Source organism: Hemibagrus wyckioides, linkage group LG13 (assembly GCF_019097595.1).
Source record: "Hemibagrus wyckioides isolate EC202008001 linkage group LG13, SWU_Hwy_1.0, whole genome shotgun sequence".
NCBI lineage: Eukaryota > Metazoa > Chordata > Actinopteri > Siluriformes > Bagridae > Hemibagrus > Hemibagrus wyckioides.
Window position 1 is genome coordinate 500,090 of NC_080722.1, and position 72,089 is coordinate 572,178.

The window sequence follows — 72,089 nt, forward strand, 5'->3', positions numbered from 1 at the left end:
TACAAATTTGAGATTTTGTACATAAAAAATTTCCCAAATGTACCCTGTCTTTCTGGTTTGGATTCTATCTTGGGGGTGGACCCTGCTATCATGGGGTCAATTTCTAAATTAATTAATCTAATAGCTAATTTAGAATCATCATGTTCTGATAACTTGCGCATTGTCTGGTCTCAAGATATAGGTACTGAAATTGATGAAGAGACGTGGAAAAAAGTGTTGAACAGGGTCCACTCTTCATCTCTCTGTGCACGTCACGGTCTCATACAGTGCAAGGTTGTTCATAGAGCTCACTGGTCCAAGAGTAGGTTGGCTCGGATCAACCCGTCCATTGATGATGAGTGTGACAGATGTCATTCTGGACCAGCCACTCTAATACATATGTTCTGGTCTTGTCCAGCTCTGACATCCTTCTGGAAACAAATCTTTGCCTCACTGTCTGCCATTAATGTAGATACACCACCATGTCCGCTTACTGGGTTGTTTAGTGTTTTGCCACCTGACCGCTCTATGCCCTCTTAATTTTCTGGCTTTGTTGCTTTTTTAACTCTTTTGGCTCGGCGTCTAATCCTATTGAATTGGAAAAGTCCTTACCCCCCATGTCATGCTCACTGGATCAGAGATGTTCTCTATTTCATAAAATTAGAGAAAATTAGGTACTCTCTACAGCTGGGGTGTCCAATCTTATCCACAAAGGGCCGGTGTGGGTGCAGGTTTTCATTCCAACTGAGCAGAAGCTACATCTTAGTCTACTGAAAGCCAAGATCTACTGATTAGCCAGTTGGAATCAGGTGTAGCTTCTGCTTGGTTGGAATGAAAACCTGCACCCACACCGGCCCTTTCTGGATAAGATTGGACACCCCTGCTCTACAGCGTCTAACTGCTACTTTCCGTAAAATTTGGCGGCCCTTTGGTGATTATGTTGAAAGTCTCAAACTTGACCCAGCTGACTATGAATGACCTGCCTTCTTACCCCCCACCCACCCAGCATTTCCGGCATCCCCTTTTTATTGACCACCAATCTAGAGGTGGATACTCTGTATTGAGTCGCTCTGTACTGAAGGTTTGATCTGATATTGCATTGTGAATGTATCCTTTTTTTTTCCTTCTTCTTCTTCTTTTTATTTTATTTTATTTTATTTTATTGTATCCCGTGTGTGTGTGCATATATGTTCCTGTTTTGCCACGTCTTGTTGTTTTTGTTGTGAATATAAAAATGAATAAATAAATAATAAAAAAAAAACACGTAACTAAAAAATTGGTGTGGTTTTTGGGGAACTGGAACGGATTAATAGCATTTTAATTCATTTTAATGGAGAAATTTAATTTGATATACGAGCATATTGAGTTACAAGCTCTGTCACAGAACCAATTAAACTCGTAAATCAAGGTATTACTGTATTTTGTTTACCTCATGAAAGAATTCAGGCTCCTGCTTATTTGGTGCATATATATTACCAAATAAGCACCAAATAAAAAGAAAAATAACCCTTTAACATATAAACTGGTATTACATCCACAGTCACTTCTGATAGAAAACCAACAGTCAAACAAACTTCCAACATTTTTGTGAACAGTGGAACATTGAAAAACACATAAAATGCGAAAAAAAAGAAACTCAAAACACTGCCCTTAAGGGGCAGTGATCCCACTTGGGTGATACATTTTGGTCCATGATGCTCGAAGTCAGCGCACACTCGCTAACTCAGGAAGACAGACCCCAAAGCTTTTCTGGACCCACCTTCTGAACCATGCACAATAATCCCCCTCTATATCGCAGTTCATATATTGCAGTCCCGGTATATCGCGGATTTTTATTTGGAACATATCTAATTTTTTTGCAGATTTTCCCGGTATATCGCGGTATCCTCAAACCTTATAGTGAATTGTTTTTATGTTGAAATAAGGTAATTTATTAATAAAAATATAATTTTTAACTACAAATTATAAACATTAATTAAAATAAAGTAAAATGTTAATAATATATGAAATACTGTACAGTGTATTTACTCGAGACAAAGAACACGTAGCATTATTTAGAAAAGCACGGTGCGGGGATGCTGAAGATCTAAATACAGTACGGCTGGAGGAACGAGTCTGGCCAATCAGAATGCCCCATTCATTTAATCACGGTTGTGATTGGCTGCTGGCTATGCGTGCAGTTGGGGAAAGGGAAGCAGAATTCTCCAGCATCCCAGTTCTTCGCGTGTCACTGTCCCAAGTGTTTCGTATTGTGCTGTGTATTCTGTATTTTTACGTTTTTTCTGCAAGCCCTGTTATGTCGTCCAAACGCTCTGCACCTTCTAGCTTCTGGCAAGGAACCTAAGCGCCAGAGGAAGTTTCTGACGAGATGGTTAAGTTTCTAGAAATGCTTAGAAAAGGAAGCCAGTCAACCATACGCTACATCAAGGCAGACAAAGCCAACATCAGGAGTACCGTTCCAGTCAGTTACATTCAAAATGCATAAAGGACAGCAACTGCACGCAACAAGTATATTGTGAGGATGGAATCGGCACTGGCCGTTTGGATTACTGATTGCAGGAAGAACATTCCATTGGACAGCAACATCATCTCCTCTCCTCTTCACATGTCCAACAGGTTTGCTCTCCTCAGTGAAGAACCCACTGAGAAACCTGAAAGAACTCTGGTTATAGGAGACTCCATTTTAAGACATGTGAAATTAGCTAGGCCTTTAGGGGCTCCAGCAGCACAGGTTAGGTGTATTCCTGGAGCCAGGGCGCCGGACATTGCAGGTAATCTCAGGGTCCTAGGCAAGCACAGGTTCTCCAAGATAGTCTTCCATGTAGGAGCTAATGATATACACCTTCGTCAGTCTGAGGTTACTAAGAGTAATGTTGTAGAGGTGTGTAAATTAGCGAAGGCAATGTCCGATTCTGTAGTATGCTCTGGCCCCATCCCAATGCGGCGTGGTGATGTAGCTTACAGCAGGTTATGGTCACTGAACTGCTGGATGTCCAGGTGGTGCTCCGAAAACAATGTGGGCTTCATAGACAATTGGAGCTCTTTTGAGGGCAAGGCTGACCTGTTAGGACGGGACGGTGTCCATCCCACTCGGGAGGGTGCTGCTCTCATTTCTTGCAGCATAGCACATAGTTTTAGAACAGATCTAGTTAATCGGTGAGAATTCAGGGCCAGGGCCAGGGCGCAGACAAGCAGGTTAATCCCACCGTCTGCTGGCTGCAAAGAGTCGTCACTCAGGGTTCATGACATTGAGACTGTGTCTGTTCCCCGAACCAAACGAAAATGTTTTAACAATCAGAAAATTTGTTTTAGTAACCTGATTAACATAAAACTAGATGATAGTGAATGCACAGCCAGCACCTTTGATCTGAAGCTAGGACTGTTAAATATAAGATCTCTGTCAACTAAAACACTTATAATTAATGAACTGATTACTGATCAGGAGTTCAGTGTTCTTTGTTTAACAGAAACATGGATTAAACAAAACGAGTACGTAGCATTAAATGAAGCTTGTCTGCCTGGCTATAGCTATATACATCAACCGCGTCTAACAGGCAGGGGAGGAGGTGTCGCAGTTATTCATGATAATAAGCTAAGCGCCACACAAAAACCCAGACATCAGTTCAACACATTCGAAGTTCTTTATACTAACCTAACGTATGCAAGTACTAATAATAAGTTCACAGAGTCAGTTCCACTAATTGTTATTTACAGACCCCCAGGGCCATACTCTGAATTCCTCAGTGAATTTGGAGATTTTACTTCAAACCTTGTTGTTTCTTTAGACAAAGCATTAAAAGTAGGAGACTTCAACATTCATTTTGATAAACCAGAAGACCCTCTGAGAACAGCAGTTGTGTCCATCTTAGATTCATTAGGTGTTAATCAAAATGTAATAGGACCCACTCATAATGGAGGTCACACTCTGGATCTCATTTTTACATTCAGATTAAATATAGAAAACATAGTCACTCTTCCACAGTCGGAAGCTCTCAGATCATGATCTAGTTTCATTTAGAATGCGTCTTAGTCACGAGATGCGCAACTTGCCACGTTACCATATGAAGCGTACATTTACGTCTGCTACTGCAGAGAGATTTACCGATAGTCTCCCAGAATTATCACGTGATTGGTTCACCTTCTGACCCTACAGAACTTGACCAGGCGACTGATTACCTGGAGTCAGTGTTTCTCTACACTCTAGATACTGTATCTCCATGTAAAAGGAAAATAATTAAAGAGAAGAAACTAGCACCCTGGTACAACGACCACACACGAGCTTTAAAACAATCAGCTAGGAAACTAGAGCGTAAATGGCGTCAAACTAAATTAGCAGTATTCCAGATTGCGTGGAAGGAAAGCCTTCTGAGATACAAAAATTCTCTTAGTGCTGCTAGATCAGCGTATCTCTCTGCCCTAATCGAAGATAACAAAAACAATCCTAAATTTTTATTTAGTACTGTAGCAAAACTAACTAGGAGTAAAACCACTGTAGAAAAGCGCACACCATCTACATTTAGCAGCAATGACTTCATGACAATATCAGGCAAAAAATTCAGACTATTAATTTAAAACCATATTATTTGATAGATAATTCTTTAGATAATATAACTATTTCTGATCAGAGCTTAGAGTGCTTCACTCCACTTCAAGAGCCTGATCTAATTTCACTAATTTCCTCTTCAAAATCTTCTACCTGCATCCTAGATCCTTTACCCACATCTTTCCTTAAACAGATATTACCAGTAGCTACTGAACCCCTTCTAAAAGTAATTAATTCTTCTCTAAGCACTGGCTATGTGCCTAAATCTTTTAAGCCAGCAGTTATCAAACCCTTGATTTAAAAAACGGACCTCGACCCCTGTCAGCTGTCTAACTATAGACCGATATCAAACCTGCCCTTTATCTCCAAGATCCTAGAAAAGGCTGTAGCACAGCAGTTATGTTCAGACCTGCATAGAAATAACATTTATGAAATGTATCAGTCAGGATTTAGGCCTCATCATAGCACAGAGACAGCACTGGTTAAAGTGGTCAATGACCTGTTACTGACCTCTGATCAGGGTTGTGTCTCCCTACTGGTGTTACTGGATCTTAGTGCAGCTTTTGACACCATTGACCACACTGTTCTACTTGATAGACTAGAACATGTTGGTGTTAAAGGAACAGCCCTCTCCTGGCTCAGGTCTTATCTGACTGACCGTTATCAGTTTGTAGATCTAGATGGTCACTTCTCCATGCATACCAAGGTTATGTTCGGTGTTCCACAAGGTTCTGTCTTAGGCCCACTGCTTTTCTCCCTATATATGTTACCCCTTGGTGTAATTATTCATAAACATGATATTAGCTTCCACTGTTATGCAGATGACACACAGCTATATGTTTCATTCTAAATCAGATGAGAGACACCAGCTTATTAAGATAGAAGAATGTGTAAAGGACATTAGACACTGGATGGTCACTAACTTCCTCCTGCTTAATTCAGACAAGACAGAGGTGCTTGTACTAGGACCACAGGCAGTTAGAAGTGAGCTTTCTGATTACAGAGTAATGGTGGATGGTCTTTTGGTTTCATCTTGTCCAGCAGTAAAAGATCTTGGTGTGATTATTGATTCTGGTCTTTCATTTGAAGCTCATGTAGATAATATCACTCGGGTAGCCTTCTTCCATCTTAGGAATATTGCTAAGATAAGAAATATGTTGTTGCTTCATGATGCAGAAAAATTAGTTCATGCTTTTGTTAGCTCTAGGTTGGATTATTGTAATGTCTTACTGTCTGGATGTTCCAGTAGGAGCAGAAACAAGCTCCAGTTAGTCCAGAATGCAGCAGCTAGAGTCCTAACTAGAACCTGAAGATATGAACACATCACTCCTATTTTATCCACACTACATTGGCTCCCAGTCAGATTTCACATTGATTATAAAATACTGTTACTGACCTATAAAGCACTAAATGGTCTCGCGCCACAGTACCTGAGCGATCTTTTAGTCTTTTATGATCCGCCACGCCTACTCCGATCAAAGAGTGCTGGTTACTTGGTAGTACCTCAAGTAGCAAAGGCTACAGCAGGGGGCGGAGCTTTCTCTTTCAAAGCCCCACAGTTATGGAACAGCCTTCCAATTAGTGTTGGGGATTCAGACACAGTCTCAATGTTTAAGTCTAGGCTGAAGACACATTTGTTTAGTCGAGCTTTTAATGTATAGTTTTCTTATGTAAAGGAGCAGATCTGGAAGGTTCATGGTCATAGAGTGTTTGGTGACTGGGATGTGTTGGATGCTGTCATCTTACCACCCTCACAAGTCGCTCAGGTCACTGACTGTGAAGTGGTCGGATGCTTTATGTCCCGGGAAGCCTTCATGTCTGTGACCTTCTGGCTCTCCCTTTTAGTTATGATGTCATAGCTAGTCTTGCTGGAGTCCCTGCCTGCACTTTACACATAATTCTACATTGTCTTAAACATCACATGATCAGAAACTTAATATCTTTCTCTTTCTCTCTCTACCTTCTCTGTGGAGCTATACACCCCACTCCTGAGCTCCCAGTGTTCACCAGTTTCCAGTGTGACCACTGCCCTACCCCTGGTCGGAGTCTCGCCGCTTGATGGTGCCACTGATGCTGTGGATGGATCTGTGTGGACCAGGAGACAGCCATGGACAGAGACACTTGGGGACTTTCACACCATCACAGAGCTGCCATTTCATCTGTCAGCTTGTGACAGCAAAGAACTAGTGTTTATAATGACCTTAGAAACTACACTGACCTAATAGTTCCTCATGGGTCATTGATTTCTATTGTAGAAAGGACATTAATCAGTTACAGTTACATTATTTTCTGTTTAGTGTCACCCAAATGAGGATGGTTCCCTTCTGAGCCTGGTTCCTCTCAAGGTTTCTTCCTTGTTCCATCCCAGGGAGTTTTTCCTTGCCACCGTTGCCACAGGCTTCTCATTAGGGATAAAATAGTCTAATTATAGAATTTAATAATTTATTCTTCTTATTTATTTAATTATTTATTTTCATTTTCCCCTCCCCTTTCTCTGTTTGTCTTCTTTTGTAAAACTGCTTTGACACAATGTTCATTGTAAAAGGCGCTATACAAAATAAACTGAATTGAATTGAATCATCAGGGAGAAGGCCAGGCAACTTTATGAACAATTCGCCGGAGAAGCATTTGCCCAGAGAACAAGAACAAGAGTGACCCCCAACCAGGATCATCGACAGCACCAGAAGAGCCCGTTGCTGGTTTGATAGATTTCAAAAGAGATTCCAGCTAAAGAGTGTACCGCTGCATAGGGAAGTAGCATCAGCTGACGTAGAAGCAGCTAAGAAGTACCCCAAGACGTTCAAGGCGATCATAGAAGTGAAAGGGTATCTGCCAGAACAAGTCTTCAACATGGATGAGACTGGATTGTTCTGGAAGAAGATGCCATCCAGGACTTTTATAATGAAGGAGGAGGCCCGAGCGCCCGGATTCAAAGCTCAGAAGGATCGAGTGACCTTGATAATGTGTGGCAATGCTGCTGGGTTCCTGATGAAGCCAGCATTAATTTATAAGTCTACAAACCCCAGGGCCCTTAAAAGAAAAAATAAAAACCTGCTTCCAGTCCACTGGATGCACAACTCTAAGGCCTGGATCACGAAAGCCCTTGTATCTGATAGGTTCCACCAGTGTTTCATTAATTAAATGTTTGTTAAGGCTGCTTTAAGCTAGTGTAAAAATACTGTACAGATAATCTGAATTGAATTAAACATATTTTTTATATGATATGCAAGACTCTTTTTTTTTAGGAATGAGCTCTTTCTGATGTGTACTGTGAAGTGGAATCTGGGTTAAGGCAGTCTGTAGTTTCTTACAGTGGTTAAAGTGTAGGACTGCTGATCAGAAGATTGTGTATTTGAATCCCAGGTCCACCAAGCTGCCACTGTTGGGCCCTTGAGCAAGGCCCTTAACCCTCAATTGCTCAGTTTTATAAAAAAATTGGATATGTTGCTCTAGATGTGGATGTCTGCCAAATGCCATACATGTTAATGTAGCTTAGTGTTGTTTTTTGTAGCACCAGTGTCCAGGGTCCTCATTTTACTGTGTACTGCATCAACTATATATGGTTAAAATGACAATAAAAGCTTCTTGACTTAAATTGATGAAGCAATTGGGGAATAACCAATGAAACGACAGGAGCAGAGACATGACATGAATGAAAGTAAACACACCTGGTAAAGTACACAAACAGTGAACAACGTGGAACATAAACAAAACACGTGGCAAAGAGGTGGAGGAATCGTGACTTCTACAGCCATGCACCCAACTTATATCATCAAACAGATTATTGCAAAAGTGTGGTGATGTGCATTGACCACAGATAAACGAAGAAGCCTACTGACTCTCAGCGAAAAAGAGCTGCCTTTCAAAGTTAAAAAGTATATAAAGTATATATATTAGGGCTGGGCAAGTTAACGCGTTATTATCGTGTTAACTCATTAATTAATTAACATAGACAATTATTTGATCATGCATTAATGCAGTTTTTATTATTTTGTAAATTATTTTAAAAGCCTGTTGCTCACTGGCTCTGAATACACATACAGACAAACTATGGGTGATGGGAGGGGTGGGATCTTGATCCGTATTGGCTTGGGATGAATGTCATCACATGTGTCAACCAATGAGAGCATTTGGGATGACCATATGACTGCTGCAGCGCTCAGAGGAACCGGAGAAGAAATAGAACCGGCAGATTAACAAACATGGAGAAAGGCACCGAACTTTTACATGAACATTCTTCTTTCAGACGGCAGATAGGTAGATAGCTAGATGATAATATATAGATAGATACATGATGATAGATAGATAGATAGATAGATAGATAGATAGATAGATAGATAGATAGATAGATAGATAGATAGATACACTATATTGCCAAAAGTATTCGCTCACCCATCCAAATAATCAGAATCAGGTGTTCCAATCACTTCCATGGCCACTGGTGTATAAAATCAAGCACCTAGGCATGCAGACTGTTTTTACAAACATTTGTGAAAGAATGGGTCGCTCTCAGGAGCTCAGTGAATTCCAGCGTGGAACTGTGATAGGATGCCACCTGTGCAACAAATCCAGTCGTGAAATTTCCTCGCTCCTAAATATTCCACAGTCAACTGTCAGCTGTATTATAAGAACGTGGAAGTGTTTGGGAACGACAGAAACTCAGCCACGAAGTGGTAGGCCACGTAAACTGACGGGGCGGGGTCAGCGGATGCTGAGGCGCATAGTGCGAAGAGGTCGCCAACTTTCTGCAGAGTCAATCGCTACAGACCTCCAAACTTCATGTGGCCTTCAGATTAGCTCAAGAACAGTGTGCAGAGAGCTTCATGGAATGGGTTTCCATGGCCGAGCAGCTGCATCCAAGCCATACATCACCAAGTGCAATGCAAAGCGTCGGATGCAGTGGCTCTCAGTCTCCGCTCTAATTCATCCCAAAGGTGTTCTATCGGGTTGAGGTCAGGACTCTGTGCAGGCCAGTCAAGTTCATCCACACCAGACTCTGTCATCCATGTCTTTATGGACCTTGCTTTGGTCACTGGTGCACAGTCATGTTGGAAGAGGAAGGGGCCAGCTCCAAACTGTTCCCACAAAGTTGGGAGCATGGAATTGTCCAAAATGTCTTGGTATGCTGAAGCATTCAGAGTTCCTTTCACTGGAACTAAGGGGCCAAGCCCAGCTCCTGAAAAACAACCCCACACCATAATCCCCCCTCCACCAAACTTTACACTTGGCACAATGCAGTCAGACAAGTACCGTTCTCCTGGCAACCGCCAAACCCAGACTCGTCCATCAGATTGCCAGATGGAGAAGCGCGATTCGTCACTCCAGAGAACGCGTCTCCACTGCTCTAGAGTCCAGTGGCGGCGTGCTTTACACCACTGCATCCGACGCTTTGCATTGCACTTGGTGATGTATGGCTTGGATGCAGCTGCTCGGCCATGGAAACCCATTCCATGAAGCTCTCTGCGCACTGTTCTTGAGCTCATCTGAAGGCCACATGAAGTTTGGAGGTCTGTAGCGATTGACTCTGCAGAAAGTTGGCGACCTCTTCGCACTATGCGCCTCAGCATCCGCTGACCCCGCCCCGTCAGTTTATGTGGCCTACCACTTCGTGGCTGAGTTGCTGTCGTTCCCAAACACTTCCACGTTCTTATAATACAGCTGACAGTTGACTGTGGAATATTTAGGAGCGAGGAAATTTCACGACTGGATTTGTTGCACAGGTGGCATCCTATCACAGTTCCACGCTGGAATTCACTGAGCTCCTGAGAGCGACCCATTCTTTCACAAATGTTTGTAAAAACAGTCTGCATGCCTAGGTGCTTGATTTTATACACCTGTGGCCATGGAAGTGATTGGAACACCTGATTCTGATTATTTGGATGGGTGAGCGAATACTTTTGGCAATATAGTGTATTTTCAATAGTGTAACGATGCTTGCAGAACCAGAGCACCAGAGGGAGCCATCACCCGAATATTGACATTTGCAAACTCACTTCCTGTCTTACTCGGTATTTAAGCAGCACGCTGCCTATTGTTCCCTGCGAAGTATTGTTCTCTGTAGTGGATTACTTACCAAGCCTTGTTTATTGTTCCTGATTGCCTGCTACGTGTATGATCTTTGCCTGTTTCTGTTTTCTACGAGTCTCGGTTTTGCGGTTTTGGTTTCTGTTCGCTAGTTCTTGATTTTCCGGTTTTTGACCCTTTCGCTTAGCCATATCGATTCCGATTCTTGCCTGCCGTTTTGTGAATAAAGATCTGCATATGGATTCTACTATGCCTGCCTCGAGCGCGTCCTTACAGAATACTTCGCCATCAGAGAATCCAGAGGATCCTCGTGCAACCTTAGTTCGCCAAGGACATATGATCCGGTTCTACCAGGACCAGGTGGAGGCGTTAAAAGCCACCAACGCGCTGCTACGACAACGACAATCTCCCGCCGCAGCTCCAGTTCCGCCTCCGCACAGTGAAATTCCACGCTTCGCGCTGCCAGAAAAGTTTGATGGTGCCGCGGATCGATGCCGGGGTTTCCTGCGCCAGTGTGACAACTTTTTCTCTCAACAGACGGAGGTATACTGCAGCGATAGCGTCAGATGCGCATTCCTTTTATCTCTGCTGACGGGCAAGGCGCTGGATTGGGCTTCGGCTGTGTGGGATTCGGATCCTCAGGTCAAGACCTCAGCTGATTACTTCGCGAATCTGATCAGGGAAGTGTTTGAGTATCCGGCAGGAGGTAAAGACATTTCTGTTCTATTACTGGAATTACGCCAAGGGACTGATACAGCTGCTGATTTTGCTATTAAGTTCCGCACGCTCGCTGCTCAGTCAGGCTGGAATGAGGCGGCATTAATAGCGGTGTTTCGGGAAGGACTTACTAGAGAGCTGAAGGCGGAAATGGCGTGCAGAGACACTGATGTTACTCTCTCCCAGTACATATCCACTGCTATTCGCCTTGACAACCTGCGGCGCCAGCATTGTACTCGCACCCCCACACCTCGTTCCTCACCACGTGGCACTATGGAATACCACAGCCAGAAGGAGGAAGTCACCGAGCCTATGCAACTGGGGAGGTCTCGTGTTTCTGAGGTTGAGCGCGAACGTCGTGTGCAGATGCAGCTGTGCTTCTACTGTGGACAACCAGGTCACAGAGTCTTCCAATGCCCAGAGAAGCCTGCCACATCCCAGAGAGAAGTCGTGAAGCTGGTTTTGAAGGTTTCTCTTCCTGCCTTCGTCCTTCACAATGACTCTCGTTTTTTCGTCACAGCGCTGGTTGACTCCGGATCAATAGAATACCAAGAAAGAATACCAAGATTTCCAAGAGGTCTTCAGTAAAGAAAAGGCCGCCAGATTACCCACACATCAACCCTGGGACTGTGCCATTGACCTTCTTCCGAACACCACGCCACCTAAGAATCGCATTTACCCCCTGTCACTTCCTGAAAAGCTTGCTATGGAGGAATATATTGAGGAAGCACTTGCAGCTGGATACATCCGCCCGTCTACCTCACCAGCGGCAGCAGGGTTCTTCTTCGTAGAAAAGAAGGACGGCGGCCTTTGACCCTGCATTGACTTCCGAGGCCTGAACGCTATCACAGTCCCGTATCCTTACCCTCTTCCCCTGGTTCCCACAGCCCTCGAACAGTTACAAGGAGCTAAAATCTTCACCAAGCTTGACCTGCGCAGCGCGTACAATCTCATCCGGATAAAGGAGGGCGACGAATGGAAGACAGCGTTTCACACAACACATGGACATTACGAGTATCTGGTCATGCCATATGGACTCACGAACGCCCCCGCCGTCTTCCAGTCACTTACCAATGAAGTGTTCAAGGATATGCTAAACAAATTCGTCATTGCTTACATAGATGACATCCTCATATATTCCGCCAGCCTAGATCAACACGTTTCTCATGTTCGTGCTGTCCTCCAACGCCTCACCAACCACAATCTCTATGTGAAACTGGAGAAATGTGAGTTTCACCGTTCCACAGTAACATTTCTAGGATATGTAATCTCGCATGAAGGAGTAGAAATGGATCAATCGAAAGTGTCCGCCATTACATCCTGGCCCGAACCTACCTCCATCAAGGGTTTGCAACGCTTCCTTGGATTTGCGAACTTTTACAGGAGATTCATCAGGAACTACAGTACCATTGCTAGCCCAATGACTTCACTGCTGAAAGACAAGCCCAAGAAATTAAAGTGGACTGATCATGCCAGAGCTGCTTTTCAGAAACTTAAGAAAAGTTTTTCTTCCGCTCCGATACTCAGTCATCCTAACCCTGAGCGGCCATTCGTAGTGGAGGTGGACGCTTCGAGCTGTGGGATAGGGGCTGTGCTTTCTCAACGTCAACCAGAGTCCGGAAAACTGCATCCTTGTGCCTTTTTCTCCCGAAAGGTCACACCGGCTGAAATGAATTATGACGTAGGGAACCGGGAACTACTATCGATAAAGGCTGCCCTGGAAGAGTGGAGGCACTGGCTCGAAGGGGCCCGCCACCCGTTCCTGGTCCTTACCGATCACAGAAATCTGGCCTATCTTCGGGAAGCCAAGCGTCTCAACCCACGGCAAGCTAGGTGGGCGCTATTCTTTACACGATTCAAGTTTTCAGTCTCCTACCGCCCCGGGTCTAAGAATGGGAAAGCAGATGCCCTGTCGCGAATCCATGAAACCCTGGAGCCACCATCCAGCCCAGAGCCTATCCTTCCACCATCTGTCCAAGTAGCTCCTGTGCAGTGGGACCTGATGAGTGAAATTGAACGGGCTCAATCAACAGAGGCTCCTCCCCCAACGTGTCCACCGACCAAAGTTTATGTACCCACAGGTTTCCGCCAACAAGTGTTACGATGGACCCATGAGAGCCTGAGTTCAGGACACCCCGGCACCCGTAGAACCATTCAGCTGGTACGACAAAGATTCTGGTGGCCATCGCTCAACCACGATGTCGAGGAGTTTATCCGTTCCTGCTCGGTCTGCGCACAGTCCCGAACGAGCCGTCAGCTACCAGAAGGTCTACTTCAACCACTGCCAGTTCCACGCCGACCCTGGTCTCACATCTCAGTAGACTTTCTCACAGACCTCCCTGTCTCTCGAGGTTTCACCACAGTCATGGTTGTAATCGACCGCTTTTCCAAGTCCTGCAAGTTAATCCCCATGAAAGGTCTGCCTACTGCCATGGAATCAGCCACAGCCATTTTCCAAAACATCTTCCGTCACTTTGGTTTACCCGAGGACATTGTTTCTGATCGCGGCCCACAGTTCACATCTCGTGTGTGGTCGGAGTTTTGCAAACAACTCGGGATCAATGTCAGCCTCAGCTCAGGGTATCACCCCCAGTCCAATGGCCAAGCGGAACGGCTTAATCAAGAAATTGGGAGGTTCCTAAGAACATACTGCAGCCATGAGCAACACCGTTGGAGTGAGTTTCTCCCCTGGGCTGAGTATGCCCAAAACTCGTTGCGCCACTCCTCGACCGGCTTAACTCCCTTCCAATGTGTATTGGGCTATCAACCTCCGCTCTTTCCTTGGTCCGGGGAACCCTCGGATGTGCCTACAGTTGAAGACTGGGCAAGACGTAGTCAGGAGGTCTGGGAAAGAGCCCATGTTCGTCTCCAGAGAGCGATCTGACGACGAGCTCCAAGCTAACTGGCGTCGACGCCCCCACCCAGGTTACCGAGTGGGTCAGAAGGTGTGGCTTTCTACTAGGAATATAAAACTAAAACTTCCTTGTCATAAGTTAAGCCCCAAGTTTATTGGCCCGTTTAAAATTCTACGCCAAGTTAATCCAGTTTCTTTCCGTCTTGAGCTTCCAGCATCGTATCGTATCTCGCCTACCTTCCATGTGTCATTACTCAAGCCCTTCCACGAGCCTCAAACCACCGGCCCCGCTATCACTGAACCTCCCCCACCACTGGACATTGATGGCTCCCTTGCCTACCAGGTGCGCACCATCCTGAATTCCTGTCGTCGAGGTGGCCGCCTTTAGTATCTGGTGGATTGGGAGGGTTACAGCCCAGAGGAGCGTTGTTGGGTTAATGCACAGGACATTCTCGACCCCTCGCTCACTGAGGAATTCCATCTGAGCTTCCCGAATCGACCTGCTCCTCGTCCACGGGGGCGCCCACGTCAACGAACACCTGGAGGTGTTCCTAGGGGGGGGGTTCTGTAACGATGCTTGCAGAACCAGAGCACCAGAGGGAGCCATCACCCGAATATTGACATTTGCAAACTCGCGTCCTGTCTTACTCGGGTATTTAAGCAGCACGCTGCCTATTGTTCACTGCGAAGTATTGTTCTCTCTAGTGGATTACTTACCAAGCCTTGTTTATTGTTCCTGATTGCCTGCTACGTGTATGATCTTTGCCTGTTTCTGTTTTCTACGAGTCTCGGTTTTGCGGTTTTGGTTTCTGTTCGCTAGTTCTTGATTTTCCGGTTTTTGACCCTTTCGCTTATCCATATCGATTCCGATTCTTGACTGCCGTTTTGTGAATAAAGATCTGCATATGGATTCTACTACGCCTGCCTCGAGCGCGTCCTTACAAATAGCTTGGGATTTTAGTTTTTAAAAAGACGACACATTAAGTCATTGGTCTGAGTAACATTCTCTTAGGCTTAGCAAAATCTTCCAAATACAAAACCATCAAATTTTTCTAAAAGTAACTATGAAAATATTTTACTAAAATCCCAACAGAAGTCATATAAAGGTCAGTAACATTCTTTAAGTATGGAAAGTAAAAGTAGAAGTAAATTAATAAAAAAAAAAGTAAGACTGTAATAATTTGGAGAATTATGAATTTTATTCTGTATTGCTTTCTTTCTTAAACTTCTCAATAAGTGCAGCACCAAAAAAATAAGACAGAATAAAATTCATAATTCTCCAAATTATTAGTCTTACTTTTTTATTAATTTACTTCTACTTTTACTTTCCATGCTTGAGTACATTCATGAAAATACTACTTTTGATATTTAATTACAGTTTATTTCAGATACTTTAAGACTTTTACTCAAGTAGAATTATAAAGGTTGACTAACTTTTACTCGAGTCATTTTCTAACAGAATACCTGTACTTTTACTCAAGTGGGGCTTTTGGGTACTTTATACACCACTGATTATATATTTGGTCTTCATCTGGATTGGTGTTTAGGCTAAAAAGGTCACATAGGATAACTTAGGAACAAATAGGATGTGGAAGGAACACTGTCAGTGACTCAAGCAAATTGATGTCTGTATGTCTGTGGACTGCAGCATGCCATTGATGAAGAGATCCATGAGGAAAGCTGAGCACCTGGAACTTACAACCCAAAGCTGAGGAACTTGTGAGAAAGTGCTTGTGAATCCTCTGAAGAGCTGAGGGATAAGAGGAAGGAGGACGAGAGACGGCAGAAGGACGGCAGTGAGGAGAGTATTACGGAGGTGCAGAGCTGGTAACTGGTGGTCACTGCTACATGTCTGGACCTGAGGAAACACCGCACTGTCTCGGTCTAGCTCTGTCCGACAGAATAAGAACATTTTTAACAGTACATGTGTTCTATTTAAAGAAAAATAGAAAATGAATGGCAAATTTATTGATAAATTGTTAAATTTTTCTTGACATTGAATGACATTTTCAGAGACTTTTGTTTGTTTTGAATTATAAATTCTGGCAGTAATTTGATTGTGGCCTGGTCTGAGTAAAATGATCAGGAATGTGACCAGGTGAATTAAATCCAGTAACTCTGTTCAGCTGAAATATTCCTTAGGGCAGTTTTAATGTAATTAAACTTTATTTCATAGTGAGCAGTGTGGTGATATCAAAAAATCAAACACACACACACACACACACACACAAACATTCATACTGGGGCCATGTGCTGATTTAACAGAATGGTTTTTTACTTCTTTACCAAACTCCTTCCCAGGAGCTGATTACTTTATAACACCTTGGGGTGAGTTTATCTCGACTTATCCTGGCATAAAATACATGATATCCTTCACATCTGATGAACTGATCACTGGAATGTAAATGTACACAGGGTATACGTGGGGTGTGAGTGGAGGACGAGAGAGATGAAGTTGAAGAAGCTGATATAGTTCCTGTTCCTGTTAATGGTTCTTATGTACGTGTTTGATTGAAGCTCTGACTATACAAGCCCTAAAATGTCCAGAAACTGACATTAAGGTGTCACTGAGTAAAACAGATGTCTTTAGGGTTGATTGTAATGATGTGTAAAGTGGTAGAAGTTCTGAGAGATTGAAACGTATCATATTCAGGACTATGTCGGTGCAGAGGGAATTAAATACAGCAATAGGATGTTGTAATCTCCTGATTGCATATTGGACATTCAGCATTAAATCAAAGACTGCACAAAACATGAGGATAAAAGTTGTTATAAATGTGTATGAAAGAGGAAGATTTCGTCTAATCCAGGCTTTAAGATCAGTGGGAATCAACAATATCTCACTCCAGGTCTTGTTAGGTAACGGAACATATATGAGGAATATATGATGAATTATTTAAAAGTGACAGGATTAATCAACAGAATTTAGGTTGTATCATCTGTTTTGTCCAGTAGGTGGCAGAAATGCACCTTAAAGGTTTGCATTAAATGTTAAAAGTAACACGAGCTCAAGCAGTTGCTCCCATTTGGCTGGAATTATTGTACCTGTGTGGGTGACTAAACTTTTTCGTCTGTTTATTTGTTTGTTTCTTTCTTTTTTTCCCAATATTCTTTTGCTGCAATTTAATTTTCTTGAAGAACTCTCTTGTTTTTTGTCTGAGGACAGCAGGTGAAGGCCATCTAGATCATCTAAAATAATAAAAATATGTTAGGTGAAGGTAAGTTACACAATCAAGATGGCGAACACTCAGCTTCTTCACTGTGTTGAGTTCAGGAAGTTTATTCTTCCTCCGTCATCAGTAACATCAGTATTTGTGATAAATTGAAGATAAAGTAGAAGATTGCAGCATTAGAGATGTAAAGCATGGGTTTTCAGAGGTGTTCTTTCTGTAGGAGTTAATGATCTACTCCTTATACAGTATACTGTAAAATATTGTAGTAAAATATTCAGTTATATGTCATATAGTTATCCTGTAAATAATGTTTGTCGATTGTGATTCATTATTCTGATTTCTGTTCCATGTAATAAGGTCTCTACACCTCACCTACTCTGTACTTTTAATCAGAAAAGTTGTGTTCTTTTTGGGATCTGCTACACTCACCAGTCACTTTATTAGGAACAATTCATTTTCATGTTGTTTTCAACATGTAGCAGCTCAATAACAAAAAAACATGCGCATGCCAGTGAAGAAAAGACCAGGAAAGAAACTGAAGTGAGAAGTGAGTGAGATAGAAACTGAAGCTCCTGAGCTGAATCTGTATGAGTTTATAGACTATGTGTGTGTGTGTGTGTGTGTGTGTGTGAGAGAGAGAGAGAGAGAGAGAGAACTATGTGATCAGAGGCTGATTAGAGAACTGCTTGAATGTGTAGCTGTTCCTAATAAAGAGGTGAACACACTAACACCGTTACAGCAGTCCTCCCTGTACATGATTATTTGAGAATATTGTGAAATTGACTCACTTTATTCCTTTTCAGAATTTAAAGACCCTCAATCTCCAAAGAGAGCCTTGAACCACGGCACCAAGAAGGCCAGAAAGAAAGATAATAAAGTTAAGTCTGTCAGTGTCATGAAAGAAAGTGACAAAGATAAAATAAACCTTCAGACACATTACTATGGAAATTCTTGGCCAGAAAGGCCTGCTAGATTTGTGTCTAAGGACTTTAGGAAACTCCACACTGATGATATTGAGGCTTTAGCTTGGAGTATTTTTTATAATCTTAGAGTATTTCAGAAACTTAGGCATCCACATAATTACAAAATATTCAGATTCATTATATATGATTTACAATTAAAATGGGAGGTTAAAGTAAAAAAAAAAAAAAAAAAGTGAAAAATTTGAATTATTTTCCTCTGAGGATGATATTAATAATATTTTAGAAAACTGTTATACACTTCAGTGTAGTGAAGGCATCCTGAATGTGATCATACACTACGCAAATGTTGGTGAAAAGGATCCTGGATTTATAAAGTGTATCCTAAGAAGCTTTATGTATTTCTTGTAGGGAAACAGCTCAATGGAACAGAAAATGCAGATAAAATTGAATCAGTTATTAAAAGTCAGAAGAAGAAGCACAGTTACACAGACATTCGAGAAGGAATCAGGAACTGTAAAGAACATCATGAAGATCTGTATGATCTGTATTCTGAGGACGCTCAGTACACCAGAGAGACTTTACAGGGCGTCTATACACACGGACGTTTAAAGCCCAAGAGAGAAGCTTGGTTCACTACATACTTTTTAGCAACAGTGATTTCAGAGTCTATAAGAAACTATAGGTCCTTTATCACCACACTAATGGCTTTAGACCTGATTCTCAGACCAAATCCTGAAAGAGCTGAACAGGAGATTATTTTAGAGAAGCTTCCGATGGCGAGAGGGGGAAGCTGGGTCAATTCAGATAAACGGGGATTTTATGGGGCAAGTACTTTAGTACGTAAGAAAAAAACAAAATTAAAAAGCTAATAGAGGATGAGGAAGAAATCTGTAAAAAATGGCTTTCACTCAGAAATAAATCACAGATTGACAGAGAAATGATGAAATGTCTCCTCGAGCTGGTATACAGTAAACACAGACTGCGTATCAATTCCTCACTTCTAGAAAACTTTATAAAAAAACTACATTCATTTTAAAAAGGAAATAAATTCTTTAATTTCCCCTGATTTACTGAGGGTCACATGGTAGAGCAATTTCTCTGCAAAATATGAATTTAAGTTGCTGTTTATCATCTTTAACCATTCCTACCACAACTATATTAATCACTCGTTACTGCCATGTTTCACGACTCAGATCCTTCTCGACATCAGCCATGTACAATTATTTATCAGAAAACATTCAGAATCTAGATGTGTATCTATACGATTATGATTTGGACTGGTGTAGGGATGAGAGCCATCAGTCCAGCTCTTTCTACAGCCAACATCTCTATAGATCCCGATATTCTGTCCTCACTAAACATGTGGATTCTGTTTCACCAACACTTCAGTACAGATCCTATAGACTTAAGCTGCTTTGGAAGAAGAGCAGTACACTTCACTTTACAAACCTGCTCATGACTAAAACATTAATCTGTTTCTATCTAAATCCATTCTTCCTTGAATTTATTCCACTGAAAGGCCATGTTTATAGAGACACTGTAAAGCAGCACTGTTTAATTCTATACAACAGCTGGAGAAAAGAGCAATTACACAATTACACAATTCCTCTTTCTGTGTTTAACTCCAGCAATTCCACTCTAGCAAGACAATTACACAGAACCCATCTGCTGTCTGACCGTCAGTAGCTAAATAATTCCAACCTCAAGTCAAGTCAGGAAGCTTTTATTGTAATTTTAACCAGATATAGCTGACACACTACACAGTGAAATGTGTGAACCTATACTGAAATACAAATTAATTAGAGACAGTGTCAAAATCTAAATAATTCCAAACTGTCCAAAACCAGTTTACAGAAGCTCTCCCAATTCAGCTTGCATTTAGAAGGATGTACTGTTACTACTAGGTCAACAGTGAAAGACCCAGAGGTGGACAAAGTACGCAACTTCCTTACTTGAATAAAAGTACAGATACTACTGGTCAAACATTACTCCATTACAAGTAAAAGTTGTAAAGACAGATTTTTACTTAAGTAAAAGTACAGAAGCATATAATATATAATTTATATAAGTTATATATATTTCCACATTTCATTTACACCGTTTTAATATGCATCCTCCCTCCTGAGTACAATGCATTGTGGGCAATATTACCCGTTAGAGTGTGCATCGTTCTGCACTTCGAATTTCTACAGGAAGTAGTAGACCATCCGGGATTTTTTTGGAATACTCTTTTCAGCATACTACCATTTGGGGCATACTAATTCTATTTTCGAATACTATTTAGGACACATAGTATGAGAATTTGGATGCCACATACGTTTTTGAGTGATAACTAACATCATTACCAATACGATGGTGGCAACTTGGCAAACACATAAAAAAAAAAACCCATTTGCCTTACCATACATACTTCATGGCTCAGGCAATATCCATTTCAAGCTTTTAGGAGAAAGTAAAAGTATATATACAATATCTCACAGAAGTGAGTGCACCCCTGACATTTTTGTAAATATTTTATTATATCTTTTCATGTGACAGCACTGAAGAAATGCCCCTCTGCTCCAATGTACAGTAGTGAGTGTCCAGCCTGTATAACAGTGTAAATTTACTGTCCCTTCAAAATAACTCAACACACAGACATTAATGTCTAAACCGCTGGCAACAAAAGTGACTCCACCCCTAAGAGGAAATGTCCAAATTGGGCCCAAAGTGTCAATATTTTGTGTGGCCATAATTATTTTCCAGCACTGCCTTAACCCTCTTAGGCATGGAGTTCACCAGAGCTTCACAGGTTGCCACTGGAGTCCTCTTCCACTCCTCCATGATGACATCACAGAGCTGGTGGATGTTAGAGACCTTGTGCTCCCCCACCTTAGGGTTTAGGTCTGGAAACATGCTTGGCCAGTCATCACCTTTATTTATTAAAACGAAAAGAATCTTTACTCTTTTCTAAAAACTGGAACATACTGTCTAAGTATGGCCATGGATGCCTGCACTGCGCCGATGATCTGTCTTTGTTCATTTTGCCACCAATTGATCAGAGTTTAAAAAATGACAGAAAACCACTGAACTTCACGACACGTGACACAAGAGTGAAAAAAAATCATCCTCTGATTAACGTAACTATTTTCTACTCAATAACTTTGACAGAAATGTAGTGGAGTAAAAAGTACAATATTTGTCTTTTAAATGGAGTGAAGTTAAAGTAACAAGTTTCCAGAAAAAATAATACTCAAGTAAAGTACAGTACTCAAATAAATGTACTTCTTTACTGTCCACCTCTGGAAAGATCTGGGCATAATATTAGACAGCAACTTGTCCTCATATTTCCAATATTACTAAAACAGCCTTCTTCCACCTTAGAAATATTGCTAAGCTAAGAAACATCTTATCTGTATCTGATACAGAAAAGCTAGTTCATTGGTTGTCCTGCATCCTCAATAAACATGCTACAGTTAGTCCAGAATGTAGCCACCAGAGTTCTTACCAATTTTATCATCCCTACACTGGCTACCTTTTAAGTTTCAGGTTGATTTCAAACTACTTGCTACTCACCTACAAGGCTATAAATGGTTTCTTATGAGACTTTACACCAATCAGCCATAACATTATGAGCAGTGTGAGGTGAAGTGAATAAGACTGAGTATCTCCTCATCATGGCACCTGTTAGTGGGGGGGATATATTAGGCAGCAAGTCAACATTTTGTCCTCAAAGTTGATGTTAGAAGCAGGAAAAATGGACAAGCGTAAGGATTTGAGCGAGTTTGACTAAATTGTGGCCAAATTGTGATGGCTAGACCACTGGATCAGAGCATCTCCAAAACTGCAGCTCTTGTGGGGTGTTCCCGGTCTGCAGTGGTCAGTATCTATCAAAAGTGCTCCAAGGAAGGAACAGTGGTGAAGCGGTGACAGGGTCATGGACGGTCAAGGCTCATTGATGCACGTGGGGAGAGAAGGCTGGCCCGTGTGATCCGATCCAACAGACGAGCTACTGTTGATCAAACTGCTGAAGAAGTTAATGCTGGTTCTGATAGAAAGGGGTCAGAACACACAGTGCAGGACGGGTCAGGGCTGTTTTGGGAACATAAGGAGGACCAACACAATATTAGGCAGGTGGTCATAATGTTATGCATGGTCAGTGTATCTACCCAGTCTTCTACCATACTACCATCCTTTATGCTTTTTAAGATCACAAAACTATGGACTTCTGTTAGTTTGAAGAAAATCAAAGTCAATTAAAGGGGTTAAAGTTTTCGTATTCAGCTCATAAACGCTAGATTCCTAAAAGCTAATTTCTCTCCACTTGCTTCTCTTTTTCTATCCATCTTGAGGCATCCTGTGCCAGCTCCAGTTGTGTTCCAATTCAGAAAGAGAAGAAAGAGAAGATGCCAACCCCATGTGGACTTGTGGATAACAAATAACATGCTGAACATTTGAAGACTTCAGAATGGAGGAGTTAGTGTTATATCTCAATGAACTCATATGTTTTACTAATCTATGAGTTGCTCAGGAGCTTCTGGTTACACATTTCTGACTGACTGTATACAGCTGTAGAAACAACATTATTTTTAATCACAATTTTTAGTGTCACCCAAATGAGGATGGGTTCCCTTCTGAGCCTGGTTCCTCTCAAGGTTTCTTCCTCTTATCATCTCAGGGAGTTTTTCCTTGCCACCGTCGCCACAGGCTTCTCATTAGGGATAAATACATTTAAATATGTCTACTATTAATTCTTTTTAAAAAAAAATTATATATTTTTACAGGAGATCAGCAGCTTCTGAGAAACTCAAATCAACATCCATGTCACAGTAACAGTCTCAGAGATCAGACTTTTCTTCAGTCTGATGTTTGATGTGAACAGTAACTGAAGCTCTTGAGTTTAGACACTGAGCTGCTGCTGTGTGATTAGAGGCTGATTAGAGACCTTCATGAATGTCCAATAATAAAGTAAATGTATTTTGTACATGAGGGAATAACAGTTTATAGTTGCTGTAACTTAAGAACAAGATTAAATTTGTTTCATCAATGTGTCACAACAGTGAAAGTAACTATAAATGGATTAAAATGACATAAATATATATATATATATATATATATATATATATATATATATATATATATATATATATATATATATATATATAAGAAGTTTTAAATGTTGTTGAATAATGGGAGGTTTTGATGCGGTGTAGCACTGTGTGGTGTTCCAAGCTAACTACAGAACTGCTACCTTCAAAGTCCTTCTCAGAGACTTCTTCACCTGATGGATATTAGCAAACAGGCCATTCGGACTCTGAACCAGGAGAACAGCTAGTTCCCGGACTACTCTCCCTGCCTCATAATTTTATTCATTAATTCGTATAATTGATATATTTCTTAGATTTGATATCCTAGTTTTACATTTTTATTTAAATTGTATTTTTTTATATTTTATATTTTTTATATTTATATTCTAGTTTAAAAAAATTTTTAAATTCTATTTCTTATATTTTATATTCTAGTGTTACATTTTTATTTGTATTATTTGCATGTCATACTGTTTATGAGGAAAAAAGTCTATTGTCCTCTTTATGTCCTCTCGCTGTTTATCACATTCATCATGCTCATAATAAAACTTTAAATCATAACGACCACTTAATATTGGGGTTAATATATTGAATATATTGATTTTAGATATAGTAATATTGTGTAATTGCATGAGTGTTGAAATGCAGGAAATAAAGTGTTGCACACTCTGCAAATTCATTTCTCTTTCATTTAGATGATGTGTCCCTCAGGCCTTTTTTTTTTTTTCAAAATTAATAGAACAAGCTCTGGCACGCTATATACTGTAGGCCACACCCTACCAGTAACATATCTGGTGGTGAATCATACAACACCCCGAGGGTGAGAAAACAAATCCAAACTTTAATCAAGCCGTGACAGGAACTACAGCCAGATCACTTCAAACAAAGTGACAAAAAGCATTTGGTCTCATATCACATAGAGATTTACATTTTGGTTAGGTATGGCTATATCAAACAAATGTATAAAAAAAAAAAAAACCAACAATAACAACATTATTTTAAATAGATTTCTAACAGATATACAGAAAGTTAAACATCATCTACTGATAAATATCATTTAAATATACGATACATCCGGGTACATGAGCTCTCAGGGTTTTCAGAAAATAATTATGTCTATTAATTATGCTACACTCCACTTCATAAATGTGGGTATTAATGCCGTAGAACACTGAAGAAAAGCTGTTGTTTATGTAAACCAAAAGGGAATATGGTCACTTGTCCCAGGACAGCAGTGTTCTTGTATATGTTCAGTTGTTCATTTTAAGGTCACTTTGTATAAAACGGTCAGCAGGATCTTGGTAGACACTTCATCAGATCGAATCTGAAAGGAGTCAGAGCTTTCTCTTTGTTTGAAAATATCAGTTTATCCCAATATCAGTAATCCCACTGAAAAATTGTACATTTTTATTAACTAATTAAGTACAGTTTTTTCTTATTTGATGCTGCCTTTTAAAAATAAATGTTGGGTCACATCATTAATTTTTATGTTTTCTAATTCCACCCAGAGGCTGCACCTGTGGGATCCATGTGCAGATTTAATGCCAGTAAAAAATCCAATAGCAAACAAATCCAAATCGTAATCTAAAAAATCACAGAGCCTAAAGACAGCAAGTCAGAAAACCAGGAAAAATAAGAACAAGCAAAACAAAGCCAATAGGGCACAAAACAAGAAAACCTGGTCAAAATAAACGAGCAAAGTCATACCCAGTCAAAGAACAAATGGCAAAATACACGGCTTGGTAATGAATGCTAAAGAACGATCTTCTTGCTAATGCCGGCATGCAGTCTACCAAACATTGAAGTCGGTTCCCATGGCATCTGGTATCCAGAATGGCATGTACCAGATCGGCGATAGAGCCTTCAATGTCCAATGGGGGAGGAGGTTCAGCATGCTTTCCTTGTTGGGGGACATGGAATGTTGGAGAGATGCGATAGGTGGACGGAAGTTGGAGTGGGTAGGTGACGGGGTTGACTTGTCAGATGATTCTGAAGGGACCTATGAAACGAGGACTTCATTTACAATAGGGATGTTGGGGCTTGAGGTGATGGGAGGAGAGCCATACTTCTTCACCCTCCTGGAATTGTTGATGTGGGTGCCGACAGTAATTAGCTTGGATATTTTGTCGGCGCACTGCCCGTTGGAGATGCACATGCACACTTTCCCAAACAGCTTGACTGGCCAAACAGCTGTTTATGGCCGGGAAGTTCAATGGTTTGCCTGACAAGGGGAACATAGGGGGCTGGTAGCCTAGTACGCATTGAAAGGGTGTCAATCCCATGGATGAGTGATTAAGAGAATTTTGTGCATTTTCAGCCCGGAGAGAAACTCGCTCCACCGTTGCTGTTCCTTGCTACAGCATGTTCTGAGATAGCAGCCCATTTCTTGATTAAGCCATTCCACTTGCCCATTCGATTGAGGGTGATAACTTGAGGTGAGGCTTATGTTGATGTGTAAGTGGTTAACGTAAATTGGAACCAAGCGAAGAAAAGAGCCCACCTTGCTTGGCATGGATTAAGGTGCTTGGTGTTCTTTATGTATTCCAGGTTCTTATGGTTCATAATAATCTGAAATGTATATTTGGCCCCCTCAAGCCAATGTCGCCATTCCTCGAGCACTTCTTTGATAGATAAGAGCTCTCTGTTGCCGAGGTCATAGTTAGCCTCAGCAGGTGACAATTTCTGGGAATAAAATATACAGGGGAATAGCTTCCCAGGTTCACTATAGCTTTGGAAAAGCACAGGTCCAATTCCACAGCTGGAAGCATCGACTTCGACAATAAAGGGAGCATTTTTATTCAGCAAGTTTTTAGTTATTAATCCTCTTGGGGTTTCCCCATAGAAGGGAGGTGATGGGGAGGCCACCAAACTGTAGCTTCTGATGAATCGTCGGTAGAAGTTGGCAAATCCCAGAAAACGTTGCAATTCTTTCACTGTCATGGGTAGTGGCCATTCAGTCAATGCGTTTACTTTGCTTTGGTCCATCTCCACCCTGCCTTGTGTGATTAGTATTACATATCCAAAAAACATGATGGTGAAATTCACACATCTCTGTTTTCAGGTAAAGTTGGTGCTGAAGTAGGTGTGTGAGGACAGTGTGTATGTGGTGGACATGATCTTCTAGCGTGGCTGAATAGATTAGGATGTCGTCAATATAGGTTATGAAACAGTGGTTAAGTAGGTCTTTGAATATCTCAAAGATCGATAATCAATGTAGGATCGATTTGTAAGCTAGGGCTTCTTCTAGGTAATCCTCCATCACCTTGCTTTCGGAGATAGATAGCCGGTATACCAAGCACTTTGGGAACATGGTGTTGGGTAGTAGGTCAATGAAACAGTCCTTAAGATGGAGTAGCAGTAATCTAGTGGCTCTCTCCTTGCTGAACACTTCTAGCAGATCCATCTATTCTGTTGGGATGGCTGATACCAAGTTGGATTCAGGGCTTTCCTCAAGGTAGTGAGACATGGACGGATGGTATTGCAGGCAGTGGTGTATACAGTAGAGGGACTATTGAGTAAGTTCCTTGTTATGTCATGACAGTTGTGGGTTGTGTAACCATAGCCAGGAGAAACCCAATATGATAGGGTTTGCAGGTGAAAAAATAACATAAAAGGATAGTTCCTCAAAATGAAACAGTCCAATCAGGACCAACCAGACCCGCCCCGATGGGGTGATCATCCAAAGCGGTAATACAGAGTGGGCAGCTGCATGGCAAGATGGGCAGTCGCAGTTCCTCGAAGAGATGATGGTCGATCAGATTAACTGCTGCTCCAGAGTTAACTAGGGCTGTAAGACAAAGGTGTTTTTCTGAGCTCCATCAAGCTGACCTACAATTTTGCTAGGTTTCCTAGTTTTCTGTCCTAGATCATAACTTTTTATGACATCTTCACTAGCTGATAGTGCCACATAACATTCTCACTCCAAACGCTTTTTATATCACTGGTTTTATTTGTTTTCCTGAACACCCGCTTACAGCTGGTTAGCCCACTAGCCCAGCTATCTCGAGTCTGTTTAGATTTTACATTTTCACCAATTATCTCTGTTATTCTACTTCATTTTAACACTATGTGTTGTGGGTTTGCCTTTGAGTGCAGGTGAGGATTCCTTCGAGCTGCACTCAGTGGATGCGGAGCTGGAGGCCATGGAGAAGCAGATCCGTGACCTTCAGGTGAAGCTAGCTAGCCCAGCTGCGACAGCGGAGAGCCACGCTGGAATCATCCCGGGCTGACGCTCACCTGTCCCAGGTAAATCTGCGGCGTGATACGGTCACTCCCACAACCTCAACACCGCGTGTTTCTCTGCCCAGGCCCAGCTCAGCTAGGAGGCAGCCCGCCCAGGTTTCGTCCACTCCGGCACTGGGGTACCACGGAGGATAGATAGATAGATAGATAGATAGATAGATAGATAGATAGATAGATAGATAGATAGATAGATAGATAGATAGATAGATAGATAGATAGATAGATAGATAGATAGATAGATAGATAGATAGATAGATAGATACTTTATTCATCCCAAAAGGAAATTCACAGTTTCCAGCAGTATCCACAAACACAGGTAATAGATAAAATAGGAAGGAATTTAACAAAAATACTAAAATACCCAAATTAGGATACAAAAATATAACAAAAAAATAAAAATAAGTCAAATAAAATATAGAATATAACAAAAATATATCAAATAACAAAATATAAAATATTACAAAATATAGCGGAATATAACAATATAAGAAAATATATCAGAAAAATACTAAATACAAAGATTTAGAAATAAATATGGAGAATTAGATGAAAAACAAGTAATGTGCAAGACAAGTGTTTAAGGTTACAGACCGATTCGATGTGCAAAAACTGCGTGTTTATGAGTCCTGTGCAAATCTCAGTGTATTGAGAGTTCTGTATAAACCGGAGTGTAGTGAGAGTTCCGTATAAACCGGAGTGTAGTGAGAGTTCCGTATAAACCGGAGTGTAGTGAGAGTTCCGTATAAACCGGAGTGTAGTGAGAGTTCCGTATAAACCGGAGTGTAGTGAGAGTTCCGTATAAACCGGAGTGTAGTGAGAGTTCCATATAAACCGGAGTGTAGTGAGAGTTCTGTATAAACCGGAGTGTAGTGAGAGTTCCGTATAAACCGGAGTGTACTGTGTGTAGTGTGTGGTTTATTGTACAGTCCAGTACAGAGAGAGAGTAGTGTCAGCACTGACTCCTCCCACCCCGTGTGGAATTAAAGAGTCGCATGGCATGGGGGAGGAACGGCCTCCTCAGTCTGTCAGTGGAGCAGGGCAGTGACAGCAACTGGTCACTGAAGCTGCTTCTCTGTCTGGAGATGATGTTGTACAGTGGATACAGTGGATTGTCCATGATGGACAGGAGCCTGCTCAGCGCCCTCTTCTCTGCCACTGATGTCAGGCTTTCCAGTTCTGAATTCTGAGCCTGGATGCAGCAGCAGTGGAAGACTTGCCCCGACCGAGGACCTCTCCCCCTCCGCCGCCACCCGTCTTCGAGATCTCGACCCGCAACCACTTTTCTCCCCTTCGGGAGACGGCGTGCGACGCGGTGATCATCGGAGACTCCATTGTACGGTACGTCCGTGCACTCGCTGTATTCCATGACGCTGCACAGGTACCCGCGATCCTCACCAAGAACATCGGAGGTGTGGTCCTCCATGCTGGCACGAACAACATCAGGCTGAGGCAGACGGAGATCCTGAAGAAGGACTTCAAGAACCTGGTGGAGAAGGTTCACACCACATCGCCCCCGATGAGGATCATCATGTCAGGACCACTTCCCACGTTCCAGCGAGGAATCGAAAGGTTCAGTAGGCTTTTCGCATTTAATGAATGGTTACAGTCTTGGTGTCAACAACAGAATATACCATTTGTTGATAATTGGAATGTTTTCTGGGAGCGTCCTAGGCTCTACCGTTACGATGGCCTTCACCCAAGCAGATCTGGAGCAGCAGTCCTCTTGGACAACATCTCCAGGACACTGCGCACCATCTGACTGGTAAGTCATTCCTCAGATTATATCTATAATAGCTACTGTTCAATTCACCAGACTAATACAATACAACTGTGTCTGTTCCCTGATTAGTGCGATTAAAAGATAAATTCGTTAATAACTCTCGAAATAATCTTATCACAATTAATCCTGAAAAAGACCAAATAGGTAAAGAAAAACAATTTCTTAAGTTTGGGCTTCTGAACATTAGATCCCTTGCACCGAAAACACTTATTATTAATGAAATGATCCCAGATTATAGTTTCGACGCACTCTGTCTTACTGAAACCTGGCTTAGACCAAATGAATACATTGGTCTGAATGAGTCTACTCCGTCAGGATATTCCTATAAGCATGAGCCCCGTCAGACAGGTCGTGGTGGTGGTGGTGCAACCACCTATAATAATTCTCTTACCGTTACTCAGAAAACAGGACCCAGGTTTAACTCATTTGAAGTGCTTGTCCTTAATGTTGCACTCTCAGACATACATAAAAAATCCCTACTATCTCTTGCCCTGGCCACCGTGTACAGACCCCCGGGACCCTACGGTGATTTTCTTAATGAGTTTTCACAATTACTCTCAGATCTTTTGATCAGTTTTGACAAAGTGTTAATTGTAGGAGACTTTAACATTCATGTAGACGATGCTAACGATGCATTAGAACTCGCATTTATAGATTTACTAAATTCCTTTGGGGTTAAACAAAACATTAATAGCCCAACTCATCGTTTTAATCATACACTAGACTTAGTTATATCACATGGGACTGATGTTACTGATATAACTGTTCTACCTCAAAGCGATGACATCACAGACCATCACCTCTTATTGTACACTCTACCTGTAGAACATATTAGACACGTCTCTCCACGTTATAAACTTGGTAGAACTATAACTCCGCCCACTAAAGACAGATTTACAAACAATCTGCCAGATCTGTCTCAACTTCTTACTAGACCCCGAAATGCAGATGCACTAGATGAAGTAACCAACAGCATAGGCAATATTTTTACCAGCACACTAGACACTGTTGCCCCCATCCAACTAAAAAAGGTCAGAGATAAAACACTGCACCATGGTACAATAGTCATACTCACACCCTCAAGAGAGCAACCCGTGACCTCGAGCCAAAGTGGAGAAAAACCAAATTAGAAGTTTTTAGAATTGCGTATAAAGACAGTCTGTCCAACTATAGACAGGCTCTAAAAGCTGCTAGGGCTGAGTATCTGAGCAATCTGATAGAAATAATCCAGAACAATCCCGGATTCTTATTCAGTACAGTGGCTAAACTAACAAAGCATCAGATTCCTGGAGAGAGTATTTCAGCACAGTTTAGTAGTGAGGACTTTATGAATTTCTTCACTGAAAAAATTGATAGTATCAGGAACAAAATATTGGATGTTCAACTATTGACAGCATCCGGTGATCCAGACCAGCCTACAGCTCCACACTTAAAGCTACAATGCCTTACCAGCATAGGGCAGGAAGAGCTAGTTAAACTTATCACCACGGCTAAACCAACAACGTGTTTGTTAGATCCAATTCCAACCAGATTGCTGAAAGAAGTGATACATGCAGCTGGAGAGCTTCTTCTTAATATTATTAACTCCTCATTATATCTAGGTCATGTCCCAAAATCTCTTAACTTAGCAGTTATTAAGCCTCTTCTTAAGAAACCGAAACTAGACCCTGATGTAATATCAAATTACAGACCGATTTCAAACCTTCCGTTTATATCTAAAATATTAGAAAAGGTGTCAGCTCAATTATGCTCCTTCCTACAGGAAAACAATATCCTTGAAGAATTTCAGTCAGGTTTTAGGCCCCATCTTAGTACAGAAACTGCACTAGTTAAAATCACTAATGACTTGCTTTTACCTTCGGACCAAGGCTGCATCTCCATTTTAGTCCTGCTTGATCTTAGTGCTGCCTTCCACACTATAGATCATAATATCCTCATAGATCGCTTACAAAATCACAGGTATGCAGGGACAGGCATTAAAATGGATTAGATCCTACCTGTCTGATCCATACCACTCTGTAGATTTAAATGGAGAACTGTCCAGTGTAGTGCCAGTGAAATACGGGGTCCCACAAGGGTCAGTTTTAGGACCTCTGCTTTTCTCAGTTTGCTTTTCTCATACATGCTTCCATTGGGTGACATCATTAGAAGGCATGGGATTAGTTTCCATTGTTATGCTGATGATACCCAGTTATATATCTCATCAAAACCAGATGAAATATCTAATCTGTCTAGACTAACTGAGTGTGTTAAAGATATTAGAGATTGGATGACCGATAATTTCCTATTATTAAATTCTGATAAGACAGAGATATTACTTATTGGCCCAAAAACCAGTACACAGAAGCTCTCGCAATTCAGCTTGCATCTAGAAGGATGTACTGTTACTACTAGCTCTACAGTGAAAGACCTGGGTGTAATATTAGACAGCAACTTATCCTTTAAAAATCATATTTCCAATATCACAAAAACAGCCTTCTTCCATCTTAAAATATTGCCAAGCTTAGGAACATTTTATCTGTATCTGATGCAGAAAAACTAGTTCATGCATTCCTGACCTCCAGACTGGACTATTGTAATGCATTACTAGGTGTTTGTCCTGCATCTTCAATAAACAAGCTACAGTTAGTCCAGAATGCAGCCGCCAGAGTTCTTACCAGATCAAGAAAATATGATCATATAACCCCAATATTATCATCCCTGCACTGGCTACCTGTGAAGTTTAGAATTGATTATAAGCTCTACTTACGTACAAGGCTCTAAATGGTTTAGCTCCCACCTATCTCTCCAGTCTTCTAACACGTTACAATCCACCACGCTCTTTAAGATCGCAAAATTCCGGACTTCTAGTAGTTCCCTGAATATTAAAGTCCACAAAAGGGGGTAGAGCGTTTTTGTATTTAGCTCCTAAACTTTGGAATAGTCTTCCTGACAGTGTTCGGGGCTCAGACACAGTCTCCCAGTTTAAATGTAGACTAAAGACTTATCTCTTTATCCTGGCAAACATCTAACACATCCCATAACCTTGTGCTCCAGTACATCTGATTAAATACACATTATCATCTAGTGCTGCTAATATTATGAACAGCAGCTACGCTAAAGCTGTTCCATTGTTTCCCTTCTTCTACCCATCCCGAGGCATACAGAGACTGTGCTCCAGTGGCATCCGGAGATGGACCAGCTCCAGCCGGGTTCTGCTTGTGAGGATTGGGATATTCAAGCAGCGCTGTGGACAACAACCTCCTTATTGATTTACATAACACTATACACATGCTGTATCTGCATCACACAATTGTCACCCAAATGAGGATGGGTTCCCTTTTGAGTCTGGTTCCTCTCAAGGTTTCTTCCTCTTACCATCTAAGGGAGTTTTTCCTTGCCTCAGTCGCCTCAGTCACCTCAGGCTTGCTCACTTGGGATAACATCTAGGACTGTCTGTCTGTCTGTCTGTTTATATGTTTGTTGTTTCCTTATGTTGTTTCTCATGTAAAGCTGCTTTGAGACAATGCTCTTTGTTAAAAGCACTATACAAATAAAATTGAATTGAATTGAATTGAATAAGACAGCAAACTCCATGAGTGTAGTGTAATTGAATAGGAATGCTAAAACTGGATAAAAAAGACATCCAGCCCACCTTAGGACTTAAGTGTAACGGGTTTCTTGGGACAGACAGTGCGGTGATGACCGATTTGTCCATAATGAAAGCATAGTTGGAGGTGGTGGCAGCGCTGGCGCTCCTCCTCGGGGACCTGGGTTTGGCCAAGTTGCATGGATTCCCCTTGCTCAGCATGAGGTGGCCCTAGCTCCATCTTGAACCTGCTGTTGGACCGAGAGGAGCAGCTAGCTGATTGTTGGCACATCAGGTTATCCAATCGGATGGCCAGTGGCAATGTACTGCACCAGGGATGTGTCAGTCTCTCGGCAGACCAACTCTGCTGGTAAGGGGGGGCATAATCTCTCACAAAAGATGGCAAGAAGAGAAGCATTGTTGTACCCACTTTGAGCCAGGAGAGTAGGAAATTTTATCACATAGTTAGCTGCTGTATAATTACCGTCATAATTGAAACAAGTGTACCAACACATCTCTGCCTCCCGCTGGGTACTCAAAAACCCCCTTAATGAGACTGGTGAAATGAGAACAAGAGAGTCTGACCTGAGGGTCGTTATCCCACACAGCAGAGACTCAGTCCAGTGCCTTTCTGGTGAGAAGGAACATGAGAAATGCACATTTAGAGCTCTCCTCTTGATAGGTGTTGGGCTGGTGGGAGAAGAAAATATTGCACTGGTAAAGAAAGCCCCCACGTTGCTCTGCAGAGCAATCCAATTTTGGAAGTTGGAGATGGAGGAGCTTGAGTTGGTTGTGGTGGCTCAGCTTGTTGGTTCTGCTGTAGTTGGTTCTTGCGACTCACAGAGCTGCGATTTGCTCCTGGTTTTTCAAAATCATCAGTCTGCATACTAGATCCTGTACCTATATGTTAGCTACTTTAATTTACATCAGAAGCTGCTGGAGTATTCACCGAGTAAGAATTTTGTTGTTTGATGTAACAGACTTTCTGTAAACATGACAATAAACTCTTGAATCTTGAAACTCTTCTAAAAATAATAAATTCTTCCCTTATCATCCCTAAAAATGATCAATCTTTCAACCTTGACCCCTATCAGCTATCAAACTACAGGCCAATATCAAACCTACCCTTTGTCTCACTGTAGCACAGCAGATATGTTCAGACCTACATAGGAATCCATGAAATGTATCAGTCAGGATTTAGACCCCATCATAGCACAGAGACAGCACTGGTTAAAGTGGTAAATGACCTGTTTTTAACCTATGATTAGATTAGATTAGATTAGATTAGATTAGATTAGATTAGATTAGATTAGATTAGATTAGATTAGATTAGATTTAGATTTAGATGAATATAGAGAGAATATGTATGACTATACAGAATGTTTATGAACATACATAATATACAGAAGGTAAAATAAGTACTGAACACATTTTTCTCATTAAATATATTTCTAAAGGTGCTACTGACATACATTTTTCAAGAGATGTTGATGACAACCCATGCAATCCACACATGCAAAGAAATCAAACCATAGATGTCCATAAATTAAGTATAATAATGTGAAATGACACAGGGAAAAAGTATTGAGCTTATATGATATGACATACAGAATATATGATGTCCTTCCATTTGTTGAATTGGTAACTGGAATATTAATATACATATAAAAGGTGCACAGGGTAGAAGAAAAAGAGGAAGAAGGTTTTAGGAGCGCTGTAAGATTAGGTATGTACACTTGTACAGCTAGTCCTATTGTTAGTACACTTAATGAAAATATATAAATATATTACTGTGTGTACTAATACACATCACATACACTACCAGTGAAAAGTTTGGACACACCTTCTAATCCCATGGTGTTTCCTGATGTTTATTTCTCTCTACATTGTAAAACAATGCTGAAGGCGGCCGAAATCCACAATAATGTCCTTTGAACAGTTGATATTGAGATATGTCTGCTACTGATGCTCTGTAAAGCCTTCATAACGCCTCTAATCTGAGGTGCTGTTAATTGGTGATTTCTGAGGCTGGTGACTCTAAATGAACTTCTCCTCTGCAGCAGAGGTCAGTTTTGGTCTTGCTTTACTGGGAGGGTCTTCATGTGAGCCAGTTTCATCATGGTGCTTGATGGGTTTTGCAAATGCACTTGACAATACTGTTCTTGCAAGAACTATTCCAGAACACCTGACCTTCGTGTCTTAAAATAACAACTGACTGGTTTTTGTTGTCATTACATATGGATTAATGTCCATGTGTGTTATTTCATAGTTTTGAAATCTCCAGGATTGTTCTAGAATGTAGAAAATAAATCCCTAAACAAAAAACATTGAATTAAAAGGTGTGTCCAAACTTTTGACCGGTAGTGTATATTATAGTTCAGTGCTACTGTAATACTTTGATTTATTTGGTATTGTTATTGATGTTTGGTTTAGTGTAGCAGTGTAGCACGGTGTGGGAGGGGCACAACATTGGGCTGGCAAAGTCAGCACAGCATCAGGAAGACAGGGAGGTTGGGGAGGGCCTTGGAAATTCAGCTGGAGCTTTTCCATTTTCTATAACACAACAGTTAAACAGTTTTGTGGTTTTGTGTGCCGTTTGTAATCAGGAATATAACCTATGTGTAACGGCTCTCGCTGTTCTTCACCCGCCCCCTCTCCATAATACTGATAACTTCCGGTTCTTTCAGTTACGTCATGGAATTTTAGCCTTATATACTGATATGTCGGACATTTTAGCCACACTCGTGCTAACTTCTTAGAAGCAAGTTTTTCCCTGTTTGGATTCTGTTTTATTTATTTTTTTATTTTTTTATTCTTTGCCACGCTGACTGTTTACCCACTCTCTGAACTTTCTCCTGAGTCTGCCTCCCATTTTGGATTGTTTGTTTTTTTTTTCATTCAAACCCACGAATGGCTTCTACTCCTTCCATGTCTACGTGTCTCAACATGCCTAGGTATGATTTATCCTTTACTACTATAAATCTACACAGCTCACACCTAGTGTGAGAGACACACAGGTGAATTCCTTCTCCCTTTATAGTGCACTATATAGCACATAGTTATTTTGGATCAAGCCATTGAGACTTCTTCTGGGTCATATCACACAATCTCCGCCATTTTGATGTGTCGTGGTAAATGTGCTGGTAGCCAACTAAGATCAAGTGCTTTTTATTTTTATTTAACAAATCATGAAATGGCTTGAAATATCTACAGGTTAAATGATCAATATTTTTAGAGTAACTGGGCAGAAGTAGAAGTAAAATATGCAGTAGAATTATTTAGCCCATAGCACTGTTTTACAGCTGCTAATTTGAATTTTTCTAGCAGGCAGAAAACTTGTTATCTAGTAATCTAGTTTTAATAGAACCGGTTTAATGAAGATGTTTTTAAGATATGATTTAAAGCAGAAATGTGTATTCAAATCCTTCCTTCGGACAGTATTCCCTAATCCACATACACAGCTGATGTCATTAGCATTATGTTGCTGCTCCTTATACAAGTCCTGATGGGTCTCCATCTTAAATGTTAATAAATGTATTTTTTTCTACTAAACTTCAAGTACAAAAAGTTCATGGGTTTAATGTTGTGTAGCATTGCCTTCACTTTCACCAACACGTAGTACTGGATTTGGCTCCTTCACCACTTTTACCGCTTATAACAAGTTCATCAGGAAGTGGGAATGATGTGTATTTTCTTAACACACAGGAGAAAGCCACCATTTGACGCTCAGAGTGAGTTCCTGCACGCAGACAAACAGGTTGAGCTTGAGGAACAACATCAAATGTTTTTAAATGAGCAGTATATCATTGACGGTAAGCCTTATCTTTTATTGTTTTATTGTTTGCTTACAAGCTGTTCAATTAAAATTAAACTACTTTTGATTACAATTAAAAAACAATTCTTTGTAAATACACTACGTCTGTTAAAAATCTCATTACTAAGGGTCAGTTTTTTGCTGCCTAAATCATTAGCAGAGGGGTGGGTACAGAGATTTTAACAAGAAAATATTTTTTTACTCAATAGAATCAAAATGCATAACTTGTGTTATTTACTTTTTTTTTTTTTTTTTTTCATTTTATTGTCTGTAGCGCTTATCCGATTTATCCTCGGGTCAGGGGGAGCCTGTGCTCAGGAAACCCACCAAGCACGGGGAGAACATGCAGACTCCACACACACAGTGAGAGGGAGCGAGACTCAAACCCAGGACACTGGAGGTGTGAGGCAAACTACCATCATACCAGTGACACAGCAGAATCTGTTCCTCATTCAGCACTTCTGTGAATGGAGAGAGGATTTCCTGGCAAACCTTTCACCAGTCAGGCTTATAAATAAACATCGACCCTCCACCCTCATAATCAACCATACTGCTATAGAGGGCTGTGTGGATCTCCACACCAAGCAGATCAAGGAGCTGAACATCAGCTGGAGAGGTGGTGAACAATCTACTTCAATAAACATCAATGGAGACATGACAGAAATAGTCCAGAGCTTTAGGTTCCTGTGTCTTCACATGTTAGTGGAGCCGTCAGGGACAGTCATCATAACAGCACTGGTAAATAAGGCACAGCTCTACTTTCTAAGGTCATTCAATACTTTCTGTAGTATTAAGAGCGTCAGAAATCAGAGACTGCTTGGAGCCCAGCTGCCTGGTCGGTTTGTTTCTGAAGACTATAGAGAACCTCACACTGATGAGCTCGAGGCTCTGTTTTGGGCTTTAACTTTTTCTCTAAAATTTAAGTTAGATTATCCAGTTAGATCACATAATGACAGATTCATTATATATGATTTACAATTAAAATGGGAGGTTAAAGAGTACATTTGGGAAAAATTTGAATTATTTTCCTCTGAGGATGATATTAATAATATTTTAGAAAACTGTTATACACTTCAGTGTAGTGAAGGCATCCTGAATGTGATCATACACTACGCAAATGTTGGTGAAAAGGATCCCAAATACATCATGATAAACAGCTGGATTTATAAAGTGTATCCTAAGAAGCTTTATGTATTTCTTGTAGGGAAACAGCTCAATGGAACAGAAAATGCAGATAAAATTGAATCAGTTATTAAAAGTCAGAAGAAGAAGCACAGTTACACAGACATTCGAGAAGGAATCAGGAACTGTAAAGAACATCATGAAGATCTGTATGATCTGTATTCTGAGTACGCTCAGTACACCAGAGAGACTTTACAGGGCGTCTATACACACGGACGTTTAAAGCCCAAGAGAGAAGCTTGGTTCACTACATACTTTTTAGCAACAGTGATTTCAGAGTCTATAAGAAACTATAGGTCCTTTATCACCACACTAATGGCTTTAGACCTGATTCTCAGACCAAATCCTGAAAGAGCTGAACAGGAGATTATTTTAGAGAAGCTTCCGATGGCGAGAGGGGGAAGCTGGGTCAATTCAGATAAACGGGGATTTTATGGGGCAAGTACTGCATTAAATAAAAAACAAAAAAGAAAACTTGAAAAGCTAATAAGGGAAGAAGAGCAAATCTGTAAAAAGTGGCTTTCACTCAGAAATAAATCAGAGATTGACAGAGAAATGCTTCATCGTCTGCTGGAGTTGGTATACGGTAAACACAGACTTTGTGAAGAGCCCTCACTTCTTCAGGAATTTACGGTAGCTTATATACATTTTAAAAAGAAAATAAATTCTCCCATTTCTCAAGAATTACTGAGAGAGTCATTCAACTGGAGCTTCTCACTGTATACATAAAAAATGAAGAAATATTTAATATTTTACATTTAAATTAAAAAAGATTTTAGTAAATGTGTTTAGAAAATATTAGTACATTTATATAAATCTTTATATAAATAAACTGATTTCTGAATACAAGTAAATACATTTGTATAAAAATATATTTTAAAAATAAAATCAATACTATTATATGAATGTATTGATTTGTTTTAAACATGTATTTTTTAATTTACTTTTTAACTTGTTTGTTTGTTGCTGCTGTAAATAAACACATACTAATGTGTAATTTAAGCAAATATGTATTTTGAAATGTTAAAAAAATTTTTGTTGTGTATTAATGTTGCATCTATTATGTGGAGACACTACTTAATGATTTCAGATGTTTCAGCCTCACCCAATGCTAACAGATGAACTCAAGCTCATGGTCATGCACTCCATACACAGACACGGGCAGTAAAATGGGTGGTACTGAAGAATTCAGTGACTTAACATGGCACCATCATGTATGGCACCTTCACCATCGGTCAGTTTGTGAACTTCCTGTCCTGCTAGATCAGCTCCAACTGTGAGTGCTGTTACTGAGAAATGAAAGTGGCTAGGAGCATCAACAGCTCCAGTCATGAAGTGGTAGAAAATGCAAACTCACAGAGCTCCTAGACTCTATTGTTTCATTCACTACAGAGTCCTAAAGTGCCTCTGGAAGCAACATCACACAACTGAACACTTTTAGGATGATTTGGAATGTTGACTGTGAGCAAGGTTTCAGTGTCTGAACTCACAAATGCTCTTTAGACTGAATGAGCACAAATTCCCACAGACACATTCCAAAATCTTGTATAAACCCTTCCCAAAAGAGGATGTTATATATTTTTGTTTTCACAAAGTGAGGCAACTGCACATTAATGCTTATTGTTTCAGAATAGGATGTCCAGCAAATTCATATAGTTGTGATGGTCAGGTGTCAATATACTTTTGGCCATGTGGTGTATATGAGTACTGCAATTATTTACATCTATAAATGTTTTATTTTGAATAGAGAATGCACTTCTGTTTGCTGTGTTCCAGTTTTTTTTCTATCTGGTTCCTCTCAAGGTTTCTTCCTCATATCATCTCAGTGGGGTTTTCCATCACCACTGTACAGCAGCACAGTAACAAAGTGGCTTCTTGTGACCGTTCTAGTCCTTAGCCCCGCCTTTTCCTGTGGCAGTGAGTCAGCTGAAATCAACTAATAACATTCTCAAATCCTGTGTGGATTGTAGTGTTAGACTGGTTTTGGTGTAAGTGGAGAGAGTCTCAGTGTCCATTATGTTCCTTTAAATAAAGGTCATGACCAGGTTTTTAAACAGCTGGAGTCAGTGCTACTGATGGAGATCAAGAAAATTTGATCATATAACCCCAATATTATCATCCCTGCACTGGCTACCTGTTAAACTTAGAATTGACTATAAATTAGCTCTACTCACATACAAGGCTCTAATTGGTTTAGCTCCCACCTATCTCTCCAGTCTTCTAACACGTTACAATCCACCACGCTCTTTAAGATCACAAAATTCCGGACTTCTGGTAGTTCCCAGAATATCAAAGTCCACAGAAGGGGGTAGAGCGTTTTTGTATTTAGCTCCAAAACTTTGGAATAGTCTTCCTGACAGTGTTCGGGGCTCAGACACAGTCTCCCAGTTTAAATGTAGACTAAAGACTTATCTCTTTATCCTGACATACATCTAACACATCCCATAACCTTGTGCTCCAGTACATCTGATTAAATACACATTCATCTAGTACTGCTAATATTATGAACAGCAGCTACGCTAATGCTGTTCCATTGTTTCCCTTCTTCTACCCATCCCGAGGCATACAGAGACTGTGCTCCAGTGGCATCCGGAGATGGACCAGCTCCAGCCGGGTTCTGCTTGTGAGGATTGGGAGATTCAAGCAGCGCTGTGGACAACAACCTCCTTATTGATTTACATAACACTCTACACATGCTGTATCTGCATCACACAATTGTCACCCAAATGAGGATGGGTTCCCTTTTGAGTCTGGTTCCTCTCAAGGTTTCTTCCTCTTCCATCTAAGGGAGTTTTTCCTTGCCACAGTCGCCTCAGTCGCCTCAGGCTAGCTCACTTGGGATAACATCTAGGACTGTCTGTCTGTCTGTCTGTTTATATGTTTGTTGTTTCTTATGTTGTTTTTTTTATGTAAAGTTGCTTTGAGACAATGCTCTTTGTTAAAAGCGCTATACAAATAAAATTGAATTGAAAAAATGTAATTGAATTTAAGGTCATTAGGAGGTGTATGATGGTGTTGTCCTGAAGCAGGTTAGTACTGAAGCTTGTGCTAGAGACAGATTGAGCATGACTCTAAAGCAGTAGTGGACCGTGTGTTTCACACCTAGGCCTTCACCGGTGTCCTTCCTGAATTAATCCACCTCTATACCATCATTATGATAATAGATAGTAATCAACCGTTAAATAACAAAGTAAAAAAGAAATTAGTCTACAGTATTTCACACCTCACAAGGAATAGTCCATTTTATTACAGTTACTTTTACAATTTTATTAAAGTCCGTCTTGAAGATGTATTTGTAAGGATGTCCCCAACCAAATCGATTTCTTCTCCTCTGTCAGCCATTGTGAGTTAATATATATATATATTATTTAGTTTGTGCGGGTCACTGCCTCTGACGACTCCAATTATCCAATCAAAGGACGGGAAATTGCTGACGTAATCGTACACCTGCTAGATGGCCCCCAGTGACGCCAACTCCAAATCTGATTGGTTAATGGAACAGTTTCATTGCCACTTATTTTAAGCTCTGGGCGCCTGCACTATTGATTCTGAAGGCCTTAAGGCAGATTTCCACTCTGGGAACACATGATGTCATCCACTGTCTGAAATATGATTGGATAAATACTCTTATCATAAATATACACTACTGGAAGCAGCGCAACCGAGAGAAAAGCTATGAAATGTAGAGAATAGACTATTGGGAATAATTTATTACACATTCATGGAAAATATATTAAATATATTAAAATGCAGTGATTCAGATCACTGCTGTTTAGGCCAGCAGAGAAGGACTTACTGACCCTGACGGTCCACCACTGCTCTAAAGACATCAGACAGCTCTGATTAGCAGGTTCTTAGCCACCACTAATTAATTCATCATTAACTATTCTGACCCAGTGTAACATGGAGTCAGTAGATTCCATATGAAGAAGTTACTAAAGAAAGCAGAGTGAAAGCAATCCAAAAATGCAGGGCAGGTCAAAGTCAAAAAAGCAAGCAAAGTCCGTGGAAACCATAACAATCAGTGTGCAATGGGCAAACAAATCCAAATCACAATTATAAAAGGGCAAGTCAAAGAAGAAAACGTGGTCATACACGATGGCAAACAGGCATAAAAACAACAGGCTTGGTACGCAGGAAAATACACTCACAATGCTTCACATTTTGCTACATAATACACACACATACAGCAGATAATATCTGATAAAATATCAACATTTAGTGAGGTGTAGAGCACTAGCAAAACCAACAACAACTTTAGAGTGGATGAAAATCAGAATAAAAATATCAAAATCCATCATTGTAGGGATTTATAGGGATACTTATTAAAAAATAAAAAGACTATTCTCTTCCCTAATCTCCTTTACACAAAAACAGAAACCAAAACCCCTTATCTAACATAAATGGCAGTTGTTCCCCACAACAGATGAAGAAGAAGCCTTTATTATTGTCACTTATACATTACAGCACAGTGGAAGTTGGGGTCAGAGCGCAGGGTCAGTCATGATACAGCACCCTGGAGCCAAGAGGGTTAAGGGCCCTGAACTTTCAATCAACAAACCAGTGCCTTAACCAGGATGAGCTAACAGAAACTTGCTGCTCTACAGATTCAGAGGAAAAAAGTTGAAATTCAGTCAATATTTCAGTATTATTGACTAATATTCAGTATAGTCAACTAATGCTTTGGTGTGTGAAGGACAGTTACAGTGTTTGTACAGTAATTTAATTCTGCTTTACATAAAAAACATGAAAAAGAAATGTTACTTGGTGACCGGTCAAATATCAACAATAAAAGTTGAGCTCTTGGGTTATTATGTTTCTGTAGAACATCAGTAACGTTAATGTAGACTGCTGCTCAAGAGTTACTCATTACGTTAGCTCACTTAGCTACAGTGGTGGCAGTGGTCAGTAGGGGGCACTGGGGCGCCCCCAGAGTTAGCCAAAGAAGAATCTTACTTTAACACATTAACAATAATTATAAATTTTAATAACGAAATAAAATCATTTAGTCACACTTTTCCACTTTTAGTCATATTATCATTTATTTAAAATAAAAAAATCAAAACTGTATTTTGCTCATATATATATATATACACTATATTGCCAAAAGTATTCGCTCACCTGCCTTGACTCGCATATGAACTTAAGTGACATCCCATTCCTAATCCATAGGGTTCAATATGACGTCGGTCCACCCTTTGCAGCTATAACAGCTTCAACTCTTCTGGGAAGGCTGTCCACAAGGTTTAGGAGTGTGTTTATGGGAATTTTTGACCATTCTTCCAGAAGCGCATTTGTGAGGTCACACACTGATGTTGGACAAGAAGGTCTGGCTCTCAGTCTCCGCTCTAATTCATCCCAAAGGTGTTCTATCGGGTTGAGGTCAGGACTCTGTGCAGGCCAGTCAAGTTCATCCACACCAGACTCTGTCATCCATGTCTTTATGGACCTTGCTTTGGTCACTGGTGCACAGTCATGTTGGAAGAGGAAGGGGCCAGCTCCAAACTGTTCCCACAAAGTTGGGAGCATGGAATTGTCCAAAATGTCTTGGTATGCTGAAGCATTCAGAGTTCCTTTCACTGGAACTAAGGGGCCAAGCCCAGCTCCTGAAAAACAACCCCACACCATAATCCCCCCTCCACCAAACTTTACACTTGGCACAATGCAGTCAGACAAGTACCGTTCTCCTGGCAACCGCCAAACCCAGACTCGTCCATCAGATTGCCAGATGGAGAAGCGCGATTGGTCACTCCAGAGAACGCGTCTCCACTGCTCTAGAGTCCAGTGGCGGCGTGCTTTACACCACTGCATCCGACGCTTTGCATTGCACTTGGTGATGTATGGCTTGGATGCAGCTGCTCGGCCATGGAAACCCATTCCATGAAGCTCTCTGCGCACTGTTCTTGAGCTCATCTGAAGGCCACATGAAGTTTGGAGGTCTGTAGCGATGGACTCTGCAGAAAGTTGGCGACCTCTTCGCACTATGCGCCTCAGCATCCGCTGACCCCGCTCCGTCAGTTTACGTGGCCTACCACTTCGTGGCTGAGTTGCTGTCGTTCCCAAACACTTCCACGTTCTTATAATACAGCTGACAGTTGACTGTGGAATATTTAGGAGCGAGGAAATTTCACGACTGGATTTGTTGCACAGGTGGCATCCTATCACAGTTCCACGCTGGAATTCACTGAGCTCCTGAGAGCGACCCATTCTTTCACAAATGTTTGTAAAAACAGTCTGCATGCCTAGGTGCTTGATTTTATACACCTGTGGCCATGGAAGTGATTGGAACACCTGATTCTGATTATTTGGGTGATTGGGTGAGCGAATACTTTTGGCAATATAGTGTATATGTGTGTGTGTGTGTGTGTGTGTGTTTGTGTGTGGTGCGTGTGTGTTTGTGTGTGTGTGTGTGTGTGTGTGTGTGTGTTTGTGTGTGGTGTGTGTGTGTGTGTGTGTTTGTGTGTGGTGTGTGTGTGTGCGCGCGGGGCGCCGGACAAATGAGTGTGTATGTGGTTATGCAAACTTTTGAAAAGCATGGCACTTGAGGCTGAGCTCTGGCTTGTTTCAAATTTTTCGGACCCTCCCACTTTTGTAGTCAGTGAATCAATATTGTTTTTATACATTTGGCCTCATGTGACTGGACCATTCTCAATGATTCTCATTACCACTCAGCAGATGGTCAGTTAACGGACAGGTATTGATTAATGTGGAAGCAAGCCGAATATCTCAAGGTGAAAGAAAATTGGGGTATATCTTTACAATAATACCCTCTTTACAATAATTCTCTTTATGGACTATTTGTGCAGCCTTTAATACAATCATTCCAGACATCCTTCACTAAAAACTCAGCCAACTGTCTGTGCCAACATCCACCTGCAACTGGATCACAAATTTCCTTACCAGCAGGTGAAGCTGGGGATATTAACATCTAGCACTCACACACACTCCACATACAGACAGGAGGTGACTTTACCTGCGGTGTAGACACAACAACCTGAAACATTATATCAGTGAAACAGTGGAGATGACAGTTGACTTCCTAAAAGTACACACTCAATTCAATTTCAACTGAATTTATTTGTATAGCGCCTTTAACAATGGACATTGTCTCAGAGCAGCTTTACAGAATTATAGAAACAGAATAAAAATTATAAAGTTATAAAGAAGTGATTATATATTTGATCTGACCACATTTTGATCACCAGTCAATCACTGCAGGACAGAAACCATAGAAACACATCTGAGTAATTTATTAAACACCTTTTATAACTTTTAATGTAATTATCGACACAGAAATACAGAGAAAGATAAACAATTATTAATTATCATACATGTACACCTTTTACCAACAAATATGCATTTAAGAGAATAATCACATATAAGTGTAGAGTTATATAGAGTCTGAATCAATGATCTCTTCACATCAAAGACTAAAACTGACCACACATTGTTTAGAATTAGCTGATGTTTAAAGTATATAGTTAACTTTACTAATAATGTGATAATGTGATAGTGAAAATGGTTCGAGTTTAAAGAGTAAAGAACAGCTTCCTGTGTTTTTATTAAACAGTGTGTTGATCCACTAGAATCAGTGAATCTAAAACACATTATTAACAGTAAAGAGTCAGTTACATATCTGTGAAGATCAAACTTATTAACTATTTAAAACATTCATTAATATACATTCAACTAAAACACACCTTTAACAATACAAGAAATAAAAAATGCTGTGATGAAGTTCTGTTACTGCTCACATCCTGAAGTGGATTATTTTCCTACAGCAGCACAACTAAGTGCTTATTCCTCTCATATGACTGGGGTTAATACACACACTATTCTAAACATCATTTAAATCATGACCTGAGGAACATCAGCTACAACTCAGTCCACTAACACAGTGTGTGTGGTGACATTAGCTCCAGCAGCTCCTGCTAGCGCTGCTAATCCTGGAAACAGGACTCCCCCTGGACCCACACAGAACCCTATAATCCCACCTGCAGCAAAGCCACATGGGATCCCCAGCATTTTCACTCTGTTATAACACCACCAGCCACATTTCATCCACACACAGGTCTTTCCTGAGCTAGCTCCTGCTAAAGCTGCTAACAGACCTATTAGACATCCCTTAGTGAAAGGTAAAGCACTATTAGAGCGATTGTTCCATCCATAAACCCCTCCCATAGCCAGCACAGTGACACAGATCAGTGGTTTGACTCTCCAAACTGTTTTAACTGTTAGAACTGTTCTTTTACAGAACTCTCTGAGTGACTGTGAATTCTGAAACATCTTTAGTGTGTAAAGATTGTTCTCATTATCACACACCATTCTGTCGATCTTCTCCAGTAACTCAACAACCTGTCCCCTGTTTCTGTCTTTATTGTTCAGTGCATGGTATCTCCCATGCAGAATGTGTAGAATGAAAGAAATTGGGATTATCAAACACGGTTACGGTTCTGTTTGCCACAGTGGAACTTTATCTCTGGAATCTGTTGGTGAATGAGGAAAGGCCATTTACCATTTACCCAGAATGGTGTTTCCTGTTGAGCTTGTTCCTACACCGGATTTTCCCACCATCAGAAGCCGGAGTTCAGATCCAGACATGACTTCAGTGGAGAGCTGCACACACATCAACGTGAGGAAAATGAAGAAAAACTTCTAATCAAAGTCATAGTTTTCATAAATTTCACCCGAACTATACACTAAACTTTACACTGTACGATTCACAGCCTGGTTTATCGTTCAGAGAAGAATCACACATAATAAAAGATTGGAAGTTAGATTGCTGGATTTAAAATGGACATGATGACACTCATGATGAAGTTTAGTTCTGATTAGAAAATTCTGATTAGCGTGTGAGAGCTGATACAACTCTGAAATCCACCATCAGGAGGACGGCAAACTCAGGACAGCTGCAGATACGATAGCAGTGATAGAGAAACATAAACAAGGGTGTAACTTTGGTTTGAGAAGTGGGGGGGGACAAAAATGGGGGCAAATGTTTTTGATTTGAATTCCATTTTCTGCATTTACATACATTTAGGGACTATGGTGATACAAAATTAAATTGATTATAATGATAAATTCTGCCAAAAAGAACAGTAGGCTACTAAACTATGTATATAAATAAGATGTCTTACTTTGTTGTTTAACAGGGACCAATCAGCAAGACCTGAGAGAATAATATTCACCATTAATGTTTTGTGTGTGAATAAATGTAAATAATGAGAGACTCAGTTCCCACTGTTAAAGAAACTTTTATTATAAACTGACCGCTGCAGCTGAAAATGTAAAATAAATGACTTGTACAGGATGTCTGTCAGAGACACGCCCACCAAACCACAGGGGTTTAGAATAGAAACAGCAGAAAGCTTTTATGAACGGTGTGTGTGTGTGTGTGTGTGTTGAATCACTATTTTGTAATATTAGTTACAGATAGACAGCAGCTACATTAATATGGAATTATATGAAAATGTTGATCATTACTTTAATAATTCTCTCTCATGCACAAACACACACTCGTAGTTAATGAACAAATTAAAATATTTACATTCCTGGGGCTAATTTTCTGTGCAGCACAAATACATAAAGTAGATGATTTTTATGTCTCCAACACTGTATTATAGCAGGAATAACCTTCTGTACTCCTTACTGCTGTAATCCAAAAGGATGGAACATTAATAAGACTATAGGTACACTACTGATTTAGTACAGGACACAGGATTCTCACACAATCTCACAATCATAAAAAATATAAAGAACATTGTCCTCCATCTGTCCATTCAATCCCATCTCTCCATGTGTCCTAACTGTCCACCTCATCTGTCCTCTGATATGAAAACCACTGAGTTATGATCATATTGAGTCTAACATTAAACTAACATCCAGAGTCTGCTGGTCACACAGAGCTGAGAGAAAACACGCGGTTTAAAGTCAACTCGTTTTCATGCTACCTGTTCATTATTCCTGTTCATTACACCTGTTCATTATACCTGTTCATTACACCTGTTCATTATCCCTGTTCATTATACCTGTTCATTACCCCTGTTCATTACACCTGTTCATTATCCCTGTTCATTATCCCTGTTCATTATACCTGTTCATTATACCTGTTTATTACACCTGTTCATTACACCTGTTCATTATCCCTGTTCATTATCCCTGTTCATTATACCTGTTCATTATACCTGTTCATTACCCCTGTTCATTACACCTGTTCATTACACCTGTTCATTACACCTGTTCATTATCCCTGTTCATTATCCCTGTTCATTATACCTGTTCATTATACCTGTTTATTACACCTGTTCATTACACCTGTTCATTACACCTGTTCATTATCCCTGTTCATTATACCTGTTCATTATACCTGTTCATTACCCCTGTTCATTACACCTGTTCATTACACCTGTTCATTACACCTGTTCATTACACCTGTTCATTATCCCTGTTCATTATCCCTGTTCATTACACCTGTTCATTATACCTGTTCATTATCCCTGTTCATTACACCTGTTCATTATCCCTGTTCATTATCCCTGTTCATTATACCTGTTCATTATACCTGTTCATTACACCTGTTCATTACACCTGTTCATTACACCTGTTCATTATCCCTGTTCATTATACCTGTTCATTATACCTGTTCATTACCCCTGTTCATTACACCTGTTCATTACACCTGTTCATTACACCTGTTCATTATACCTGTTCATTATCCCTGTTCATTACACCTGTTCATTATCCCTGTTCATTATACCTGTTCATTACACCTGTTCATTACACCTGTTCATTACACCTGTTCATTACACCTGTTCATTACACCTGTTCATTATCCCTGTTCATTATCCCTGTTCATTATCCCTGTTCATTATACCTGTTCATTATACCTGTTCATTACCCCTGTTCATTACACCTGTCCATTACACCTGTTCATTACACCTGTTCATTATCCCTGTTCATTACACCTGTTCATTATACCTGTTCATTATACCTGTTCATTACCCCTGTTCATTACACCTGTTCATTACACCTGTTCATTACACCTGTTCATTACACCTGTTCATTATACCTGTTCATTATCCCTGTTCATTATACCTGTTCATTATCCCTGTTCATTATCCCTGTTCATTACACCTGTTCATTACCCCTGTTCATTATACCTGTTCATTACCCCTGTTCATTATCCCTGTTCATTATACCTGTTCATTATCCCTGTTCATTATACCTGTTCATTATCCCTGTTCATTACACCTGTTCATTATCCCTGTTCATTATACCTGTTCATTACACCTGTTCATTATCCCTGTTCATTATCCCTGTTCATTATCCCTGTTCATTATACCTGTTCATTATCCCTGTTCATTACACCTGTTCATTATCCCTGTTCATTATACCTGTTCATTATACCTGTTCATTATCCCTGTTCATTACACCTGTTCATTATCCCTGTTCATTATACCTGTTCATTACCCCTGTTCATTACACCTGTCCATTACACCTGTTCATTACACCTGTTCATTATCCCTGTTCATTACACCTGTTCATTATACCTGTTCATTATCCCTGTTCATTACCCCTGTTCATTACACCTGTTCATTACACCTGTTCATTACACCTGTTCATTATACCTGTTCATTATCCCTGTTCATTATACCTGTTCATTATCCCTGTTCATTATCCCTGTTCATTACACCTGTTCATTACCCCTGTTCATTATACCTGTTCATTACCCCTGTTCATTATCCCTGTTCATTATACCTGTTCATTATCCCTGTTCATTATACCTGTTCATTACACCTGTTCATTACACCTGTTCATTACACCTGTTCATTATCCCTGTTCATTATCCCTGTTCATTATACCTGTTCATTACCCCTGTTCATTACACCTGTTCATTACACCTGTTCATTATCCCTGTTCATTATACCTGTTCATTACCCCTGTTCATTACACCTGTTCATTACACCTGTTCATTACACCTGTTCATTATCCCTGTTCATTATCCCTGTTCATTACACCTGTTCATTACACCTGTTCATTATCCCTGTTCATTATACCTGTTCATTACACCTGTTCATTATCCCTGTTCATTATACCTGTTCATTACACCTGTTCATTATCCCTGTTCATTATACCTGTTCATTACCCCTGTTCATTACACCTGTTCATTACACCTGTTCATTATCCCTGTTCATTATACCTGTTCATTATCCCTGTTCATTACACCTGTTCATTATCCCTGTTCATTATACCTGTTCATTACACCTGTTCATTATCCCTGTTCATTATCCCTGTTCATTATCCCTGTTCATTATACCTGTTCATTATACCTGTCCATTACACCTGTTCATTATACCTGTCCATTACACCTGTTCATTATACTTGTTCATTATACCTGTCCATTACACCTGTTCATTATACTTGTTCATTATACCTGTTCATTACACCTGTTCATTATACCTGTCCATTACACCTGTTCATTACACCTGTTCATTATACCTGTTCATTACACCTGTTCATTATACCTGTTCATTATACCTGTTCATTACACCTGTTCATTACACCTGTTCATTATCCCTGTTCATTATCCCTGTTCATTATCCCTGTTCATTATCCCTGTTCATTATCCCTGTTCATTACACCTGTTCATTATCCCTGTTCATTATACCTGTTCATTATACCTGTTCATTATACCTGTTCATTACACCTGTTCATTACCCCTGTTCATTATACCTGTTCATTACACCTGTTCATTATCCCTGTTCATTACACCTGTTCATTATCCCTGTTCATTACACCTGTTCATTATCCCTGTTCATTATACCTGTTCATTACACCTGTTCATTACACCTGTTCATTATCCCTGTTCATTATCCCTGTTCATTACACCTGTTCATTATCCCTGTTCATTATCCCTGTTCATTATCCCTGTTCATTATCCCTGTTCATTATACCTGTTCATTATACCTGTTCATTACACCTGTTCATTACACCTGTTCATTATCCCTGTTCATTATCCCTGTTCATTATACCTGTTCATTACCCCTGTTCATTACACCTGTTCATTACACCTGTTCATTATCCCTGTTCATTATACCTGTTCATTACCCCTGTTCATTACACCTGTTCATTACACCTGTTCATTACACCTGTTCATTATCCCTGTTCATTATCCCTGTTCATTACACCTGTTCATTACACCTGTTCATTATCCCTGTTCATTATACCTGTTCATTACACCTGTTCATTATCCCTGTTCATTATACCTGTTCATTACACCTGTTCATTATCCCTGTTCATTATACCTGTTCATTATACCTGTTCATTACACCTGTTCATTACACCTGTTCATTATCCCTGTTCATTATACCTGTTCATTATCCCTGTTCATTATCCCTGTTCATTACACCTGTTCATTACACCTGTTCATTATACCTGTTCATTACACCTGTTCATTACACCTGTTCATTATCCCTGTTCATTACACCTGTTCATTATCCCTGTTCATTATACCTGTTCATTACACCTGTTCATTATCCCTGTTCATTATCCCTGTTCATTATCCCTGTTCATTATCCCTGTTCATTATACCTGTTCATTACACCTGTTCATTACACCTGTTCATTATCCCTGTTCATTATACCTGTTCATTACCCCTGTTCATTACACCTGTTCATTACACCTGTTCATTATCCCTGTTCATTACACCTGTTCATTATCCCTGTTCATTATCCCTGTTCATTATCCCTGTTCATTATCCCTGTTCATTATCCCTGTTCATTATACCTGTTCATTATACCTGTTCATTACACCTGTTCATTATCCCTGTTCATTATCCCTGTTCATTATCCCTGTTCATTACACCTGTTCATTACACCTGTTCATTACACCTGTTCATTATCCCTGTTCATTATACCTGTTCATTATCCCTGTTCATTATCCCTGTTCATTACACCTGTTCATTATCCCTGTTCATTATACCTGTTCATTATACCTGTTCATTATACCTGTTCATTACACCTGTTCATTACCCCTGTTCATTATACCTGTTCATTACACCTGTTCATTATCCCTGTTCATTATACCTGTTCATTACACCTGTTCATTACACCTGTTCATTATCCCTGTTCATTATCCCTGTTCATTATACCTGTTCATTATACCTGTTCATTACACCTGTTCATTACACCTGTTCATTATCCCTGTTCATTATCCCTGTTCATTATCCCTGTTCATTATACCTGTTCATTATCCCTGTTCATTACACCTGTTCATTATCCCTGTTCATTATACCTGTTCATTATACCTGTTCATTACACCTGTTCATTACACCTGTTCATTATCCCTGTTCATTATCCCTGTTCATTACACCTGTTCATTATCCCTGTTCATTATACCTGTTCATTATCCCTGTTCATTATCCTTGTTCATTATACCTGTTCATTATACCTGTTCATTACACCTGTTCATTACACCTGTTCATTATCCCTGTTCATTATCCCTGTTCATTATACCTGTTCATTATACCTGTTCATTACACCTGTTCATTACACCTGTTCATTATCCCTGTTCATTATCCCTGTTCATTACACCTGTTCATTATCCCTGTTCATTATACCTGTTCATTATCCCTGTTCATTATCCCTGTTCATTATCCCTGTTCATTATACCTGTTCATTATACCTGTTCATTACACCTGTTCATTACACCTGTTCATTATACCTGTTCATTATACCTGTTCATTACACCTGTTCATTATCCCTGTTCATTATACCTGTTCATTACCCCTGTTCATTATCCCTGTTCATTATACCTGTTCATTATCCCTGTTCATTATACCTGTTCATTATCCCTGTTCATTACACCTGTTCATTATCCCTGTTCATTATACCTGTTCATTACACCTGTTCATTATCCCTGTTCATTATCCCTGTTCATTATCCCTGTTCATTATACCTGTTCATTATCCCTGTTCATTACACCTGTTCATTATCCCTGTTCATTATACCTGTTCATTATACCTGTTCATTATACCTGTTCATTACACCTGTTCATTACCCCTGTTCATTATACCTGTTCATTACACCTGTTCATTATCCCTGTTCATTACACCTGTTCATTATCCCTGTTCATTACACCTGTTCATTATCCCTGTTCATTATACCTGTTCATTACACCTGTTCATTATCCCTGTTCATTATACCTGTTCATTATCCCTGTTCATTACACCTGTTCATTATCCCTGTTCATTATCCCTGTTCATTATCCCTGTTCATTATCCCTGTTCATTATACCTGTTCATTATACCTGTTCATTACACCTGTTCATTACACCTGTTCATTATCCCTGTTCATTATCCCTGTTCATTATACCTGTTCATTACCCCTGTTCATTACACCTGTTCATTACACCTGTTCATTATCCCTGTTCATTATACCTGTTCATTACCCCTGTTCATTACACCTGTTCATTACACCTGTTCATTACACCTGTTCATTATCCCTGTTCATTATCCCTGTTCATTACACCTGTTCATTACACCTGTTCATTATCCCTGTTCATTATACCTGTTCATTACACCTGTTCATTATCCCTGTTCATTATACCTGTTCATTACACCTGTTCATTATCCCTGTTCATTATACCTGTTCATTACCCCTGTTCATTACACCTGTTCATTACACCTGTTCATTATCCCTGTTCATTATACCTGTTCATTACCCCTGTTCATTACACCTGTTCATTACACCTGTTCATTACACCTGTTCATTATCCCTGTTCATTATCCCTGTTCATTACACCTGTTCATTACACCTGTTCATTATCCCTGTTCATTACACCTGTTCATTACACCTGTTCATTATCCCTGTTCATTATACCTGTTCATTACACCTGTTCATTATCCCTGTTCATTATACCTGTTCATTATCCCTGTTCATTACACCTGTTCATTATCCCTGTTCATTATCCCTGTTCATTATCCCTGTTCATTATCCCTGTTCATTATCCCTGTTCATTATACCTGTTCATTACACCTGTTCATTATCCCTGTTCATTATCCCTGTTCATTATACCTGTTCATTACCCCTGTTCATTACACCTGTTCATTACACCTGTTCATTATCCCTGTTCATTACACCTGTTCATTATCCCTGTTCATTATCCCTGTTCATTATCCCTGTTCATTATCCCTGTTCATTATCCCTGTTCATTATACCTGTTCATTATACCTGTTCATTACACCTGTTCATTATCCCTGTTCATTATCCCTGTTCATTATCCCTGTTCATTACACCTGTTCATTACACCTGTTCATTACACCTGTTCATTATCCCTGTTCATTATCCCTGTTCATTACCCCTGTTCATTACACCTGTTCATTACACCTGTTCATTATCCCTGTTCATTATACCTGTTCATTACCCCTGTTCATTACACCTGTTCATTACCCCTGTTCATTACCCCTGTTCATTATACCTGTTCATTACACCTGTTCATTATCCCTGTTCATTATCCCTGTTCATTATACCTGTTCATTACCCCTGTTCATTACACCTGTTCATTACACCTGTTCATTACACCTGTTCATTATCCCTGTTCATTATCCCTGTTCATTATACCTGTTCATTATACCTGTTCATTATACCTGTTCATTATACCTGTTCATTATACCTGTTCATTATACCTGTTCATTATCCCTGTTCATTATACCTGTTCATTATCCCTGTTCATTATCCTTGTTCATTATACCTGTTCATTATACCTGTTCATTATACCTGTTCATTATACCTGTTCATTATACCTGTTCATTATACCTGTTCATTATCCCTGTTCATTATACCTGTTCATTATCCCTGTTCATTATCCTTGTTCATTATACCTGTTCATTATACCTGTTCATTACACCTGTTCATTACACCTGTTCATTATCCCTGTTCATTATCCCTGTTCATTATACCTGTTCATTATACCTGTTCATTACACCTGTTCATTACACCTGTTCATTATCCCTGTTCATTATCCCTGTTCATTATCCCTGTTCATTATACCTGTTCATTATCCCTGTTCATTACACCTGTTCATTATCCCTGTTCATTATACCTGTTCATTATACCTGTTCATTACACCTGTTCATTACACCTGTTCATTATCCCTGTTCATTATCCCTGTTCATTACACCTGTTCATTATCCCTGTTCATTATACCTGTTCATTATCCCTGTTCATTATCCTTGTTCATTATACCTGTTCATTATACCTGTTCATTACACCTGTTCATTACACCTGTTCATTATCCCTGTTCATTATCCCTGTTCATTATACCTGTTCATTATACCTGTTCATTACACCTGTTCATTACACCTGTTCATTATCCCTGTTCATTATCCCTGTTCATTATCCCTGTTCATTATACCTGTTCATTATCCCTGTTCATTACACCTGTTCATTATCCCTGTTCATTATACCTGTTCATTATACCTGTTCATTACACCTGTTCATTACACCTGTTCATTATCCCTGTTCATTATCCCTGTTCATTACACCTGTTCATTATCCCTGTTCATTATACCTGTTCATTATCCCTGTTCATTATCCCTGTTCATTATCCCTGTTCATTATACCTGTTCATTATACCTGTTCATTACACCTGTTCATTATCCCTGTTCATTATCCCTGTTCATTATCCCTGTTCATTACACCTGTTCATTATACCTGTTCATTACACCTGTTCATTATACCTGTTCATTATACCTGTTCATTACACCTGTTCATTATCCCTGTTCATTATACCTGTTCATTATACCTGTTCATTACACCTGTTCATTACACCTGTTCATTATCCCTGTTCATTATCCCTGTTCATTATCCCTGTTCATTACACCTGTTCATTATACCTGTTCATTACACCTGTTCATTATCCCTGTTCATTATCCCTGTTCATTATCCCTGTTCATTACACCTGTTCATTATACCTGTTCATTACACCTGTTCATTATACCTGTTCATTATACCTGTTCATTATACCTGTTCATTATACCTGTTCATTACACCTGTTCATTATCCCTGTTCATTACACCTGTTCATTATACCTGTTCATTACACCTGTCCATTACACCTGTTCATTATCCCTGTTCATTACACCTGTTCATTATCCCTGTTCATTACACCTGTTCATTATCCCTGTTCATTACACCTGTCCATTACACCTGTTCATTATCCCTGTTCATTACACCTGTTCATTATCCCTGTTCATTATACCTGTTCATTACACCTGTTCATTACCCCTGTTCATTATCCCTGTTCATTATCCCTGTTCATTACACCTGTTCATTACACCTGTTCATTATACCTGTTCATTACACCTGTTCATTACACCTGTTCATTATCCCTGTTCATTATACCTGTTCATTACACCTGTTCATTACACCTGTTCATTACACCTGTTCATTACCCCTGTTCATTACACCTGTTCATTATACCTGTTCATTACCCCTGTTCATTACACCTGTTCATTATCCCTGTTCATTATCCCTGTTCATTATCCCTGTTCATTATACCTGTTCATTACACCTGTTCATTACACCTGTTCATTACACCTGTTCATTACACCTTTCAGTGAGTGTTAGCGAGTGTGCATGTGACGTTCCTGGACACAGACACGTGCATCGACACAGACAGACTCTCTGTGTCCGGCTTGGTCCAGCTCCTCCGTGGTGATGATGGCATGGGGTTAAAAAATCAAAATAAACCAAATCTTAAACCAACTAAAATCTTTTAATATAAAACCAACTTCAGGGAAACTACACAATTCATTCCTGCTGCTGTATTTGAATGTGTACCAGCTTTAAACTACACTTTCCTGGTAGATCACACCGGACTGATCAGACAGATTTTCTGGGAATTACAGTGAGGATAGATGATTTAGAGAGATATTGTTTGATGTAAATAGATTTGAAGTGATTCCTGCCCCAATGCACCTGCATTAGCTCTTATTGCAGCTCCTTTCTGTTAGCACTAACAAAACTAAATAATGTGTACATCAGCACTGTGTTCAGGGGCTTCAGAAAAGTCAGGTGTGGAAATGTGACCTTAATGTACACCAGTCACTACCAGTCCTGCTCTGGATGTACCTGTGGTCTGCACATGTTCATGTGTTCACTGCTCTAACATCCTGCTTGACAAGTGCAGTGGTTCTCACCTGTAGATGGCGCTCTGATGCTTTAAATTAAATTCAATTCAAATTCTTATACTCTATGTGAAGGAGGAAAAAAAAGAGAGAAGTAAAAAATACAGAATTACAGACAATGTGTGTCCTGTGCTCTTCTGTTTTCTAGAAGTTTAAGTCTACATAACTAAACAAAAAGGGAAATATCACAGTGCTGTTATCTGGTTCTGTAGATCCAGTGGGTTTGATGTGAAACAGCAGAATACCAGCAGAGGGACGAGGATTAAGCTCCACATTTCCTAATGCTGTTTTAAATCTCATTAATGTTGTGATTGCTGTTGTTTGTATGCTTACATTTATTAAGACTATACTACACTATAAACATTATTCTCACTCCTGTAAGAGGATTAGCTTAAACTGATTCATTATTAAACACTGTTTATTTATTCTTTGGCTTTGGAAATAGTTTAAGCCAAAAGCTGTAATAAAAAACATATCCTGATTTATTCTCAGATAACTGAGTATTTTTAGGTTATAAGAGGAGATTTCTTCATACTCAGTGATAACTGTGGTGTTTCAGCGACACTTTCTGGAGTGTTTTTGTTCATCTAATAAACCTGAGCTCAGAAAAACAAGATTATTTAATCTGATTTAAAACTTTGTCCATCATATGGTGAACTTCACTGAGATCACCACAGATCTGGTCCCGGGCAGAGTGAGTCTCTCTCTAAAGTTTATTACAGTTCATCAGTAATGTGTTTATTGGAAATAAAAACCCATAAAAAGAATTTATTCAGCAGTGTTTAGAGAAATCTTACCTGAGGAAGTGTCCTACAGGAGGATCAGAAGATTTCTGACTGAGTTTTTGGAGTCAATAAGAAAAATAAAGAAATAAATCAAGCCGATTTTTTTAACTTACACTCGGACACCACAGCTTGTTAAAACAACGACAGATGAACAGTGTGCACATGCGCACTAAACCGAAACTACAGATGATGAGAGGTGACATGGCACATTTATTAATCCTCCAATCAAGAAAGATAAGTTTATGTGTAGAATATTATTTTATTCATTTATTTATTATTTTTCAATATGAAACTTGTCATATTACAGAATAGTGAAATTATTTTCTTTTGCGTTTCTCAGTTTGTTAGTAAACTGTTCACATTGCTCCCTAACAAGCAGCACTGTACCACTGGCAAAGCAGCGACAACTTCAGAGTGAACCAAGGACAAAAACAATAGCAGTCGCACCATTACAACAGTGAAACTACACAATATTTGGGTATTTAAAGAAATAATAGAGAGATTGTTGAAAAGATAAAGATGTCAAAAAGTACATTTCACAGAATTCATGAGTAATTTTGAAGAATTTATGTGTAATTTATGTGTAAGTTTTCATGTTCTCTCAATCTCCAACACGACATATTTCTGAAATCCTCCATGTGAAGGAAAAATGCTTCTTTTCTATCTATCTTTTCTATCTAAAAACAATTTTAATGGCATGTTTGGGAATCTGGGACATATTTTCATTGCCTTGGGATTTTAGTTTCTATAAAGACGACACATTACACTGTTGGTCTGAGGAACATACACACAATAACAGTGTAATAAAAATCTGACCTTAAATGCGTCCAACTACAAAACCATTTCCTCAGTTATGTGATTTTCTGATACTTTACTTGAGATCAATACATTAATCATGTTAATGTTGACAGTAGAAGCAGTTTAAACTGTCTTTTATATTTGTATTATCTTTGTTTTATTTTCTTCCATGCAGCTTCTCAAGCTTTGTTAACTGCAGAGATCTTTTATTTTTATGATGTTTATATACTGGTTATCTGGTTGTTAAGTGGTTGTTCAGCTGGAGTGTAAAAGTGTCTCCCTCTGCTGTATCTTCTCTCCTCTGGTTATGTATCATGTCACACAAATCAGACTCGATGGGATTTTCCAGTTTGTGTTACAGAAGTTGTGGGTGGAGCGCCGAATAACACACATAGAAAAAGCATAAGGATCTGAGAGTCTGAGACACCGTCCATCATTAATGCTGATTAGAATTCAGCATTCAGAATTAAGGTGAGTGATTTTATAATCTACCGTTTAGGCTGAAGTGATTATTTTACTGTTAATCTCCATCACAGATATAGCCAGTGGAAAGAATTTACATAAAATTTATTAACTTTTATTTATGACCATAAACCTGATCTGTTATTATGTGGCTCAGTGCTGTGATCTGTTTTAACTGCAGCTCTTTACATTAAAATCCACTTTCTGATGCCTCTAAAGGGAACAAAACAAATGTAGACTTATAATAATATAATGTAAAAGTGTAAATATTCTCTACTTCCTGTTAAATATCACTACTCTAATCTACTCTACTCTACTCTACTCTACTCTAATCTACTCTACTCTACTCTACTCTACTCTAATCTACTCTACTCTAATCTACTCTAATCTACTCTACTCTACTCTACTCTACTCTACTCTACTCTAATCTACTCTACTCTACTCTACTCTACTCTAATCTACTCTACTCTAATCTACTCTAATCTACTCTACTCTACTCTAATCTACTCTACTCTACTCTACTCTACTCTAATCTACTCTACTCTAATCTACTCTAATCTACTCTACTCTACTCTACTCTACTCTACTCTACTCTAATCTACTCTACTCTACTCTACTCTACTCTAATCTACTCTACTCTACTCTACTCTAATCTACTCTACTCTACTCTACTCTAATCTACTCTACTCTACTCTACTCTACTCTACTCTAATCTACTCTACTCTACTCTACTCTACTCTAATCTACTCTACTCTAATCTACTCTAATCTACTCTACTCTACTCTAATCTACTCTACTCTACTCTACTCTACTCTACTCTACTCTAATCTACTCTACTCTACTCTAATCTACTCTACTCTACTCTACTCTACTCTACTCTAATCTACTCTACTCTACTCTACTCTACTCTACTCTACTCTACTCTACTCTACTCTAATCTACTCTAATCTACTCTACTCTACTCTACTCTACTCTAATCTACTCTACTCTACTCTACTCTAATCTACTCTACTCTACTCTACTCTACTCTACTCTACTCTACTCTACTCTACTCTACTCTACTTATTATCTACCGGATACAGCTCCATGTCTGAACATCTGAATAATAATCTGTTTGCTTGGTGTATAATCAGAGCTTCAGTGTAGTGTCTGTTCTTTGTTAATTCTTCTTCTGTATTTAGTCTGTGATTAAACGAGTTATGATGTTTATCTGATGCACTGAATAATTTACCTGTACAGAGTACATTGGAGAAGTGTGTGTACTAAATACTGGAACTGTAAATGGAATGTAAATGAAAAAGTCCCCAGATAAAAGGTCCAAAATTTAAGGAAATGTGAGACTTCATGATTTAAAACACTGACTCTGTAAAAATAAATGATTTCTAATTAGTAAATGAGGTACATGTTACACTGCAGAGACAGGAATCATCAACATTACTCATTTATTATTATTTAGACCCCTGGTGGTCCAGTGGCAGGATCCAGTGCTCTCACTGCCATGGACCGGGTTTGATTTCCAGGCAGGGAACCACCCCAGTCACTGAGGGGTTAACTCTCAGTGCTGATCCTGGAGAAAAAAGGGTTGTGTCTGGAAGGGCATCCAGTGTAAGACCTGTGTCAGAACTCAGAGCCCCCTCCGAGTGGACATATCACAGGGTGGAATTTTAGATTGTGTCAGTTTCTATTGTGTCCATAATCTTACCCAATGAGCTCAATTAACGATCGATCAAATACAAATAACAGAGATTTCAGTCAGCAGATGAGAAGAAGCAGGTTTCTTTATTCAGACATGCAGTCAATCACATGCATTTCTGAAGAGAGCAGCTGGTCTGAAAAACCCAGAGAAATTCCCCTCTACTTATACCCCAGGCGCCCCATGGCGCCCCCTTGTCTCTAATTTGAATATTTCCAAAATATTTTGAATATTTTACATTTTATATCTTACATACGGGTCGTTTCGACCGCACACACTGCTCCCCACAGATCATCTTGGCCTCGCTTGCTGCCTTCCACAATGATGTTTAAATACCCTGATCTCTTCTTCTATGTTATTTTGACATTTCCTTATCTGCTTGATCCAAGTTAGATGTGCTGCTATGTTTAAGTAAGCCTTGCAATTATGCTGTCTCATATCCTCCCCGCTTCATCGCTGGCGTTCCAATGCTGTTGTGACCATAGACTAGATCACACTGCCCTAACAGCCCACCACTGTCATATCACAGTAACCTGGCTCCACACCCACTGTTTTCCCCTTGCCTTAGTGCATATCTTGGGCCCTGAGCCTTTAAGGGTTTCATTGCCTTTTCTCTTGGCGCCTGCAAAGTGTTATTTATGATTACATAATCACACGATATGCACCTCACTCAGCTGTAACTTCTAATGTTTTCTCTTTTTCTATGTCCAGTCTCAGTGTGGTTATTATACTAGCATGCTAATATTCTGCATGATTATTATAAAGGATATACTTGATTATTATAGACTTGTATTAATCAAAGCCAGCTATTTAATCAATAGCTAAATAATTTTGATAGATAGATAGATAGATAGATAGATAGATAGATAGATAGATAGATAGATAGATAGATAGATAGATAGATAGATACTACTTTTAGACAGAATATTGCTAAATTAAAGCTAAGTATGTAACGTCGCGAGTGCCTGCTGAGGCAAATCCGCGGTTACTGGTGTGCCTCTTTATAGTGCTCAGCCCAGCACAGGCAATTAGGGCTGAATGACGTCACCTTTGCACGCTGTTATATAAGCCTCAGGTGTTCACTCACTCGGCACGCGGACACAGAATCTGTGCCAGGTATCGGAGGTAATTTGGTAATTAGAGTCACACTCCTCAAAAGCCGTTGCTAGCGATATTTAATAATCTAAAGAACATATAGAAAGTTATTTACTGGTGTTGCAGGCTGAGAATCAGCACACTGCCACTTCCTATATATTAAGCCAGACCCCGACTCGGTGAGGGAACTGCTTAAACGGCCAAAGCTTGCCGTGACAAGCAGGGCTCTCCCCCTCACCTTGTGTGTGTGTGTGTGTGTGTGTGTGTGTGTGTGTGTGTGGGTGCCTCCGCTGCTAGTGGTGCCCAGTGCAGGACCTCGCAACCTGCTCTGGCAGAACCAGTCAATTCTGCCCATGCTGAAACACGCTTGCCTTCCCCTCAGCCCTATGCTGGGCAGCCCAGGGGTTGCAACCCATTCATTTTACAGTGCTCTCTAGTATTTGAGATGCAGCCTTCCCAATTTCCAACAGAGAAATCAAAGATAGCTTATATGATTGCCCTCCTGACTGGTAAAGACCTAGCTTGGGCAACTGCAGTTTGGCAATATTGCCTGGACGATCATCCCACTGTCAACACCTTTATTGCAGCCGTACGAAATACCTTTGATCACAAAAGTGGTTGAGTATGGACCCAGCTAGAATCCGGGCCGTCAAAGATTGGCCACAACCTACCTCCCTCCGTGCAGTCCAGCAATTCCTAGGGTTTACTAACTTCTTCCGCCGCTTTGTGAAGAATTTTAGTACCCTGGCTAGCCCACTGTGTGCCCTGACCAAGAGGTCTCAGGGCAAATTTGTCTGGACGGACGAAGCACAGCAGGCATTCAGGCTCTTAAAGGACAAGCTGATCTCGGCCCCTGTCCTTCGGATGCCTGACCCCGGGTCCCAATTTATAGTCGAGGTGGATGCCTCCAACATTGGGGTGGGAGCAGTTCTGTCCCAACGCTCAGGCCCAAAAGGGGAATTGCATCCATGCGCGTACTTCTCCCACCGGCTGACCGCCCCTGAGAGAAACTATGATGTGGGTGATCGTGAGCTCCTGGCTGTAAAATTGGCCTTGGAGGAATGGAGACACTGGCTAGAGGGGGCCAGCCAACCATTCCTCATCCTCACTGATCATAAAAACCTGACATGCATCCAACAGGCCAAGCGCCTGAATCCGCGACAGGCCAGATGGTCTTTGTTCTTTGCCCGCTTTGACTTCATATTGTCTTTTAAACCGGGGTCGAAGAATCTTAAGTCAGACGCGCTTTCACACCAGTGGGATCCTCCATCACCTGACCCTGTTCCCCAGCCCATAGTTCCAGCATATAAGATACGCTGGGGCTTGGAGGAGGTGGTCCGCCGGGCGCTCCAGCAGGAGCCAGATCCAGGAGGAGGTCCACCAGGCAGGCTTTATGTTCCTCAGTCTGCCCGACCGCAGGTTCTCACCTGGGGTCATTCCTCTCCCTTTACAGGGCACCCGGGGGCAGTCTGGACTCTGGAGTTCCTACGGCGTAGGTTCTGGTGGCCTGCTATGGACAGGGATGTCCGGGCCTATGTGGCAGCCTGCCAAACTTGTGCTCGTAATAAGGAGCCTCGGGCCCACCCGCAGGGCCTGCTTCAGCCTCTCCCCATACCATCTCGGCCTTGGTCCCACCTTTCTTTAGACTTTGTCACCGGTCTGCCGGTATTTCAAGGGATGACAGTCATCCTTGTGGTGGTGGACCGATTCTCAAAGGCTGGTAAATTTATCCCCCTCCCCAAACTTCCCTCAGCCAAAGAGACCGCAGAGCTCATCCTGCAGCATGTTGGCAGGATCCACGGCTTCCCCACCGACCTGGTCTCAGACCGTGGTCCCCAGTTTGCCAGCCGCTTTTGGAAAGCCTTTTGCCGTTTGGTGGGTGCCACAGCTAGCCCCTGTCATCAGGGTTTCATCCCGAATCGAACGGTCAAACAGAGAGGGTAAATCAGGACCTGGAACGGTCCCTCCGGTGCTTTGCCTCCTCCAGTCCATCCACCTGGGCTAAACACCTAATGTGGGTAGAGTATGCCCATAACACACTCTGGCACTCGGCCTTGGGCATGTCCCCTTTTGAGTGCCAATTTGGCTATCCTCCACCCATGTTTGCCGAGCAGGAGGAGGAACTTGGGGTCCCGTCAGCGGAACAACTGGTAGGTCGGTGTCGCAGGGTCTGGCAGAAGGCCAGGGTGGCACTGCAAGCGGCTGTCCGGAAAAGCACCCTTGCGGCCAATCGCAAAAGACTTATGGCTCCCACATTCCGTCCTGGCCAGCGGGTCTGGCTGGCCCCCTCACTTAGTGCTGAGCCCTTCTTCCCCGTAACAAAGTATATTACTTTTAGGCCAATTCTAAGCTAGGTATATAATTTCTCTCCAAGACCTGCTGTGGTGACTCTGAACAGGAAGCAGATACAACAAACGTTTATTATTCTTTGAAGAATAAATCTCCACTGCTGAGGACGGCATACAGTACCAAGAATTATATACATGATAGATGAAGATCATTATTATTAGAATGATTAAATTTGTAAACAAAAAATATTTTAAATAATAAATGAGTTTATGTTATTAAATATCTTATAAAAACAATTAACAATTATATATAACTTAATCATTGTTATAAATCTTTTTTGCATTAGATTTTTGTAGTATGTACAAAATTCTATTTTAAAAAACTCAAAATTACTGTTCAGTACTCAAAACAGTAAATCATGTGATGGTCAGACATGATTAGGTGTGAAATAACAAAAGCACACAGTGATCTAGAGAACAGTTTAATAAAGCAGGGGATGTAAACCAGTGAAAGAGAGTGGAGTTAAACATCGTTCAGAACTTAAACACAGAGTCTCTATCGTGGAAAAAGAAAATCTAAAGACAAGGAATCTATTATATATAATCTATATAAGTTATGATTAAATTTATGATTGCAGAACACAGAACATCTGGATCCACTTCAGCCGAAACAAGACAATTAAAATCTAAACTATTAAAAACTTTATAAAAAACACATTATTACAAAGCCTCAGAAAGAAAAACTAATTATCAGTAAATAATCTTTAAGAATTTCTTACTCATTTAACATTTACTCCTCTTGCACTTCCACTTCTATCTAAAGCTACATGCAACTGAAAGAGAATAAAATCCAAGCAACTGAGAGTGAAGTCTGTTTTTCAGTCAGTCCAGGACCTGAGAAAGATCTGATCACAAGCTCAGAGAATTAAGGTCACAAACCCCGTCAGTGCAGGAGGCCGTACTAGCCATGATCTTTTATTGTGGTCGTAGTGCCATGATGCTGTAATAAAGCCATTTCCTTCCTAAGAACATTCAATATTCAGAACAAAACACGTAGCTGTCTCCATTGAAATGTGTGTTTTGTTTGCAGGAGAAGAGAATGTACAGCTCCTAAAACTCTAATTAAAGCTCACTTTTACAGTTACGGGCCTGAATACAAGCTACAATAGCGGGCATTAGGGTGTACAGTTAGCAACAAGCTAACCGAACAATGGCAAGTACCATTAGCAACAAGCTAATCAGAGGACAACAGTGTTATCAACAAGCTAGCCAGCGGACAATAGCAAGTACTGAGAAGCTAGCTGGCTAGCAGCGTTAACTACAGGAGTCAATACTCCCATTAACTCATTTAAAAGTAGGGAAGGGAAACTTTACACTGCTGACTGTGTGATTTGATATCACTTCTTAAATGGGGAAGAAACTGGTAGTTTGATGGTTTTTATTGGTTGTAGGCGGAATTACAAGCTGCTACATCTCTTCAATCACAGCATCACTGTGCTGTTTACGTTCACTTTCTGCTCCCGTCTCTCACCCTTCGTGTTGTCTTTTATATCATTATGAGTGTCTCTACCTTTCATTATTTCTGCTTTCCTTCCTGATGTTGAACCTCGGCTCTTTTTGTGATTGTAATATGGATGATCCATTTATGATGCCGCCTGTCTGTGTTTAACCGTCTCTACTCACATTATACATAATCACTGAACCTCACAATGCATCAGTCTGGTAATTCCAGTCTTCTTCTCTGATCTTACAGCATACAGAGACCAGATCTGTGAAAATGGAGAAACGGACCATTGTACTGCTGGGAAAGACTGGTGTTGGGAAGAGCGGCACAGGGAACACCATCCTGGGGAGGAACATGTTTGAATCACGTCAATCTTTAATTTCTGTGACAAAACAGTGTGAAGATAAACAGGAAGTGATCAATGGAAAGCTCATAAGTGTAGTTGATACTCCAGGGTTCTTTGAGACTGAAATGTCAGAAGAGGAATTAGCCAAAGAGCTAGGCAGGAGTGTTTATCTGTCACAACAAGGGGTTCATGCGTTCATTTTAATTATTCCATACGGGAGATTCACAGAACTGGAGGAGGAAATAATTACAAGTATACAGACTGTATTTGGTAAAAAAGTGACAAACCACATGATTCTCCTTTTCACTCATGGAGATGAGGTGGAAAATAATGAAATAGAAAGAAGCTCTAATCCCCACCTTAGAACAATTTTAGGAAAGTGTGGAGGGAGGTATCAGAGAACAACAGACAGCAGGTTACTGAACTTCTGCAGAAGATTGATGGAATGTTAGAGCTGAACAGTGGAAGGAGCTACACCAATGAAGTGTACGAGGCAGCAAGACGCACCACCTGGGAACAATTCTGGGAAAAGTTCAAAGAATTGTTTTTGATGGCAGCAAAAAAAATATTTATAAAACTAATTGAAAGAGTTCATGTAGAGTTAGAGTGTGGGGAGTTTGGCTCAGGGACTGAGGTCAGAGTTCCTACAGAGACAGAATGAGGAGAAACGCTGTTTGTTGTAGGGTGTAGTTGTTGGTCCTGTAGTTGGAACAGCAGAGTGCAGTATGAGGTGACCTGCAGTCAGAGAGTTTTCAGGATTTGGAGGTTCTCCTTTGGGCTAAGAGCTTGCAGCAGCTGTAGTTATTGTGTTTGTGTCGTCCTAAAAAAACAACGCAGAGGAAAAGAAACTCAGTGATCGGTGATGAGTTTTAGATGAGTTTTAACAGTTGATGAGTTTTAGAGGTGATGATGTTTGTTTTCTTATGTTTTTTGTTAGGAAAGGTGTGCTGAGTCTTCACCTAAAGTTAAACACTTCTTTATTTTTAAATAGCTTTATACAAATACTTTCAAAATATGTTGAAATACCTGATATGTTACCATGGCAGCAAGCTGAGAAAAAAAACAATCTTGATATTTACTCAATTTAATTGTAGTAGCTGGTTCCATGAAACCAGGCTAATATTATTAGTTTTAACAGAGCCACAGAAATATTCACTAATAATAAAATAATCAGTTTCTGTGTCACTGTTTTAAATTTTTAAAATATGTTCTTGTTATAAATAAGAAACAATCTACACTTTATTAAAAGTTTATGACTGTCCCATGAATGTAGAAAACATTTGTGTGGATAAACTTTGTACACCCTGGTGAAGTAGATATTTTCACTTTAGGAACCATTGTTATATTTCATCAAATAAAAAATCAGTGCAAAGACTTTATTGATTTGATCAGATACAACTAAAGGTGGCCTGTTAAACTTAATTACCCTGAAAGCTCTTGATGATTACAACGTGTGGCAGATGCCCTTATTCAGAGCTATGTACAAAAGTGCTTTGAAGTCTCTAACAATGAATACATCTTTGTTCACTAGGTGACAGACTTAGGATGCCACCAGTGTAAACTCTGTTTGGAGGAAATATACCACATTATTTTTGAAAATACACTATATTGCCAAAAGTATTCGCTCACCCATCCAAATAATCAGAATCAGGTGTTCCAATCACTTCCATGGCCACAGGTGTATAAAATCAAGCACCTAGGCATGCAGACTGTTTTTACAAACATTTGTGAAAGAATGGGTCGCTCTCAGGAGCTCAGTGAATTCCAGCGTGGAACTGTGATAGGATGCCACCTGTGCAACAAATCCAGTCGTGAAATTTCCTCGCTCCTAAATATTCCACAGTCAACTGTCAGCTGTATTATAAGAACGTGGAAGTGTTTGGGAACGACAGCAACTCAGCCACGAAGTGGTAGGCCACATAAACTGACGGAGCGGGGTCAGCGGATGCTGAGGCGCATAGTGCGAAGAGGTCGCCAACTTTCTTCAGAGTCAATCGCTACAGACCTCCAAACTTCATGTGGCCTTCAGATAAGCTCAAGAACAGTGCGCAGAGAGCTTCATGGAATGGGTTTCCATGGCCGAGCAGCTGCATCCAAGCCATACATCACCAAGTGCAATGCAAAGCGTCGGATGCAGTGGTGTAAAGCACGCCGCCACTGGACTCTAGAGCAGTGGAGACGCGTTCTCTGGAGTGACCAATCGCGCTTCTCCATCTGGCAATCTGATGGACGAGTCTGGGTTTGGCGGTTGCCAGGAGAACGGTACTTGTCTGACTGCATTGTGCCAAGTGTAAAGTTTGGTGGAGGGGGGATTATGGTGTGGGGTTGTTTTTCAGGAGCTGGGCTTGGCCCCTTAGTTCCAGTGAAAGGAACTCTGAATGCTTCAGCATACCAAGACATTTTGGACAATTCCATGCTCCCAACTTTATGGGAACAGTTTGGAGCTGGCCCCTTCCTCTTCCAACATGACTGTGCACCAGTGACCAAAGCAAGGTCCATAAAGACATGGATGACAGAGTCTGGTGTGGAGGAACTTGACTGGCCTGCACAGAGTCCTGACCTCAACCCCATAGAACACCTTTGGGATGAATTAGAGCGGAGACTGAGAGCCAGGCCTTCTCGTCCAACATCAGTGTGTGACCTCACAAATGCGCTTCTGGAAGAATGGTCAAAAATTCCCATAAACACACTCCTAAACCTTGTGGACAGCCTTCCCAGAAGAGTTGAAGCTGTTATAGCTGCAAAGGGTGGACCGACGTCATATTGAACCCTATGGATTAGGAATGGGATGTCACTTAAGTTCATATGAGAGTCAAGGCAGGTGAGAGAATACTTTTGGCAATATAGTGTATATATAAAAAACGGAAGAAAAATGTTCTTTCAGGAAGAGGTAGGTCTTCATCCGTCATTTGAAGATGTTCAGGGACTCGGCTGTTCAGACATCATGGGGAAGTTCATTCCATCACCTCTGTGCCAGAACAGAGAAGAGTCTAGTGGATCACTAGCAGTGTTACTGGATCTGATGGAGGTGCAGTGTGAGGAGTTCACAACATTGACTGTGTCTGTTCCCCGAGCCAAACAAAAATGTTTTAACAGAAATCAGAAAATTTGTTTTAGTAACCTGATTAACATAAAACTAGATGATAGGTTTCTCGCCTACCATGTGGAAGGCTCGGGTTCGATCCCCAGCCACTGGATGCAGTGCCTGTCCCAAGCCTGGATAAAATGGGAGGGTTGCGTCAGGAAGAGCATCCGGTGTAAAACCTGTGCCAAATTATTGTGAGGACCAGTTGGTCCACTGTGGCGACCCCTCACACATGTAGGGAGCAGCCGAAAGATCAACAACATAGTGAATGCACAGCCAGCACCTTTGATCTGAAGCTAGGACTGTTAAATATAAGATCTCTGTCAACTAAAGCACTTATAATTAATGAACTGATTACTGATCAGGAGTTCAGTGTTCTTTGTTTAACAGAAACATGGATTAAACAAAACGAGTACGTAGCATTAAATGAAGCTTGTCTGCCTGGCTATAGCTATATACATCAACCGCGTCTAACAGGCAGGGGAGGAGGTGTCGCAGTTATTCATGATAATAAGCTAAGCACCACACAAAAACCCAGACATCAATTCAACACATTCAAAGTTCTTTATACTAACCTAACGTATGCAAGAACTAATAATAAGTTCACAGAGTCAGTTCCACTAATTGTTATTTACAGACCCCCAGGGCCATACTCTGAATTCCTCAGTGAATTTGGAGATTTTACTTCAAACCTTGTTGTTTCTTTAGACAAAGCATTAATAGTAGGAGACTTCAACATTCCTTTTGATAAGCCAGAAGACCCTCTGAGAACAGCAGTTCTGAGAACAGAAGTTGTATCCATCCTAGATTTAGTAGGTGTTCACAAAAAAGTAATTGGACCCACTCATAATGGAGGTCACACTTTTCTAACATTCAGATTAAATATAGAAAATATAGTCACATTTTAGACACATTTTGTTTAAAATGCGTCTTAGACACGAGATTCGCAATTTGTCACGTTACCTTGTTAAACATACATTTACATCTACTACTGTGACCAATAGTCTCCCAGTTATCGTCCATGATTGGATCACCGTCTGACCCCACAGAACTTGATCAAGTGACTGTTGACTTAAAGTTTTGCTACACTCTAAATTATTTTGCAACAGAAGAAACATAGAGAGAGAAAAACTAGCACCCTGGTGTAATGACCACACACTCACCTTAAAGCAGACTGCTAGGAAATTGGTAGTATTTAAATTAGCGTGGAAGGAAAGCCTCCTGAGCTACAGATAATATATTTGCACTGCTTTATGAGCATATCTCCCAAATCAAAAATAACAAAAATAATTCCAAAATGATTATTGAACCCTTTTACAAATTTAACTAGGAATGAAACCACTATAGGAAAATGCATGCCACCAATATACAGCAGCAATGACTTCATGAATTATTTCAATTCAGTTCAATTTCATTTCATTTGTAAAGTGATTTTAATGTTGGACATGACTTACCATCTGCTGCTCCTTAGTTTGGTCCAGTGAATGAATTTGCCCTTTGCTGCTTACTGTTTTAATAAGATATAAACACCAACAGACCAGTTTTCACCCCAGACTGGCCACAAATACTGTCACAAATATTGACTACAAAATCACAAAATGTTATGCAAGTCACTCTGTAATATCAAGCCTGAACATTTCACCTCCAGATTATCTTTTACTGTGCGCACACACACACACACACACACACACACACACACACACATACACACACATACACTCACTCACACACACACACACACACACTGTCTGTTTTCTACCTCCACCTTTTTCTATTACCTTGTCTCATCTTCGTTGCCCCATTTATCATTTGATTTTATTCAAAATTTTGAATCACCCTTTGATTTATCTGTCACAGACTATTTACCCTGCTGCCCCTTCAAATATTTACTGCGATTTGAACAACATGAGCTGATTTTCATGAGGTGAGCATGCTGTACGTTTACTGCTGTTGTATGCCTGCCATCACTGTGCTTGTCTGCTCAAATGCATATCTTTCTGTTTCTATGGATGCCTGCCATTGCTGTGCTTTTTTGCTAAATTACACATCTTCTGTACTTTCTCCTTGTATGAAGCTTGCCATTGCCAGCAGCATGACCTAGTGGTCTTAGACTCGGGTAGGTTTATATTTCTTTGATCTGGAATTGACCTGATAGTTTGGCATAGAGACTGAGCCACTTTCCTCAGCCCTTCTAGTCTGAACCCTGGATGGCTATTTTCTTCACAGCATGTGATGCAGAACTAAACTCCCTGCCTGTGCCCATCAATGAGCACCATCAGGAGTGGTTGCCATTCCCCTCACCCCAAGCGCCAGTCATATTTGGGTTCCTAAAGAAACACAATCGTCATGTGGACTGAAGTGGAAGACAGTATTTGTTTACCTGGACAACACCCTCATCCTCTCCTGTTCCCTGGAGGACCACACTCACCATGTTCACTTTGTGCTCCGGGACCTGCTCCAGAACCGTCTGTATGTGAAATCTGAAAAGTGTGAGTTCCACATCCCCCATACCACCTTTCTGGGATACATACTCTTGGCTGGTAATGTACAGATGGATCCCGAGTGCATCAAAGCTGGAGAGACTGGCCTCACCAGTCTGTCGCAGCACCCTCCATCAACTTACTGCATATACTTCTTTGGAAGGTTCAGCTTCACACTCTTATTGCCCAGGAGGCAAGAACAGCAAACCAGATGTTTTCTCATGCCACTTTTTGTCTAAAGGAACCTGCCACCCAGTCCTCCTCCCATCATCCGTCATGAACAGTGTCCTGCAACTGGACATTGAGATGAAGGTCCCGAAATCTTCCACTAGCCAACCTGTGCAGAGGGAAGGCTCTGCATCCCCGAACCTTTATGCTCTCAGGTCCTCCAGTGGTGCCGTAATTCCCATGTCCACTTTATTCCACTGCCCAAACTGCCCTCTCCCACGAAAACCACACTACTCCTGCTCCAGCACGACATTCTGCTTCTATGGCCTACCCCA

The 72,089-nt window shown here is 40.4% G+C and overlaps 3 protein-coding genes and 1 long non-coding RNA gene across 4 annotated transcripts; all 4 read left to right on the forward strand.

The window, feature by feature from the left end:
- Nucleotides 1-17,128: 17,128 nt before the first annotated feature.
- Nucleotides 17,129-23,258, forward strand: LOC131364009 (uncharacterized). The gene is made up of 3 exons (XR_009206408.1): nt 17,129-17,166; nt 17,284-17,335; nt 18,094-23,258. It is a non-coding gene; the product is annotated as an uncharacterized LOC131364009 (long non-coding RNA).
- Nucleotides 23,259-25,093: 1,835 nt separating this feature from the next.
- On the forward strand, nt 25,094-30,566 carry LOC131363600 (uncharacterized). Its single transcript, XM_058406309.1, has 5 exons — nt 25,094-25,199; nt 27,375-27,448; nt 27,525-27,640; nt 28,710-29,090; nt 29,366-30,566. The coding sequence occupies exons 1-5, from the start codon at nt 25,094-25,096 to the stop codon at nt 30,429-30,431; spliced, it is 1,743 nt and encodes a 580-aa protein (XP_058262292.1). The 3' UTR covers nt 30,432-30,566.
- Nucleotides 30,567-35,460: 4,894 nt separating this feature from the next.
- On the forward strand, nt 35,461-38,609 carry LOC131364008 (uncharacterized). Its single transcript, XM_058407041.1, has 3 exons — nt 35,461-35,823; nt 36,575-36,681; nt 36,958-38,609. The coding sequence occupies exons 1-3, from the start codon at nt 35,780-35,782 to the stop codon at nt 38,592-38,594; spliced, it is 1,788 nt and encodes a 595-aa protein (XP_058263024.1). The 5' UTR covers nt 35,461-35,779; the 3' UTR covers nt 38,595-38,609.
- A 25,334-nt stretch (nt 38,610-63,943) lies between these two features.
- On the forward strand, nt 63,944-66,682 carry LOC131363601 (GTPase IMAP family member 4-like). Its single transcript, XM_058406310.1, has 3 exons — nt 63,944-64,198; nt 65,925-66,341; nt 66,386-66,682. Exons 1-3 carry the CDS (start codon nt 63,944-63,946, stop codon nt 66,680-66,682), a joined length of 969 nt encoding a protein of 322 aa, XP_058262293.1.
- Nucleotides 66,683-72,089: the final 5,407 nt, after the last annotated feature.

Bases quoted from the DNA above. Each gene is read 5' to 3' on its own strand.
- LOC131363600 (XM_058406309.1), top strand. From the start codon at position 25,094: ATGGCATCTGGTATCCAGAATGGCATGTACCAGATCGGCGATAGAGCC. The intron at 27,449-27,524 runs GTGAAGCTAGCT...CACCTGTCCCAG, and splicing joins AGCAGATCCGTGACCTTCAG to GTAAATCTGCGGCGTGATAC. The intron at 27,641-28,709 runs GTACCACGGAGG...CTGAATTCTGAG, and splicing joins TCGTCCACTCCGGCACTGGG to CCTGGATGCAGCAGCAGTGG.
- LOC131364008 (XM_058407041.1), top strand. From the start codon at position 35,780: ATGGCTTCTACTCCTTCCATGTCTACGTGTCTCAACATGCCTAG. The intron at 35,824-36,574 runs GTATGATTTATC...CTTAACACACAG, and splicing joins ACGTGTCTCAACATGCCTAG to GAGAAAGCCACCATTTGACG. The intron at 36,682-36,957 runs GTAAGCCTTATC...TATTGTCTGTAG, and splicing joins TGAGCAGTATATCATTGACG to CGCTTATCCGATTTATCCTC.
- LOC131363601 (XM_058406310.1), top strand. From the start codon at position 63,944: ATGTCCCCTTTTGAGTGCCAATTTGGCTATCCTCCACCCATGTTTGCC. The intron at 64,199-65,924 runs GTAACAAAGTAT...CTGATCTTACAG, and splicing joins GTGCTGAGCCCTTCTTCCCC to CATACAGAGACCAGATCTGT. The intron at 66,342-66,385 runs GTGGAAAATAAT...TCCCCACCTTAG, and splicing joins TTTTCACTCATGGAGATGAG to AACAATTTTAGGAAAGTGTG.